This window comes from Hordeum vulgare, chromosome 3H (genome assembly GCF_904849725.1).
Source record: "Hordeum vulgare subsp. vulgare chromosome 3H, MorexV3_pseudomolecules_assembly, whole genome shotgun sequence".
Taxonomy (NCBI): domain Eukaryota; kingdom Viridiplantae; phylum Streptophyta; class Magnoliopsida; order Poales; family Poaceae; genus Hordeum; species Hordeum vulgare.
The window spans coordinates 610,184,120-610,253,474 of NC_058520.1; the positions used below are offsets into that span (position 1 = coordinate 610,184,120).

Consider the following 69,355-nt stretch of genomic DNA (forward strand, 5'->3'; position numbering starts at 1 on the left):
CGTCGCCGGCGCGGCGTACGCGAGGGCGCCGACGAAGCCGACCAACGCGTCGAGGGACACGGGGGGCAGGTGCCGCCGGCCGCGGTGCGCGGGGTGCCACCAGCACCCGCCCGCCGCCGCCGCCGCATCCACCACCAAGGCGCGGGACAAGGCCAAGGGCGCGCGCAAGCTGCGCGCCGCCGACGTCGCGCTCAACCACCGCCTCGTCTCCTGGCGCGTCGTCGGCGGCGCCGGGGACGGCCCGGCCGCCACGGGCGGGTACAACTACAGGGGCGCCTCCGCGTCCGCCGTGCTCGCCCACCTCGCCGGCGGCAACAGCTGGCACGCCGAGGACGAGGAGGACGACGACGACGCCGATCTCGAAGCCGCCGCCCCGAGGGGCATCTCCGACCTGTACGACCTCATCGTCGGCCTCCAGGCCGCGCCGGGCGTCCAAGGCGAAGACGCCGATCGCACAGCAGCAGCAGACACCGACGAAATCGAGGAGCACGATGCTCAGACCACCGACGATGTCGACGACGAGGACGAGGAGGAGGACGACGACGGGTTCTGCGTGGTGCGGGGCATCACCATCGCGCTCGAGTTCTCCGACGGGGAGGAGGACTGGATCGTGGTCTGATGATCGGATCTCATCTCATTCGTTTGCAAATAAGACGGCGTGCAACAGAGGTCAGCCGCCCGCACCCCTCTGCCTCTGCTGCTGCGCAATTCCCTTCAAATCTGCATCTGCATCTGCATCTGCTCTGCTACTGTTAATTCATCGTGACCCTGTGTGTGTATACTGCTCTGTTCCTGTTAATTGATCGCGTCCCTGTGTATATATCTATATGGTCACTGTCTGTCTAATTGTCAAAAATTCATGGATTATCATGACCTGAATGAATTTATAAATCATGTGTGAATAATAAAATAAAATTAATGGAGAAGGGATTCATTCCTCCTCAGACCCTGTTTCTTTCTTTCTTTCTGTTTGAATGGATGGATTCCGGTGCGGATGTGTATTTCTGAATGTGCACTTTTAATCAGTTCCCTTCTGAATAGAGACTGTATGGTGATGATCGGAATGGCCGATCGGCTTTGGGTCTGCGATGAAATCTGGTGAATTCAGTTCTTCATGTGGCCATGTTTTGTTGGGAATTCTAGACGCGGACCGCGTTGTTAGAGCATCGCTGGCCCTTCCCTCAAATCTTTATATAACAAGAAGCAAACTGTGTCCGGATTTTCTCTGGGAGCGACCCATTTGCCTATTGAGGTGTTGGGGACTTGCTCTTGCTCCGTCATTGGCTGTTTTACCTTGACACTTGGCTTCCTGTGCCTGTAAGCATCGGCTCAAACAAACTCTTGTTCCGCATGATTCCTTCAGGACACCAGAATATTGTGTTGTGGACGCTTCGCCATTCGTCTGACGCTGTTGAGTGAGGAGGTGCTTCCTAACAGCCTAGTTTTCATATCCTCATGAGCTGCAATGTTGTATGAATTGGATCAAGTTTGAGCCTGCTGATTTCTTATTTCTTTGTGTTGATCAGAAGTGGCTGTTGCACTTACATGGTCGCATGGAAGCTATGATTTTTTTCGGTAACCTATATTGAATTATATGCTTGCACGATGCATCATATCCAACTTCTTCATGAAGTATTATGTTACTTCCTCTGTTCCTAAATATAAATCTTTTTAGAGATTTCATTAAAAAAGACTTAGTATTTGGGAATGGATGGAGTACAATGAAGAAGATTCTTCATGTATCTATCTATTGCATGCATATACCACCGTGAATGGTGATTGTCTGTGTTGCTGCTTGTATTGGAGTATATAGAAATTACGGACACAAATTTGCTTGGTATTGTTTCTGGATGCGTATTGTAGATTCCGATGTTAACCGTCCCTCGAATAATACTATAACTTAGAACTAAGGATAAGGATTCGTTTCCTTATGCTTGCACGATTCCTTTTGAAATTCCTTATTCTTGCACGATTAGAGCATCTGTAGCCCCATCCAGTTCCAGACGCTGGGCTATCCAGGAGCATTTCCTTGTGCGAATACTACTTATACTTATTCTAGACAATTTTGTTACCCATGGCCCATTCCGAGCTCGTTTTCATTCTGCACAATGTTACAAGCACCTCCACGAACTCGCGTTTGCTCAACGGTTTACTCGGCCAGAAGACGGTCGCCACGTGCCGCATTTTATACCTGGAAAAGAACAACGCTTGGTAGTAGCACGGTGTTGGCCCGCACCACACCCAGAAAAAATTAAAAAATAAATAAAACTGATGAGGAAAAAAGAGAGGGCATGTCCCTGTCTGCACCGCTGCACGTACGCCATCCATTGTTTTTCTTTGTGTTTCCGAACGCTCTCCGTTTAAATAATAAATAGCAGGCGACGTCTCGTCCTCCATCCAACCAACAAACAAGACAACAACACTTCATGACAGCTACAACCAGATGGATGGACACAGGTACGGCTCTTGGTGTCGTCTCATCGTTTTTTTTTTCCTCTCATGGGTTTAACTCATGTCTGATAACAGGGCTGCCCACGTAAAAAAAAATGCTGCTCGGGCCGACCCTCCAGAGCCTTAGAAAAGTAGAATGGGCCGGGGGAGGAAGATGAATCAGAGCCGTTAGATCAATCGACTACAACCATTTTAGGCACCCGGAGCATCTATAGCCGAGAAAGACAAACACGGCTCATGCCGAAAACCCCTCGTCCGTGAACATGCGTAGAATAAATGCGATATGGCCTCTCTGCCTCCCGTCGGTGCTGGAGCTGAACTGCCTCGGCTTCTTTGGTTTAGGGACACGGTAGATCCCAGTCTTTGTCAATTGGGGGCTTCATTATTAGGTCATGTATTTTCTTTCAGTTGAATTAGGGTTTATATCATATTCAAGAAGGAGAGATATCGACGGCTCCCTTAAGGCAGAAAATAGTTTATTTTTTTGCCTAGCCCTCATTTCGGCGGTGCGTCTACCGTAGGCGGAGGACGTGCGAAGTTGTGTTTCCAACGAATCTCATGAGTTTCGGTCGGTGCGTCTACCGTAGGCGGAGGACGTGCGAAGTTGTGTTTCCAACGAATCTCATGAGTTTCGGTCGGTGCGTCTACCGTAGGCGGAGGACGTGCGAAGTTGTGTTTCCAACGAATCTCATGAGTTTCGGTCGGTGCGTCTACCGTAGGCGGAGGACGTGCGAAGTTGTGTTTCCAACGAATCTCATGAGTTTCGGTCGGTGCGTTTACCGTAGGCGGAGGACGTGCGAAGTTGTGTTTCCAACGAATCTCATGAGTTTCGGTCGGTGCTTGTCTCGATCGGTTCGTTTTGATCTGGTCTCCGTTTCATGTGTCTATATCTTGGATCCTTTCAATCTACACTTATTCATCGGTGTCGGTTGTTGTTCACGTGTGCCAGACCTTTGTGCCATTAGCGCAATGGATTTCTGAGTGTCTACCACAACATGTTTTGCTCGTCGCGGTGAGGGAGTGCAATGAGGCTGGCGTGCCTTTGGTCAACGCTAGGTGATTTAAGAACATGGATGTAATATATGTTATTTTTTGGTATTCCTCATACTGTCTTGACAGTTGATGAATAGATCGAAAGTTTTTATTAAAAAAGGCATATGCAACGGTACAATTTACTATTCTTTTTTTTTTCACCTTTTGGTTTTTATTTTTTACTTTATTCTTTATTTATACTTATACTTCCAAAAAAATAAGTATATATATTACAAATAATAAGTTTCTTAAAAAACGTTTACCAAACATATGAAAATTGTTATGTACAGAGAAAATGTTTATGTATACAAAATAATATACAATGTGTATTAAAAAACTTGATCATGTATTTTAAAAAGGTTAATCAACCATTTGAATTTTTTATTAACCATTTGAAAAATGTTAATCCTACATTTGAAAACAATTAAATGTGTATACAAAATGTTTCTCATGTATACGAAAAATAGAAAAGGAACACAATGTGTACAAAAAAATTAATCATATTTTTTAGACGAGTATAAAACAAATGTTCCTGATGTATACGGAAAATGTAGGACATGCATAAAGAAATTGAACAGAAAATTATTTTTTCTAAAAATGTTGACCGTGTATAAAACAATGCTAATTATATATATATAAAATGCTAGATGTGTATTAAAAAAATGTTCCTGGTATAAACCAAAAATGTAAAATCTCTACAAAAAAGTGGTCGTCAAACACACAAAAAAAATCCCTCCGATCCAAATTGTCGCAGCTCTATGAGGCAATTAATTTGGATCTGAAGCGGTAATCATCTTTTTCAATAAATTTTAAACATGTATAAAAAATGTTGCTGATGTATACCAAAAATGTAGAACGTGTATTAAAAATATTAAACATGAAACATAATTTTATAAAATGTTGATCATGTATCAAAAAATGGTAATCATATATTTTTTTAAAAGGTAACATGTATTAAAACATGTTCCTAATATATACTGCAAAAGCACAATGTGTATGAAGAAAGTAGTCATCCAATATATCTTTAAAAAAATCTTGTATTTGAAAATGTGAAACATGTATAAAAACTATTCCTGATGTACACGAATATTTTACAAATGTGTATGAGAAATGTTGACATGTGTTGAGGAAGAAAATAACTCGCTAGTGAAAATCGAAGAAACAGAAGAAATAAAGTAAGAAAAAAGGAAGAAAACCATGAAAAACAAAAGCAAAGATAATTAAAAAGAAACGCAAAGAAATCCATGAAAACAAAGAAAAAACAATCAAAAGCTTGGGAAAAAAGAGGAAACCGGTTTACCGCCCCATGTGTGTTTGTAAGATGGTGGTGCTCCTAACATAAAATCAAGTGATCGCTCCAACAAAATCACTAGAGAAGGTGTCTAGGATTTTTTGATTTTAGTCGCCAAATCAAACTCATCTCCGCCAAGCAATGTTGTATGCTCGAAGACCACAACGGGGTTTCTATAGCGTTGTTGCTTTCGTTGCAACATCAATTCACCGCCACTAGCGTCAAGCGGCTCCGAGGGTACTCAGCAAGCAAGGGCGTCGGAGCTCATAGCAGCAGGGGTAGAGCTTGAGCCGAGATCCATATAGGCTAGCGACTTCTCATTGAGGCGAGACATGGCAAATCCAAGCAAGAGCGGGTTGTTGTTGGGAGGTGGTGGCTTCGTATGGTTGACGGCAGACATAGATCTCCCATGGATCTGAGCGTTGTGACCTCCCTCTCGGGTGTTGGTGTTTGAAGCACTTGGCCATCACAACTAAAAAAACAGGCATGGGTATTTTCTACATCGGACGCTGGAGAGCACCGTGGAGAGATCAGATGGACGATAGAAGCTTCGTCCCCTATGGCGAAGAGATCATACACACGATAGAAGCTTTGTCCCCTATGGTAGAGAGATCGGAAAGACGGTAGAAGTTCATCACCTATGGGGGAGAGATCGAACGAACGATAGAAGCTTCGCCCAATTTCCTTTTTTTGAGGGAAATGTCGCCCCTTTATTAAAACTTGAAAGTAAACAGTAGTATCGTTTGAGATGATCTCGAGAATGCAATTTGGAGGAGCAGAGAGCCGAACGCTACAAAGTTCTTCCCCTAAGAGCATCTATAGCCGGACTAGGCAAATCCGCCCCCCTATACGCCTGCGGACGCGTCCGGGCACGCCCGCGGACGCATTCAGACGACCCCTCATATTTCGCTCCATGCATCCATATACATCATATCCGAACTCTGAAATCCATCCAAAGCCATGAACGATGAACATCCGATACTAAAGGTCGCACGTAAAACAAATGTTGGTACCGAACTTAAAAAGTATTTACATCAATTTTTTTAAGTGCATAATCAATCATCTGCTCTTTGATTTCCATTATGGGTCCACATATGGTCCACCAGATCATTGAGTAGTTGCGTGTGCATGTGATGATCTCGAAGATTCTCATGCATGTGCAGAAAAATCATAAGCTGCATTGAATCACGATCTTCGGGGATTTCAACTTGTTCTCCAGGTGCTTCAAAATCAGTGTTTTGGGCTACACCATCATCCTCATCCTTGACGATCATATTGTGTAAAATAACGCAACATGTCATCAGCTGTCACAAAGTTTCTTGTTCCCACATCATTACAGTCTCAAGAACAATTCCCCGACGCGCTTGCATCACTCCAAAAGCCCTCTCCACATCCTTTCTAGCTGGTTCCTGCATTTTTGCGAAGTGCTTTTGTTTTCTACCATGTGCTTCGGGTATGATCTTCACAAATGCAACCCACTAAGGATATATGCTATCGGCAAGATAATATCCCATGTTATAATCTCGACCGTTGACGGTGTAATTGCACGAAGGTGATTCCCCGTTGCAAAGCCTCTTGAACACCGAAGATCGTTCAAGCACGTTGATGTCGTTGTGAGAACTTGGCATTCCAAAGAAAACATGTCAAATCCATAAGCCATGTGATGCCACCGCCTCTAGTATGATGGTGGTCTCTTTGTGTGACCTTGGTACATTCCTCACAAATCTCTGGGGCACTTCTTTGATTGCCAATGCATGCAATCGATTGATCTAAGCATTCGTGGAAACCCTCTGACATCTTTAATAGCCAATAACTTTTTCCGTGTTCTGTGTATTTGGCTCTCTCAGGTACTCTCCTCCAAACACCTCCACCACAACACGGGCAAACTTGACAGTAGTTTTCAGGCATGTGCTCTCCCCCATCCTAACCATCTCACCAATGGCATCTGCCGCAGTACCAAGTGCAAACATCGTCATAGCAGTCGCGCACTTCTGCCTGGCAGAAAGAGACTTGACCGCAACAATCCCTTGTGAGTTTGAAGTAGTCATTGTGTGCCTCCAATCCCTCCACAATGCGCAAAAACAATGATTTTCGCATGCGAAAACGACGATGAGAAAATATATCATCCGGAAAAGTTGGTTCCGGATCAAAGTAATCCTTGTGAAGTAACTTTGCTCCAGATACCCTACCCCGATTGATGACTCTTCTCCCTTTGATTGAGCCCTTGAATTTGAGAATGTGCTCCACTTTCTGGTCCATTTCCTCTTGCATGCTCATGAGCATCATCATGTACACTTCTTCGTTTGAATCCGATGAATCAAAAAACTCATCTTGACTCGGTTGATCACGCTCCGTCGGTCCATACTCCTCGCCGAAGGAAGCATGGGAATCCATCGTTTCCCCTAAAAATTCGACCAACAAATCCGGCCAGACATTCTATCGAACACATCCAACGCAAGGCAGAGCCAGAGAGTTGTCGGACGTACCGCAGTGTCTTCCCAGCCGGCGATGCCGTCCTGCGCGGAGAGGCCGGGAGAGATGATCTCTTTGACCGAGATGACAGAGGCTACTAGGCGACGGAGCGCACGCGACGGCGGAGCTGTGAGACGGGCGACACACGGAGGAAGAAGACAGGAAAACATGAAATGGATCTGGGAGTTCTATGGATGGATTTGATGCAATTGCAGTAGGGTCGGGTTGTCAGGTCGGACGCGACGGACGTGCCCGGACACGTCCATATCCGCCTCATATTTAAATTGAAAATGGAGGTGCCGATCAACCCGAGTGTTTGACGTCGGTTTGAGAGGCACATCTGGATCAAACTTTTATGACCGGATAATAATCGGACGATATGTACGAACGTTTAAGGAGGATTCAAGGGTCCGGTTGGAGACGCTATAAACCTCAAAATTTCCTAGTAGTACGGGTGAAGAAGCATTGCTGTGGCGCGAAGTCGATTGACCGCACGCGAAAAACAAAACCGGACATGTCCCTGCGGTGCACGTAGCACGCTACCCGCTATCCGTGAACGTTGAATGCGCGATGCCGCGTCGTCCTAACCAGAAACCGAACACACAGCGCTTGCCGTCGATCCGCATCGCTCGCTCCCGCCGTCGCGCGATCCAGGCCGTCCGCCACACGTGGCGCACACGCCGCCCCGAATAAACAAACAAGGCCGTATTCCTTTGGTTTTTAAATTTTAGAAAATCACGAAGTAATCCGGCACGCAACTTCCTTCCTTCCCTACGCCTCGTGACGAGAGAGAGACCAGACCGAGGAGGGGAGGGGCGACGGAGACCGCCCCGATTCGTCGTCCACACCCATCCCCTCCCGATTCGTCGTCGCCGTGTCCGTGCCCGCCGTCCTTTATTTATTCCTCCCCGCAGCATCTGCCCCGTCGCCGCTCGCCCCGCCCCGTCCCTCCCCGCCTCCGCCGCTCCGTCTCCGTTCCTGCGGCGGCGATCGATCGATCGGGGGAGCCGCTCTCCCGGCCCAGCGGCGCCCCACGAGGTGAGTGGCCCGCTCCCACCTTCCCCGCCCGCCCGCCTCCCTCCGCTGCTGGGCTGGCTCCGCCGCGGCGCCGCTCCGAGCACCCGATTTCGACCCAGCAGCGGTGCAGTCGGGTCGGGCGTGGTGGCCTCGGGGCGCGCGCCCGCCCGCCCGCGCTTGCGTGCGCCGCTTTGCTTTCCTTTGCTTGATTGATTGCGTGCGGTGGGCTTCTCTGATGCCAGGAGCAGGGCCGGGTTTCGCTGGTTAGGTTAGCCTTGGGCGCCATTGCCGTGCTCGGAGCAGCGAATTACCGGTAGGCTGGCCACAGATGATGGATGGACTGTAGCTCTACTGTACCGTCATGTAGTGCTGCTAGTTCCCGTCGGGACCCTGTCTGTCCGATGAGGCGCGGGCACTCCTCCACACCCAAACACTTCACTTACTACTTACTACTACTACTTACTGTGTGTGTGTGGCACTACCACTGATTTGGAGGTCGGGGGTGATGATGCGAAACGAGTGCGGCCGTGTTCATTAATGGCGGCACTGCCCTGCTCAGATCCAAGGAGAGGCTCTGCTGCTGCTGCTGCTGTGCGAGACCCAGGGAACAGTGATCCGGTGGTGGTCCATCGTCTTGTTGTAATGCTATGAAGGCAGTTTGGTGGGATGCACACGGTTAGGTTAGGTAGGTGTCATTGCTCCTCTGCTGCCCTGCTTCCTCTGCTCCGACAGCTACGGATTTCTTAACGGGCAGATTTCCTGGAAGTGTACCTGGCTACTACTGCCGTTGACCACCATTTGGTTTATTCGCGGGGCTTGTACTTCAGTGGTGGTAACTGCAGCATTGTATTGCTTGCTAACAAGTACAAGTGAGGAACAGGGGAACTTGCAGGGTGCTCGGTTGCTAAAATGGGGCTGTCTAGTAGTGGGTTGTGGAATTCACTTTATCTTGTCGCCAGCAGACATGGGCCGATGGGCATCACACCACATCCATGTGTCTCCTTAGAGAAATTCTTCATGATTCAGGGCAGGGCTACTCTGTTGCTTACTGATACAGGCACATGTCACTTGTTTCACTCCCAAAAAATTCCATTGTGTTTGTGTGTCGTGCTTGATGCATTGCTAACATTAGCTAGCTTTACGGGCTATTTAGATCTTCCTGTCTGTCAAGTTTTCTTCACATTTTCCTAACAACTATATTTGCAATGAATGATGGTTTTCTGCTGAATATTCACAGGTTTAAATTGGACACATTGATGCTGTACTGTGATAGGCGGTGCCCTTGCTTGGCGACATTTGTGTTTTGTTGATCCTGAAGGCTTCCTTACTGCTCAGTCCTCTGTTTTTCCTTGCTGTGTATATCTCTTTTGAGCGGGCAATCTAGCAACAATGTCATCTCTTCAGTTATTGCAACTAACAGAGCATGGGCGGAACCTTTTTTCTTCGAGAAGGTGTGCTGATCACAACACCTTTCTTATATGTAGTTTGGTTAATCAGTTGCTAGTTCTTATCTTATGCTTCTTCCTTTCAAACCCTATTCAGGAGGACGCTTGCAGTTGTTTCTGGTGCACTGCTTGCTGGTGGAACTTTAGCATACGCGCAGACAAGTCGACGGAGGAAACATCGGGAAGAAAATCCTTGTAATGATGCAAATGTACATAGCAGGAGTGAAGAGAACATTAGTCAAAACGGTGTCGATGGTAAAGTGGTAAAAACAAGGAAAAAGAAAAATTTATTGAAATCCTTACATTTCCTGGCTGCTATTTTACTTAAGAAGATTGGTCCAAGCGGAACAAATTACCTTCTTGGCTTGATGTTAACAGCAGTAAGTGCCACAAATCTCCTGCCTGTTTCATTCTTTTGACACTGATAGTGCTTTTCTGAGTATCAGAATTTGTATGGTCCATAGGTGCTAGTTTCATTTTTTGCGATATCTTACTGGGTTGCTGATTTAGTTGCTGGCTATTTATGATAAGTTGTACCGGAGTTCAGTCATGTAGAACCTTTTTAACCAATGGACTTTCTGCAGGTGTTACGTACAGCCATTGGTCACAGATTAGCAAAAGTTCAAGGGTATTTGTTTAAATCCGCGTTTCTTCGGCGTGTTCCGACTTTCACACGCCTAATCATTGAAAATCTTCTATTATGCTTTCTTCAGTCCACGGTATATCAGACCTCAAAGTACTTGACAGGATCCTTAAGCTTGCGCTTCAAGAAAATTTTGACGGATCTCATCCATGCTGATTACTTCGAGGTAGGTATATTGAGTTATGAAGTGGAAACATCCTTTTTATTTCACACCTTCACATGTTTTTTCACTTCTTCAGTACCCAGTTATGTACTGAAAGTCTGTGTGTTCCTCTGAGATGAACCTCTATAGTTGGTAGACTTTGTAGAGCATTAGTTGTGAATTATCAGGTCAAAGAATTGCAACCAACAACTTTGCCACACACAACAGCTGAAAGAACACACATATTTTTATGGCCCATGATACCTGGTCATGCAAAAATAATGTAGCGTTGAAGTATTCTGAGGCTATCTATCTCAACTCACTTAATCCATAGAGTTAAGTGAAGCCAGTTCTTTTTGCTGCAATGCACATTAAGTGTTTTATCTACTCATCACAGCTGTTCATTACCTCTTATTGTAGAGATTGTCATGTGAAATTCAGATATCTTAATTAGTTGATAGTTTGGTCAATTGCCAAACTTTTCCTGCTTTGAACCACATATCTTCTGCAACTCATTGATTTTTCGTACTTTTGTCCAGAATATGGTCTACTACAAGATCTCACATGTAGATCATCGGATTTCAAACCCAGAGCAAAGGATTGCTAGTGATATTCCTAAGTTCTGCGCAGGACTAAGTGACCTTGTACAAGATGATCTGATTGCAGTTGCAGATGGGTTAATATACATCTGGCGCATCTGCTCTTATGCAAGTCCGAAATATGTTCTCTGGATTCTGGTAAAAATATTTCTACATAAATGACTGTTACCCTTATTGATTTGTAGTATGATGTGGAAATTCTTATGGTCAAAGACAAACGCTCCTCTATTCGGAGGACACTATGCTGCCTTAATGTTTGTGTATACTGTAATAATATTATGATAACTAGTTGCTGCTTAATTGGATACAATGTTAATAAGTAATTGCTTTCAGGCATATGTACTTGGTGCTGGTGGCACAATTAGAAAATTTTCTCCTTCTTTTGGGAAGTTGAAAGCCATGGAACAACAACTAGAAGGGGAATATCGCCAGGTTCATTCACGACTGAGAACTCATGCTGAGAGCGTGGCATTTTATGGTGGTGAGAACAGAGAAGAATCACACATTATGCAGCGGTTCCAGGCTCTTGTGCGGCACTTGAATGTTGTTCTTCATGAGAACTGGTGGTTTGGCATGATTCAAGATTTTCTTCTGAAGTATCTTGGTGCCACAGTGGGAGTTATCTTGATTGTCGAACCTTTCTTTGCGGGAGATCTTAAACCTGATACATCTACTTTAGGGCGGGCAGAGATGTTGAGCAATCTTAGATATCACACAAGCGTGATAATATCATTATTCCAGTCGCTTGGCACCCTTTCTACCAGCTCAAGACGTTTAAATCTTCTCAGGTAAATGCACCATCCATTACACCCTTGTGAGAAATGTTTGATGAGGTACCTATATGTCAAGTTGATTGCTGTAAATTGCTGTAGTTCCATAGTTGCTAAACATATAATGTTTGCATCGAGATATTGGCCATGGCTTCCATTGACGATTTGGACACAGCACCTTATAATTCTCATGACATAATTTGAATCGTATTTCGTGCATTTATTGACCTTCAAGCGCATGTTTGTTTATCTAATGGATTTATCTAGAGATTTCATCCACCATGCTTCATCAAGTAAGAATCTCTCTGGTTCTGTGCTATCCAGAATTGGTCTCTAGGGCCCTCTGAAGTAGTTTACTGTAATTAAATCGGAATGCATTAACTTCTGGCTTCTAAAAATTACATTGGCCCCAGCTATGATTGCTTCATGCATTTCTAGTATACATAAGTTTGGGACTTTTTTTATGTCTCTTATATGCTGATAAACTCTGCGCTCCGATTGACAGTGGCTATGCAGACCGTATTCACGAGTTACTGGATGTTTCACGTGAGCTATCTGGGGTTCGCGACAGGTCGATGAGTCGAAATTCCTCTGCCAAAAACTATATTAGTGAGGCAAACTATATAGAATTTTCAGGTGTCAAGGTAATTACGATGGTGGGAGTATTATGCTGATTATTTTATCCATTCTATACCAAGATATAAATAAATGTTCATTACAGGTGGTGACACCCTCTGGGAATGTCTTGGTTGATGATTTAACTCTCCGGGTGGAGTCGGGTTCTAATCTTTTGATCACTGGTAAGTGGTAACCTCTATCAAATATTTACTCTCCCAAATCTGGTTCTGAGTCATGGCTGCAATGAAAATTGAATCGATTGAATGTTTGCACCTCCATTACTAGAAGAAATGACAGTAGTTTGATTGTTCCTTCTTCCATACACGGTATCCATAAACCTGCTTCGTGCATTTGATAGGTATGGTTTAAAGTAGGATTTTGTTAACTTTTGTTCACATTCCTCATTACAATTAGTCAACCTATCTCCCTCATACAGATTGGTGTTAGTTAGTACTCCCTCTGGAAGGAAATATAAGAGCGTAGCTGATTATAGACCTTTGCCTTCAATCACCTCTCCTTCACTTGGGGAAAGCTCTTAAAACCAGTGCTTTGACCTGTAGGTGCTTGATCTTGATTTGTGGAGGCGTCACAGTTTAAATTGATCTTCTCTGTTTAGTTAAATGTTCTTTAGCTTCCTCCCACTTAAAGAAGCCTGATATTCATGTCAACTTGATTTGTGATCTAAAATTATTGCATGCAGGTTTTTGCTCCACATGCCAATCAAATTTATCTGGTCCAGTTGTTTTTCCAATTGTCAGCCTTAGATTTAAATGCTTTGTTGGCTTAGACATATTTAGGCGAGCCTTATTTTGAGAACTGCCTAGGTTGATGTCTCAAGCTCTCAGTTAAAGACCCTTGATATATATATGTATGCCTGATGCTATATTTATGTCTTCCCTGTGTCTTTTCAGTCACTTATACATGAAAATTGCAGGCATGGGAAATTAATCTTGCTATGTGTCTTTGCTGTTATTTCAGGTCCCAACGGTAGTGGAAAAAGCTCTCTTTTCCGTGTTCTTGGGGGTCTGTGGCCACTTGTATCTGGCCACATTGTCAAACCTGGTGTTGGTTCTAATCTTAACAAGGAAATATTTTATGTCCCCCAGCGACCATATACAGCTGTTGGAACACTGCGCGACCAGTTAATCTATCCACTTACAGCAGATCAGGAAACCGAACCACTTAGCTATGGTGGTATGGTGGATCTTCTAAAGAATGTAATTATACTCAAACCAATACGCTGGCCTGTTCAGCTACACCCCGTTCATTTTGTTTGTGTGCTTCTTTCTCCTGAACAAGTATTTAATAAACCTTTCTGGAGATCCTTAGTGTTATCTTTCACTTTGCAGGTTGATTTAGAATACTTGCTAGAACGCTACCCTGTCGACAAGGAAGTTAACTGGGGCGATGAGTTGTCTCTTGGTGAGCAACAGAGATTGGGAATGGCCAGATTGTTCTACCATAAGCCCAAGTTTGCCATCCTGGATGAGTGTACTAGTGCTGTGACGACTGATATGGAAGAACGTTTCTGCAATAGGGTCCGAGCAATGGGCACGTCATGCATAACAATATCTCACCGACCAGCATTAGTTGCTTTTCATGATGTCGTTTTGTCCTTGGATGGTGAAGGAGGATGGAAAGTTCAAGATAACAGGTTACATTCATGATTCTTTTCCTTGTTTTTGACGTGTTGTCTCTAGAAGGCTGAACTTTGTGTGATCCTCTTGTTTTTGTAGAAATGGCTCCTTCCTTCCTACTGAATCGGAGTTTGATGCATTGAAGTCATCAGAAACTGACCGCAAATCTGACGCACTTGCTGTTCAAAGGGCTTTCAGTGCTAATACAAAGGTAGTTAAATTTCATAGCCTGTTCTGATACTGTTGGTCTTCGTTGTGTCACTCTTTAACACATTTCATTACCAGGAAAATACTTTATCAGGCCCCAAGGACCATTCTTATTCAACACAGGTCATAGCCACTTCCCCCAATATGGAAATAGAATCCACAGAACAACCACATCTTATCCCACAATTGCAGTGCTCGCCGAGACCTTTGCCTGTTAGAGTTGCTGCAATGTCTAAAATACTGGTACACAATTACTTTTTCTAATCGATTATGGTTTTTATTAGATAGTTAATTCTAATGATTTTCTTGAATGTTTGGCAGGTTCCTAAAGTCATTGATAAGCAAGGGGCACAATTACTTGCAGTTGCACTACTAGTACTATCTCGGACTTGGATATCTGATCGTATAGCTTCACTGAACGGTTTGCTCCTTGTGTGTTTTCCTTTACTACAAGAACTGGAGCTGGCTGGTATACCATTTTTATAACATGTTGCACGCCTTGACAGGGACTAGTGTTAAGTATGTCCTGGAGCAGGACAAGGCTGCCTTCATTCGATTGATCGGGACCAGTGTAATGCAAAGTGCTGCAAATTCAATTGTGGCACCATCACTGAGGTAAGTTTGGACTTTTTGGTCCACTATTTTGAAGTGTGTTCTGAGGGAGATTTGCCGAGTGCTTGACTGCTTGTCACAACGTTTTCTCTTAGCTAAGTACCTGCACATTTTTAAAAATATTCACCAACTATTCAAATGTTTTCTCTGAAGCATTACTGTATGGTACCTCATGTGTTCTTTGCCACAAGAATGAAATTACTACTCATGGTTGCTTGTATTTAACTATTTTTAGAGTGTAAGTTCATTTTTCATAATTGATTACATGACCTGATTAAGTATTTCTTTACAGACACCTTACTTCAAAGATTGCTCTTGGATGGCGAATTCGCATGACAAACCATCTACTTGCATATTATTTGAAAAGAAATGCTTTTTACAAGGTACATTGCCTTAACAGAATGTGTAATTTGCAAGTCATTTGGTTCCATTTTGTAGCAGTGTTTTCCCCTTCAACTGTTGCTAGTATTGTTCTGTCATGATGATATTTTTCTCTTGCATAAAAACTGAGCAGTTAGACCTTTCTTGTCCAGGTATTTAATATGACAGGCACAGATATTGATGCAGACCAAAGAATAACACGTGATGTGGAGAAGTTGACCAATGATCTTGCTGGCTTAGTTACTGGAATGGTGAAACCATCAGTTGACATTCTTTGGTGAGTTCTTTGTGGCTTAATGTGTTGCTCAGGTGTTCTTTGGTCAATCAGGCTTTCATAGTTAAGCTACTGCTATTCTCCAGGTTTACATGGAGAATGAAGCTTTTATCTGGGAGAAGAGGAGTTGCTATTTTGTACGCATACATGTTGCTAGGGCTTGGTTTTCTAAGAGCCGTTTCCCCTGATTTCGGCGATCTTTCAAACCAAGAACAAGAACTTGAAAGTTCTTTCAGGTTAGTGATATAATTTGTTGGGATATTTGTGAATTTGGCTTTCTTATAGCATGATGAACTTCCAGTATTGACCTTCTAACATTTGTTCAAGGTTCATGCACTCAAGACTGCGAACACATGCTGAGTCAATTGCTTTCTTTGGTGGTGGATCAAGGGAAAGAGCTGTGAGTTATTTCTGTCACATGAAGGCTCCTTAAGATTTATGCATCTTATATGTATTGTGATTCTTGTAAACAACTAAACATTATGTTAAATTTCCTATTTATATTGTGCTACATTGAAATCCTAATTCTGAATTTCAATCGAAATGCTAAATACTGAATGACTCATGTAATCAATCACAAGCATAACTTCTGTTGAAAAAAAAGGAAAAAAACACAGGTCATGTAGTTTCCTTCATCTGCGCATCTGGAATATGATTTGTCAGTAAAAGTATATGGCCTCACATTGTCTTTTTTTCCCTTATAAATCAGATGGTTGAAGCTAAGTTCGCAACTTTGCTTAACCACTCGAAGATTCTATTGAGGAAAAGATGGCTTTATGGTATTTTTGATGATTTCGTGACGAAGCAGCTGCCTCATAATGTGACGTGGGGATTGAGTTTGTTATATGCCTTGGAACACAAGGGGGACCGAGCTTTGACTTCAGCGCAAGGTTTCAACTCTACCCTTGACAAAAATCTTGAAACTGACCCGTTTTATCGATATCTTTGCATACGGTTTTACAATATGTTCTCATGTGTTGGTTTCGAGATCTTATTGGTTGCTCTAGCCTACCCTAACTTGTTTGGCACTAAAGACTTCGTTGTTGTTTTACAATATGTCCTCATTTTGAAATTGCAGGAGAGTTAGCACATGCTCTGCGGTTCTTGGCATCTGTAGTGTCACAAAGTTTCATAGCTTTTGGTGACATTCTCGAGTTGCATAAGAAATTCCTTGAACTTTCTGGTGGTGTCAATAGGATCTTTGAACTCGAGGAGCTTCTAAAGGCATCTCAAAGCAGTAAGTTTCAATCCACTGCAAACTCTAGTGCGTCATATGCTTGAGTCAGAAATCTATGCTATTTGATATAAAATGATACTCCCTCTTTGAGCTAAGACCACGACACCTATTTTGGATCGGAGGGAGCATTGCATATCAGCAGCATAACTCCGATTTTGGTCAACCACTGTGCAATCTGCCATAAGCTCTTGAACTGAAATTATGAACACTAACCTCCCATATGATAAATTTCATGCGAGCATGTTCAGTTAGTCATAAGAGTCAACCTTCTTATATTTGTAAACTCTGTCCAACTATGTAAAACTGTAAGTGTAGTTTGTGATACAACAAATTCTTGAGTGGAGGGAAAATTGAAGTTCACTGTGTGTACCTGGAATTTCTCTACACACTCTGAAAAACTGTGTTTTAGCTGGCACGGCTGGCTACTCGATATTCTTGAGTGCAACATCTCTTGTTCTGTAAAACAATTAACTGTCCATAACTGGTTAAGAAGTACTACCAACATTGGTAGTAATTACCCATATGACATTGTTGACCACCTTGACCACAGCTGGAAATTAGTTCATCAAATTTATAAGCTGCTGAATTATTATGTTCATACTCAGTTGGTGAAGTTATCAAAGTTAAACTGTTTTTCGTCTTTTGGTATCTTGATACTATGAATTGTCCCTGAATATGATATCGTTGTTTTTCTAGATGCTGTCATGCCATCAAATGTTATCAGTGTGCCATCTGAACAAACTATTTCCTTCCGTGATGTGGATATTGTGACCCCATCGCGAAAGCTACTGGCTAGCCAATTGTCTTGTGATGTGTCTCAAGGAAAAAGCCTTCTTGTCACTGGTATGTCATCTGACCGCTTCTGCTTGACTTTTATTAAGCACCGTGTTAAACGTTGTTTTTCTAATATCTGTGATGATGTTTCCTGAAGGTCCAAATGGCAGTGGCAAAAGTTCCATTTTCAGGGTGCTCCAAAGTTTGTGGCCTGTAGCATCTGGAAGGCTCACTGTGCCATCTGAAGGGATATTTCACGTTCCTCAGCGTCCATATACTTGCCTTGGAACCTTGAGGGATCAGATCATATATCCTCTCTCACGTGAGGAGGCAGAGTTGAAGATGGTTACATTATCCAAAACAAGTAAGTGCTACCTAACTCTGCAAAGGCAAGCATCTAGCTGTCGGATTCCGCCTCTGTATTCTAACCTGCGTAACAAACATTTATAAAAACCTAGTCTAGTAAAATTCGAATGAATGCATCAATATAACTAGTTTTCTTGGATGAATTCAAAGTGGTCTGTGCTAGTTAATGGTGTTTTTAACAAAGTTTGAGCGTGTGTTGAACTTCTTCCGTATTGTTATGAGCAAGGTTTATATTGATTTTTAGTGACATGACAACATAAACCTTGTCCGTGTAGGTGACAGGTCTACACCGCTGGACGATCACCTGAGGACAATTCTAGAGAATGTTCGCTTGGTTTATCTTCTGGAAAGAGAAGGTTGGGATGCTACTCCCAATTGGGAAGACATTTTGTCCTTGGGAGAGCAGCAGAGGCTAGGCATGGTAAGTGGTTAATTACTTACAGTTTATTTCAACCTAATAATCTTCATTCCTTTCCGCAAACCAAACTGTGTATTAACTTGGAATGACTGCTTTCTTCCCAGGCTCGTCTGTTCTTTCACTCTCCTAAGTTTGGTATCCTCGACGAGTGCACCAAGTACGTGTTGAATGACAATATATTTTGTACTCCCATTTCATTTATCAATCTCTCTACTTAAAAATCTTGTATACTCACCGCAGTGCTACGAGTGTCGACGTGGAGGAGCATTTGTACAGGCTAGCAACCGACTTGGGTATAACTGTGGTCACTTCCTCCCAAGTAAGTAAATGTATTTATCAATTTATCCTCTCGAGCCTCTGGAAATTCAACACAATCACCGCAGGGAATCGGATCTGATTTCCTTGTCCCACGGGATTTTGTTTCGAGCTCCCTTGTTTTGGCCCCTCATGGTCTCGTCTTTCTGAATGTGAAACTGATGCTGAAGCCTTCACTTATCCTTTTGTTTTGCAGAGACCTGCTCTCATACCCTTCCATTCTTTGGAGCTGAAACTCATCGATGGTGAAGGAAAGTGGGAGCTGTGTTCAATCAACCACTAGTTGTCGTCATAGCCCTAATTTTTGATCGGCTTTAGTTACCATACAGTACAATAGTCACTAGGTGCTGCTTCAACAAACAGAGGAAGCACCCAATTGGAGATAGAGCAGAACAATATACAAGGGTTGTAGAAGGGAAATCCTATTTTTTTTTTTCCAAACAGGATAGCATGGTACATAATCTTGGTTCTCATTATAGAATACACAGTGAGACGATATTTGCCGCCAAAATTGAATGGCCGCAGGGTGTAGCTATTATCTGTATAAACAAGGGCACGAAGCGTGCCCTTTTGTAAATGTCAACTGGTTCAAATCCATCTTCCTGATGTTGCCTTTGTCTCCAACTCTGTGATTTTGGTTCCGCGTCGACCGAGTCGCCCGATTGATTTGCCCGATTGATTTTGGATCTCTTCTGTTCCTACGTCGATCTTGTACCGAGTTCATACCTAAAGCAAATTTCCAATGGTTTTGCAGTTCGCCGTTTAAGTAAGGTCAGTTTGTTGCAACCTGTGCATCTTTTTTCCTTGCCTGCGAAATGCTTCATTGCCGGAAAGGCAGAGGGTATGGCTGAGCATGAATACATGCAAGTTTTGTCCTAGACTATGTTTCGTCTGCAACGGGAGAAAAAAAATTCCGGATCGTCTCGGGAGCTCAACTGTTTCTTGCCAAAATTTCGCATGTTGAAAGCTCATCAACACGTACCCATAATATATAAGCTCATATATCACACCGAGGAAGAAGAATGTAGTTTGGGGTAAGCTAAGATTTTATGGGGAGGGTGAGACTTGCTGGGAGAGGAGGACGAGGAGGCCCTGCGGCCCGACGAGGATCTCGCTGAGGAAGCTGACGAGGCCGAACCAGACCACCGGCGTGACGTCGACGCCGCCCAGCGGCGGGATCACCCGGCGGGTGGCGGCGAGGATGGGCTCCGTCGGCGCGTAGGCCACCACGTAGGGGAACTTGGTCACCGGCAGCCTCGGGTACCACGACATGACGATCCGCGCCACGAACAGGAACCCCAGCGCCGACAGCGCCGGCCCCGCCACCCCGATCACCGTCTTCGCCGTCGCCGGGTCCAGCTCCCCCAGCACCGCCGCCGCCCCGTAGTAGTACGACAGCGCTGGCTCCTGCGCCGCCGGAGACGTCGCGGCGACGGCGCTGCTGCTCACGGCCGCCGCCGCCGCCGGAGACGTCGCGGCGACGGCGCTGCTGCTCACGGCCGCCGCCGCCGCCGTCGCCGCCGCCAGGGATTGGAGGTGGCCGTGGGGTCCTTTGCCCGGCTCGCTCCCGACGGCGCTACCTTCCGGCTGCCGTGTCTCGGGGTTCTGCTCGTTCGGAAAAGAAATGGGAGAGAAGCGGCGTGAGAGAGAGATGGATGATGCTCGCTCGCTCTCCATGGACACAGTAAACAATCAAGAAGAACCAACCTTGTTGCCGCCGGCGCCGAAGACGACGCAGCCCCGCCCCCGTCCCCATCCGCGCGTCGTGGACGGACCTCCCCTCGCCGGAGAGAGCAGCAAGGAGGGCTTGGGAGCCACGAGCATGGAGGCCTCCATGAGAGCCAGAGAAAAAACAGAGGAGCGTTGGGAAGCAGCAGAGGGCAGCAACCAAGGCTGGTGGCCTTCCTTTTTTCCTCGGAGGATAAGGCAGGGAAATAAAAAAGAGAGACGAAGAAGAAGGGCCGGCAAACTCCTCCTGGGCTCATTCTACCGGGCCTCCAGTGGACGGACGGCCCGGTTCGAGCTTGTTGGAGCACCCAAAAAAAACCCTACCTACGGCCCAGCAGACCGAGGCGAACTATTCTTTCCCCCTTCCCCTCCTCCACGGCAGCTTCTCCTCCTCCTCCTCGCCGGCGGCTCCCTCCACCAGCACCGGCCCCGCCGCCGCGATGCTCCGGCTCCGCTCCTCCGCCCGCCTACTCCGCAAGGTGAGCACACCACCCTCCCGCCTCTTGCGCGCTTGCTTTTAGTCGCCACGCCGCTTGCCTCACGGTTTCTCGGATGGATTGCGTTCATTGCAGCTGCGCGAGGCGTCCCGGCCGCTTGAGGTCCAAAGAGTGCCGACGACGACGACGACGCGGTGGCTCTCCGGCGCAGCCTCGGCCGCGCGCTCGACCTCGCTGCTGCGCCCCCTGCCGGGGCTCGACCTCCCGCCCTGCCTCCCCGACCAGCTCGCCCGCCTCCCCACCCGCATCACCACGCTCCCCAACGGCGTCCGCGTCGCCTCCGAGGACGTCCCGGTAACACCCACCCTCCCTCCTCCTCCTCCTTCTGACGACAAGTTCATAGCATCGTGCTCCGCTGACGCTCTATGTGGGGGTGGCTTTGTCAGGGCCCGTCGGCGTGCGTGGGGGTGTTCGTGGCGTCGGGCTCGGTCCACGAGTCGCCCGAGTCCGCCGGCGTGACGCACCTGCTGGAGAAACTGGCGTTGAAGGACACGGCGCACCGGAGCCACATGCAGATCGTGCAGGAGGTGGAGGCCACAGGGGGCAATGTCGGCGCCTCCGCCTCCAGGGAGCAGATGGTCTACAGCTACGACACGCTCAAGGCCTACATACCGCAGGCCATCGAGGTGCTCCTCGACAGTGTCCGCAACCCGCTCTTCCTCCAGGACGAAGTCGACCGGCAGGTGCGGAACGTCATCGATGCACACACAACTTATGGTTGGGTATATTGTTTGCTGTGCGCTGATTGTGGTGGTTGATTTGTTGCTTGTCTGTCAGCTGGCCCTTACTCGAGAGGAGGTCCAGGAGGTGCAGAAGAACCCTGAGAAGTTTCTTCCGGAAGTGCTTAACCTTGTTGGGTACGAGGGGGCGATCGCGAAGCCGCTGATAGCTCCTGAGGAGGCTCTTGGGATCATCAATGCCGATATTATTCAGAAGTTCTATCATGTACTGCTTCTGGCATTTGAGTTTGCATTCCTCCTCAACATGTCTTGCTGCTTGGCTGCTTGCATTTACACAGTTTTTGGTAGAACGCCCATTAACATAGAGTGAACACGTCTCAAAAGCTTTATACGATACCAGCATATGCCGGTCACTGTGTGAAGCACCCTTGCATACTTTGGTTGTTTTGCTTTGTAATACTTTCAGTTTTCTGTTGATGCAGTCCTGACAGATTCTAGATATTTACAATTTGACATTCTAGTATTCTGTTGGTCAACGCTAAAATGCAGAACTAGTTCTATTTAACCGCATAATATACCAGAATTAATTTGTTGCTGGTGATCCAGTGCCAGCAACTATGAGAGATGTTAAATTGTAATTAGGATTGTTCTAGTTTTACAGCTTCGTTTTCAGTCCATGGATTATGATTGTTTGTAGGAGCAACTGTTTCGTGCTATGCTGTTCTCACCATAGAACTGTTTTGATATTCTCTACAATGCAATGCAATGAATATGTTTTATTCAAAAGACATGAAGTGTTGCTATTTCTATAACAGGAAAACTTCACAGCTGATCGTGTGGTTCTAGCAGCGTCAGGTGTTGATCATCAGCACTTGTTAGATGTCGCAGAACCTTTGTTGTCTGATTGGCACAAGGGCCCCCCTATGGAAACACCAAAGTCTACGTATACAGGTGGTGACTTCAGACGCAAAGCAGAATCAGATGTAATATACTTTCTAATCGAGTATTCCGTTTTGAGTTTTGAGATTTCCTTATGTTCTAGCTTGAAATTTTACTCATTTCTTTGCCTGCAGATGACACATGTTGCGTTGGCTTTTGAAGTGCCAGGCGGCTGGCTTAAAGAGAGAGATGCTACGATTATGACTGTCATACAGGTATAGCTAAGGGTTGGGTATTTGGTAGTGTTGATCTAGTCTTGATTGAGATCCTCATCTTCACATTCTAATTGTTATTGCCTGAATGTTCATGCACAACAACAATAATATTTTGAAGACCTTAATGGGCGGTGGCGGCTCATTCTCCTCTGGTGGTCCCGGAAAAGGGATGCATTCACGGCTTTGTAAGTCACAAACACACTGCAATTGTTCATCACTAGTATGGTTGCCATGGTGTAAACTAATTTAATCACGGTTGTTTCAGTTACTGTTTTTTACATTTCAGAATAGTGCTGGTTGCTGAACTGTCTAGTTTATTTTTTGCAGTTTTAGTTATTTCTTGCTTCAAAGGGGGTTGAATTTTGTGGAAAAGGCTAAGTTCACTGTTGTTTCTTTGCAGACCTGAGAGTCCTAACTAAATATCACGACGTCCAAGCATTTTCAGCATTCAGTAATCTATATGATAATACTGGCCTCTTTGGTATCTATTTGACAACGGTGAGTTAATCCTTCAACGTCATTTTGTGGGCTTAAGTATTGCTTTTGCATGTTGTGCATCATGACCTTTCCTACATCTACTGACCTTCTGCTGTTGATTATGGCAAAACAAGCCATAGAACGAAGAAAAAACTCAAATGTGAATAAATATATAAACGTTTGAACATAGTTACTTGATATTTCTGGCAAAGTCTACTTGTTTTTGCTTTCTCATAGCAAAACTATGCTACCAATACCTGTGTCATTTTATAACGGTTAACTCTAGCATGAAACATAGTTATTTGATTTTTATTATTGTAATGGCACTGGCCTTGGATTTTCGTTTTCTATTGGAGTTTTAATATGATTTCTTGTCCATTTTTTATACTCCAGCCACCATATTTTGTTGCAAAGGCTGTTGATGTCGCGGTGCAGGAATTGATTGCTATTGCAACGCCTGGACAAGGTATGAGCCATTCCTTGTTTGGTAAATCTGTCTGAGGTTTCACTGAAGCTGCATGTTCTAAAATATGATTTGATTTGCATGCATTTAGTGACGGAGGTTGAGCTGAGACGTGCGAAAAACTCGACGATTTCATCCGTGTTAATGAATCTTGAATCAAGGGTATGTTTTGGAGCCACACAGAATTCTTGTTTCTTGTAATTTATCGTGTATATTTAAAAAGATTTGATATCCCTCTGTTAACTTTGTACTGCAGGTGATTGTTGCAGAAGATATAGGGCGACAGCTTTTGACTTATGGTTGCAGGTAAGTCAGTATCTTTGTCAGTTTGAACCATATTTGAGTATTTCACAAGCCTGCAATCTCGTAGAAGAAACCCATTGATCGTCCTTTTTGTTTGTTGGCATCACAACAGGAAGCCTATCGATCATTTTCTTCAGTGTATGGATGAACTGACCCTAAATGACGTCACATCGTTTTCTAAGATGTTGTTATCTTCCCAACCCACAATGGCTAGCTATGGAGACGGTACGCTCCTTGATTTCCCTCTAGGTTTCAAATATAGTTGGTAATACAAAATTTATATTCAGCTTATGAATTAATGTGAATTCCTTTGCCTGGCTTCTTGTGCAGTTGATAAAGTTCCTCCGTACGAATTTGTTAGCAAGCGGTTGCAACGTTTCCGATAGGGCGACCGAACACCATGATCTCTTGTGAAGATGAAGACATGTAGCTCTAGCCTTGATTCCAGTTCTCCTTGCATTTGGGCATGGTGCTCGGACAATCTTTTGTTTTAATACTCACTCATGTGATGAATCAGTGAGGTTAGGTTTGTAGTAGCCTAGTTCAAACAGCAGATGCTGAAGAAATTTCTCAGCTAGACAGGAATACGTTTTTTAAAAACTTGTATGCAAATTTTGTCTGCTGATCTACGTGGTCTTGTTGCCATGTTGAATGATCACTACTTATGCTGTGAGTCATGACCATAATATATAATTTATGGCCTTGAATAATGGTTACTGCATATAATTGCCAAATTCCGTCAAAAAATGATCTCTATTTTGTCTCTGCCCTAATTTTGTTGCGGAACATACCACAGGGTTTGCTAACTACTCCCTCCATTTCTAATATAAACCTTTCAATGTATTTTTGAGTGTAGATTCACTCAACTTGCTTCATATGTAGTCCATATTGAAATCTTAAAAGGGTTTATATTTAGAAACGAGGGAGTAGAAGGTTAAAATAACAATAAGAACTCTGTAAATACACAGGAAATCAAGGAATCCGTTTATCATCATCTCAAGTTTCATAAAATCCAGACATCGTTTCCAGGTTAGGTTACATATTTCAGGTGCCAAAGAACCATCAAAACAAATCCAGATGCTTGCCTACAATGACTCTCATCGCGACAAGACCCTACAGCAGGATTTTACTAACAGATCTCAGCCTGCATCGTCTGTCAATCCCACCACGCACCAGGCACCACTAATCCCATCCCGACAGTCCACCCGCACCCACCTCAGGCGCAGAGCACAATTGCTTAAGATCCGACGCGTCCATAGGGATGCCCTTCGCCTTCTTCCTCTTCTTGGTGTGATCAATCACCAGGCCTCCAAAGAATTTTCCATCGGCAGCAGTTCCCAGGGGCTTGTCCTTCGATACCGGCTCTGGAACGCTGCCGTCTCCAGAAAACATCAACTCCGCAAACGACACTTCGGTGTCATCGATTCCTCCCGCATCTTTATCTTCTTTGTTGGCAGATTTCTTCTTTTCCTTCTTGGTCTTTCCTTCGGTGTCATTGGAAGAAGCTTTGTCATGCTTGCTTTTCGGTTTGCTGCTCTTGTCCTGCTCCACGACTACCTTCTCCTTTTTCTTTTTCTTACTATCCGACAGTGCAGATTTAACTGGGGCAGCGATAGCGACAGCTGGAGGAGTATCTTTGGCTGCAGGTTCTTCATGGCTCTCCACTTGTTGCTTTGACCGTTTCCTTTTCTCCTTCTTTTTCATACTAGAGTCAACGGGATCACGATCAGGCAAGCCTTCATCCTTGTTCAGCTTACTCCCTTTCCTGGAGTTCTCATTCTGGGAGATAGAGATAGCTTCTATGGGCTTTGCATTGAATATGCGCAAGTTCGGCACAATTTTCATGACCTGAGAGAGCATTTATAAGTTACTCAAGAACTACAATACACCCTGGAAAGAAGAGAAGTAAGAGAGAGAGAGGTGACCTTTTTAGCTAGAGTGTCTTTCTCAGCAATAGGATTTCCCTGCAAATTTAGGTTCCTCAAGTAGCGCAGTTCAGAAAGAACCTAGCAACCAAACAAATGATTAGAGCAGTGTAAGCAAACCATGTGTGTTGGTGAAAGCTGATCAGATCCAAACCTTCAAATCCGACTCCCTCTCAATTAAGTTATTTCCCAAGTCAAGGTTCAAAATTTTGGTATTTTTGGCCAAGTCTGATGGAATTGTCTGCAAGTCAGAGGTAAATAAGACCATGTTAACACGTAAAAATAGCAATGAATGTACATGAGCCAATTTTTTATTTTTTTTGCCCCCCATGTACTTACAGTGATCTTATTGTGAGCAAGCCTAAGTTCCTTCAATTCCACACATGCAGCAAGAGAAGATCCAATGCTTTCTATTTCACAGTGAGACATGGATATCTGGCGGGAGTTGTAACAATAAGATAATAGTCAAATACAATTAGAAATGCTACATAACAGAACCATCAGAACATATATCATATACTCCCTCTGTCCCAAAATAAGTGACTCAGCTTTGTACTAACTTTACTTTAGTACAAAGTTGAGTCACTTATTTTGGGACGGAGGGAGTATTAAATAAGGAATAAGTACCTTTTTCATAGACTTTGCATTGACCAAAGCATCACCAAAGGTAATAACTGGATTCTTAGAGAGAACTGTGGCAGAGCAAACATTCACAATTAACTAAGTTCAGGGAGACAGAAGCATGAATCAGAATTAACAAGTTCACCGAGACAGAAAAGCATGAACCACAGTTAACAAGTTCACCGGGACAGAAAAGCATGAATCACAATTAACAAATTCACCGAGACAGAAAAGCATGAATAACAATTAACAAGTTCACCGAAACAGAAAAGCATGAATCACATATATTCCATTTGACAAGGTTGGTATTCTGTCCTTCTATTGTACTATAAAAGATACTCTTCTTTACAACAGCCAGAACCGTTTGATGTCTTCATATTATCAGCGAGAACTGAGAACTAAGATTACATCGTACATGATTTTTTTTTTTGAATGTATGCAGTGTGCTTCAGGAGAGTAAAGAAAGGGACACATGGTCCTGCAGTACACTGTACCTCTGTTCCTAAATATAAGACGTTCCACAAAAACGTCATATGCTTAGGAACAGAGGTAACAACAAATAAGTGCTATATCAAAATGCATACCAAGGGTATTCAGCTGATGATGGGGATCAAGCTTGCAGATGGAAGTAATGTTGTTGTCTGCACGAAGAATCACCAAGATCCGACATGAGTAATAAATTGAAGTAAGCTAATACCAATAGGGAAAGAAGTGCAGTTGAGAGTGTATAGCATTCATACACCACATTACCATTGAGAATCAACGCTCCCAGGCTTGTCATAGATTTGACCTCGTCAATCCTTGTCAATTTATTTTTCCCAGCATTCAGTACCTGCACAAGCCAGGATAAGAGAAACTCCCGAGCATTATGGTTCATGCATTGAGTTAAATTTCTCCCCTAAAAATTACAGTGAGCTAACATTTAATCTTGTATGGGTTCTTCAATCAGATGGAAATTCAGGGCCAGGAAAGCTTCTCACCTGTAGCTTCGACAGGACTTCGGCACCTTTCAAGCTGACAAGCTTGTTTTCGATGACCGAGAGCCATTTTAGATTGGTGCATGCGGACAATCCCTTCAACATGTAAAATATATGACCATAAGTGACAATAAGAAGACACTCAGAGGCTGAAACGAAGATAACAGCTAGAGTTTACAGTCCCATGGAACTAGCAGAGCAGCCATCATCATCATCATCATCATCCATAAGCCACAACTACTAGCTAGTAGTATGTCCCAATCCGGAGAGGTGAAATGTCGGGAAGAATGTATGTATGTATCTATCTATCTGTTTCTGTCCAGCAATCTAGGGTAGTAGAGCATACGTATGCGTGTTTGGACGGCGTGGCATTTTGAGATTGGGCGTGGGGATGTGAGAGCAGAGTAGGTACCTCGAGCGTGACGAGGCAGTTGTGGCCGAGGTCGAGGCGCTCCAGGTTCTTGAAGCTCCCCAGGCACGACACCTGCACGCCACACACAGAGCACGACGACCGAGAGGGATGAGCGAAGCCGGCGAGCCACCGTTAAACTGAAGCAGCCGAGGGAGGCGGGAGGATCCACTTACGTCTGTGAATGAGCGGTGGGAGAGGTCGAGGAAGGTGGCGAGGCAGCCGGCCGGCGCCGCCTCCCTCGCCGTCTGCTCCAGCGTCAGCCGCACCATGGCTGGCCTCCCTCTTCTTCCTCCTCCTCCTCCGCCGCCGCCGCTCTTCCAATCCAAAAGCCCAAACAAAGAAACAAAACCCTTCTTTCCTTCAGCCCCGAGATTTTCTTACCCTAGCGCCCCAACTAAAGCCCACGAAGGCCTTCAGGCCCCGCTTACAGGCGGGCCCGCCCCACCAACCAGGCCGGGCCCACCTGCCAGCGTGAGACGATACCGGCGCTGTATCTCTCGGTGGTTTCCTTTGTCTCCAAAAAAAAAAAAAAACTCGGTGGTTTCCTTGGGCTCGGTCGGTCGGTGAGAGGAGTTATTGGAGTCCGAGTCAGAGAGGAGAGGAGAGGAAAGCAGGAGGAGGAGACGACAGGCAGGCGCTCGCCGGACCGCCGGGAAGACAAGGCTCGCTCCGCCGGAGATGGCGATGACCGTGGAAGGTGAGGGACCCCTCCTCTCCCCCCCGACCCAGCCCCTGTTGTCTGGCTGATCCTCGCATTCGGGATTTGCTGCGGCGCGGGGATCCGGGCCGCTAGGGTTCCGGCGGGCGGCCGGTCGTCGGCGTGGGGCGACGAATCGGCGGGCCGGGGCGCGGGGAAATCCCATTGGCTTGGTCGGAGCTCCGGTGCGGCGCCGGCCAGGGGCAGGCTCGCACGGGGAGGTGGATTTTAGGGGAAAGGGGCCCAGCAGTTAGTCCAGGGGAGCGTGGTTTTCTCGGGACAACTTAGATTTGGGCTGTCATTCCTCTGCGTCCTGCGCTTCTGGCCGTGTCCAGCTGCGTCCGGGTAGGGGTCATGGCTGCAATTTTTTCCTCCTGCGGCATATGGATATGGTTCGCTTTAGCTTTCGGGCTCCGACATTTTAGCTTCCCTAGTATGGGGCTCCTCCCAAGACAACAACGTAGACTCCGACATTTTAGCGTGTAAGCAGGATGTATGTGAAGCCTTGCAAGTGTGAGTTGTAGCATTCGGGTTTGGAATTCTGGGGCATTACGTTTGTAAATAGGATGCATATCAAGCCTAGAGTGTGGGTTATAGCAATAATGCTTGGAGTTCTAGGATATGGAGTTTTGTCATGTGCCATCAGTTTAGGCTAGAGATTTCTGTGCAAATATGTTGATGCCCAGCTTATGACGGAGTTGCGTACTTTGTAACAAGTTTGAGAGATTGATGTGCTTTCTTGGAAATTGATACTGAAGCCATACACCGAGGGTACATAGTTTTGCGTAGCGGAAAATTCCTTAGCCAACTGATATATCTCTTCTGTTCTGTGTCTGCAATGAGCAACCAGGGTTTCCTGAAACTAGTTTGATCAGGAATGAAGGGGTTCAATTAAGTATGGAATGAAGCCTGGCTTGTCCAATTTGATGAAATGATGCTCTCTAATTAGCAGCTAACCTTCTGATGATACTGTCCAGTTTCACCATTTATATTAGATTCTTGCGCTCTCAGTAGTTCTTGATACTTTCTTATCCTGCAAATTGCTTCAAGTGTTTGGCTAACTTGTGTGTTATTTTGTCTACTTTGCTTTCCTCCTTGGTGCTTGATGCTGCTGCCCTGCCATCCTACTCTTGGCGTGCGTCTTTACAGTGTAAGCTCATTATTCGAATGTCTCTTAACTATTGTTTTGCATTAGGTGGAGTACTGAAGTCTCATCTTAATAAAATTTTCTGTTACAGGCTCGCTGGACTTGCGTGTATGTTCTCCACGAGCGTTCTTTTGCAAATCCTGGTAAGCAATGTTTCTTCATTCATGTCTAAGGCTCACATTAGCCTCTTTTGTGCACTGAATTGGGTTTCTGAAAGCTTGCACAGTGGCAGCAATTGCTTTACTCACTGTTAGTTTCACTAACTTTGAGGAGAACCTGACAGTTTTATTTCAAGTTTTGTTTCTACAATTTATTCCTGCCTAGCAATCCATTGTGTGATCGTGCCAAAGTGGCATGGAATTTATGAAAGAGTAATATTGTGACATAGTTGCTGGTCAGGGTTACTCTTATTATTCTGTTAGGAACCCCACATGCTAGAAAAATCATCTTAGAGTCGATGCACACAAAGATTGGTCTGATTGTATCGACATGCACGCCTACTGTAGTAATTATTTTATATGGAGGTTATAGAGCAGCATAAGATTGCCATGCTCTTGTTATTTGACCAAGTTGATACTTCTGGCTGGGTTCTCTGATTCTTTATTTTTCATGCTGCAGGCATGTGCTTTGTACAACAACTGGTGGCCTATGTTAGCAGGTGACTGCTAGTTTGTTATCCTCCTCAATCACCGTGAGCAAGTCCCTGCCACTGACGTTCTTGTGCTTCTTCTGTTGTGCAGCACTCATGTATATCATTGTGCCAATGCCATGCCTGTTCTTTGGCGACGGATCCACACGGTTCTTGAGTAGCGGAGAGGGTGGAGCGTAAGTTCTAACTTGATTACTCTCTTTCCTTTGGAGAAGTAGTAAACTGAACACGTATATCGGCACAGCTCACATGATACGCATTAGGCAATCACAACTTAGGATGCTTATCCACACATTCGCTAATCGCTACCATAACAATTGTAATCAGACATGACATCTCGTTTTTCAGATGGATGAAAGCAGCAAAGTTCCTGACCGGCATGTCTGCCATGGGAAGCCTCGCAATCCCGGCGATCCTGAGGCACGCTGGCCTGATCGAGACGGGGGCCATGTTCATCGAGTTCACCTCCTTCTTCATCCTCGTGTGCACGGTGCTGTGCTTCCACAGGGCCACCCTGGACGAGGAGTGGTAAAGGCTCGCGCAAAACCACAAGGAGTGCCCTAGAGAAGAACGTCTGTTAGGATGTCGAAAGAAATCCCTTGGTGGGAGGGAGCTAACGTGGAACTGTGTACAAAGAAGCGCGCATCAAGCGCTTGACCACTGTATTTATGTATACGCGTACCCGAGATAATCTAGTTGGTAATCCGCGTTGAACCGGTCGTGTAAAGCATATGATCTGGCGCAGTTGATAGACGCAAAGCTGTCTTTTCTATGGTTGGTTTGCCACTTGTGCATTCAGAATCTGCACTTGCAGCATGGTACAAACTATTGGATGGAATGAAGCGACAAGGTTTTGTTTGGATGTTGCACTGGAAGCGAAAGTTGCTCAGTTATGTGTGCCGTAATTCTTTGGTTGTTTGTGTGTGGTCGTGTGATCTTTAGAGAACATATTTTTGGTGTGATATCTGGAGAGCATTTTTGTGTGTGATCTCTAGATAACATATTTTAATTGTTGTGTGTGGTCTCTAGAGGACTTGATAGATGCAATGGTCTCTTGGATCCGTTGCCCAACTCCTCAAAACCTAGAAAAACTTGTGAGATGTGCTTCTACTACCGGCATAAGAAGTGCAATTTGCGGCGGATCTGAAATCAGATGACTTGCGTTGCTATAGTGATGTTGCACGTCCCATTGTATGTTTTCCAAAGGTGTGAGATTTACTATGGTGATGCTGCACATCGCATCACATCATTTGGAAATTGTGTTCTACTCCCTCGTCCAAAAGTAAGGGTTGGAAGTTGGAACACTTATTTTGTACTACTATACAGGTTTTTTTTTTCTTTTGAATTGGCAGATTTTTCGCATTCATGAAGATGAAAAGGAGTACTACACATACATGATCACTACTTTGAAAAGTTGCCTGTTAGCATATGAAGGCCAAAATATCTATATGCTGGAACTCTGCAAGTAAGACTGTATTTTCACCCGGAACTATAGAAAAAAAATGTGTCTATGCAACGCTACGAATTGGGGTCACAAACAATATATTAGATAATACCGGCAGTTCAGCACCAAGACAGTTTGGCCGAGTGGTCTAAGGCGCCAGATTTAGGCTCTGGTCCGAAAGGGCGTGGGTTCAAACCCCACAGCTGTCAATATTTTTATTTTCGACGTTGCTTTTAATTTTTTTTCCTCCTGTAAATCCATGAACTTGTAAAAATGCACCAATCATTTCTAGATTAGACCATGGAAATTCTTCAAGCCATAATAACCTTCCTTTCTGCCCACTTCTTTCACTTTCAACCATTCCGTATGAAGTGACTTTTTAGAAGGGAATATATATTATCAGAAATATTTCAGATCCCCACTTCCGCAAAAAAAAAAAATCAGATCCCCAAATGTTAAAATTTTATCACATTTAGAGCCTGAGAGGGTGTCCCAAAAAATTCTAGAAGCTGGAGTTGGGGTAAAATTACCCACCACTGCCATCAGTAAGTGGATACCCCTTCATTTTCATTCCCCTCAACTAATCAAATAGATTCTTTAAACCAAATTTTCTATTCTTGAAGCTGGAGCTAGATGGAAGTCAAGTATTCTCTTGATAGTGCTATAGCTTCTATATAAAACTGCCCCAAAGTGAATTTGATGAAGTGAAGCCGATTTTGGTGAATTGAAGCAGTCCCCAAACAGGCTCTTAATACTACCCTCTCTTCCTCCTTCCCTCCTTCTATTATGTCTCCAAGGCCTCTCGTAGTCACTAAAATGGTATAGTGTTTCGTGAGCGCATGGCTCTTGCAATGTTTCGAGTCACTAAGAGATGTTTACGAAAGATTCTGCGAGAGCACGGTCTGGGACTGTGAAGGTTGCTAGCCTAGGAGTAAAAGCATCTTCAAACCGGGCCCCTATAGTTACCTCTATTTGTTCGGGCAGACAACTCAGACACGACCCACATAAAAAATGGCCACCCAACCAAACTCCTATTTCCATCCCATATGCCGAGGTTGTTTGGCATCCCCATTTCCAACCCACGTGTGAGACAAATTTGGGACTGACTGGACATGACCCAGATAGAAAAGGCCACCCAATCGGACCATCATTTTCATCCCATATGCCGGGGCTGTTTGGCATCCCCATTTCCAGCCCATATGTGAGAAAAATTTGGGACTGATTGGACACGACCCAAATAGAGAAGGCCACCCGATCGGACCATCATTTCCACCCCATATGTCGGACTGTCTCACATCCCTATTTCCAGCCCCTATGTGGGACATATTTGGGACTACCCGGGCACGACCCAGATAGACAAGGCCACCCAATCGGACCATCATTTCCACCCCATATGTCGGGCTGTCTGGCATCCCCATTTCCAGCCCATATGTGGGACATAATTGGGACTGCCTGGGCACGGCCCAGATAGAAAAGGCCACCCAATCAGAGTATCATTTCCACCCCATATGTCGGGTTGTCTAGCATCCCCATTTCCAACCCATATGTGGGACATATTTGGGACTGCCCGGGCACGACCCAGACAGCAAAGGCCACCCAATCGGACCCTCATTTCCACCTCATATGTCAGGGTTGTCTGGCACCTCCATTTCCAGCCCATATATGGGACATATTTGGAACTGCCTGGACCCATCTGCCACGCCGGACTGACCCACGCCGACCCCACAAAATCCCACACCTGTCACCATCTTGGACCAAATCTTAGCTACTCTCATTGCCCGCTTTGTTTTCTTTCTGCTCCGCCCCTGGTCATCTCCTTCCCTTTTCAGCCATCTCCGCCATGTCAAGCATCAGATTGGAGTCCACCGGGTCCAGAAAAATCACAACGTCCACTTGGAATTTGCCACTTGAATGAACAAGGAGGAGATAGCCCTCCATCTCGCGCTTCACTGGTCTCAAGTCGAGACCACAATGAGTACCTGAGAAGAATAACTGTCAGGATGTTGAAAGAAATTCTCTTGGTGGGAGCTAACATGAAACTGTATTCGAGAGAAGCATATGCGTCAAGCCCATGACTACTTTGTTTATGTATTATACACACAGTCGAGATTCAGTAGTGGCAATGGCATTTTCTTACATTAACCTCTTTTCTTGTCGGTGTTTTTCCTCGCATAATCTTTGCCTGAATTGCCCCGTGTAAACATATAAATATAATCTAGTTTGTTGATGATTGATATCATTTTTATTTGATTTGTTTCCACTTGTGTATTCATAATCTACACTTGAAGGATGGTACTAAGAAGTCAATGGAATGTAGTGAGAAGGTTTTGTTTAGACTTTAGATCCTTCATCTGAGGTCACATTTGCTCAGTTATGACTTATGTGTCTCCGTTTTGTTGTTGTGTGTGAGATCCCCAGTGAACATTTTTGGTTGTTTGTGTGTGATCTCTAGAGACAATTTTCTGGTTGTTTACGTATGATCTCTAGAGAACTTGATAGAAGCAAAATTATCTTGCATTTTTTTTAGAAAAGGAGGATGACCCCCGGCCGCATGCATCGGCCTTTGCATCTGGGGGATGCATGCGGCCATTTTATTGATTATTCTCAAGGACCTTACAAAACAGTACAACAATATGACTGAATCCGCCATCTTGGCAACATCTGCTGCTACTCCTATCCATATGATGAAGGGGTGCAAGCTGGACCAAATACCCAGACCTCTCACCTAAGCCTAACATCTAAAGCTGGAGACCCTGATCGAGCCACATACCGGGTTCGGGGCACAAACCGATCCGACACACTCACATGTGTCGTCGCCGCCATCTTCCACTGGTCCATCTTTAGATCACATTGAGGTACCAGCCATGGCAGGTGCCTCCGCCATCGACGCCACCATGACGCCAAACGACGACCTCCACCTACGCGAGTCCATCTCCAAGCAACAGACGGAGATCCATGCTAGGATAGGGCCGCACCACCGTCCTCGCCCACCACCCACAAGCGCCACCCAGCCCCAAGGTTCCCAAAGCGGCGCCTTCAAGAAGGGAACGGTGTCGCGAGCGTCGCCGACGCCCAACAAAGTTAAGGCTTTCGCCCGAGAGACCTAGGGGAAGGGGAAGTGAGGGGATCAGTCCATACCGACGCCTCCAAGGAGGGGAACGATGTTGGAATTATGCCCTAGAGGCAATAATAAATATAGTTATTATTATAATTCCTGTATCAAGATAATAGTTTATTATCCATGCTATAATTGTATTGAATGAAGACTCATTTACATGTGTGGATACATAGACAAAACACCGTCCCTAGCATGCCTCTAGTTGGCTAGCCAGTTGATCGATGATAGTCAGTGTCTTCTGATTATGAACAAGGTGTTGTTGCTTGATAACTGGATCACGTCATTGGGAGAATCACGTGATGGACTAGACCCAAACTAATAGACGTAGCATGTTGATCGTGTCATTTTGTTGCTACTGTTTTCTGCGTGTCAAGTATTTATTCCTATGACCATGAGATCATATAACTCACTGACACTGGAGGAATGCTTTGTGTGTATCAAACGTCGCAACGTAACTGGGTGACTATAAAGATGCTCTACAGGTATCTCCGAAGGTGTTAGTTGAGTTAGTATGGATCAAGACTGGGATTTGTCACTCCGTGTGACGGAGAGGTATCTCGGGGCCCACTCGGTAATACAACATCACACACAAGCCTTGCAAGCAATGTAACTTAGTGTAAGTTACGGGATCTTGTATTACGGAACGAGTAAAGAGACTTGCCGGTAAACGAGATTGAAATAGGTATGCGGATACTGACGATCGAATCTCGGGCAAGTAACATACCGAAGGACAAAGGGAATGACATACGGGATTATACGAATCCTTGGCACTGAGGTTCAAACGATAAGATCTTCGTAGAATATGTAGGATCCAATATGGGCATCCAGGTCCCGCTATTGGATATTGACCGAGGAGTCTCTCGGGTCATGTCTACATAGTTCTCGAACCCGCAGGGTCTGCACACTTAAGGTTCGACGTTGTTTTATGCGTATTTGAGTTATATGGTTGGTTACCGAATGTTGTTCGGAGTCCCGGATGAGATCACGGACGTCACGAGGGTTTACGGAATGGTCCGGAAACGAAAATTGATATATAGGATGACCTCATTTGATTATCGGAAGGTTTTCGGAGTTACCAGGAATGACGAATGGGTTCCGGGAGTTCACAGGGGGGGGGGGGGCAACCCACCCCGGGGAAGCCCATAGTCCATGAGGGTGGCGCACCAGCCCTTAGTGGGCTGGTGGGACAGCCCAAAAGGGGCCTATGCGCCAAGGATAAGAAATCAAAGGAAAAAGGAAAAAAAAAGGGAGGAGGTGGGAAGGGAGGGGGACTCCCTCCCACCAAACCTAGTCCAACTCGGTTTGGGGGGGGGGAGAGTCCTCCCCCTTGGCTCGGCCGACTCCTTGAGGGTCCTTGGACCCCAAGGCAAGGCCCCCCTCCCTCCCACCTATATATACGGAGGTTTTAGGGCTGATTTGAGACGATTTTTCCACGGCAGCCCGACCACATACCTCCACGGTTTTTCCTCTAGATCGCGTTTCTGCGGAGCTCGGGCGGAGCCCTGCTGAGACAAGGTCATCACCAACCTCCGGAGCGCCGTCACGCTGCCGGAGAACTCTTCTACCTCTCCGTCTCTCTTGCTGGATCAAGAAGGCCGAGATCATCGTCGAGCTGTACGTGTGCTGAACGCGGAGGTGCCGTCCGTTCGGTACTAGATCGTGGGACTGATCGCGGGATTGTTCGCGGGGCGGATCGAGGGACGTGAGGACGTTCCACTACATCAACCGCGTTCTCTAACGCTTCTGTTGTACGATCTACAAGGGTACGTAGATCACTCATCCCCTCTCGTAGATGGACATCGCCATGATAGGTCTTCGTGCGCGTAGGAAAATTTTTGTTTCCCATGCGACGTTCCCCAACAAACGACGCCATCAAGCGTCGCCATCGACGCGGTCGGCCATGGCCGACCAGGGATTTCGCCCGAACTAGATCCCCGCCACCAGCAGCGCATCCTGTACAAAACCGGCGACCCAAGGAAGCGCGACCCGACCAGGCTGGCCCGCACGCCGAACAGGGGAGGAGGGGAGGCGCTGGATCGCGCGCACCGGCCACCACAAAAGCCGCCGCCGGACGCCAGCGACCACGTATCCCGCCGCCCGCGCGGCCGAGACGCCAGATCCACCGCCCGCACGGCTGCTAGCCTGCCGTGCCTCGCCAATGGAGCCGTCGCTCCAGATCCGGGGCTCCCCATGCAGAGGTAGGACAGCCTAGGCCCCGCCACCATCATCCTTGGCACCCCGGGCTTGCCCGACGGCTGCCTCAGGCGGCGGCGAGGAAGGGAGGGGGAGGGGGAGGCGGCTAGGGTTGGGAGGGAGGGAGGGAGGGGAGGGGAGGCGGCTAGGGTTGGGAGAGAGGGAGGGAGGAAGAAGCACCAGTGGTACACATGATCTTCCCCCAAAAAAATTATCTTGCATACCTTGCCAACTCCTTAACTAATAGAATATACACTCCACATCTACTACTGTACTACCAACATAAAAAACACAAGTTGCGGCGGATCTGGAAGGTCATAATTAACCATTGAAACCGCCTAAATCAGATGAGCCACATTGCTCTGATGATGTTGCACATCACATCTATAGTTTCTAATCCGTTATCAGTAATTTAGAAACCTCTCGTTGTCCATCAATCGCATCAGTTGTAGTTACCCTCATCATTTGGAGAGCTCCCCCACACAAAGAAATTGTGATACTACACATACATGATCACTAGTTTGAGGAGTTATCAGTTAGCATCTCAATTAATGGTTTTTTAACTGGATAGACGCAAATATCCAGATACCGGAAGCAACACTTTTTCGAGAAAAAAAAACCCGTATATAAAAGAAGGCATAGCGGGAATATTATTTCAGTTTCTTTAACGCTACAGGGTTCGCACACACACACAAAATACGATACAAGTTATGATTACCATCTAATTTATAGGGTAATACATCTAGTTAATCACTAAGACAGTTTGGCCGAGTGGTCTAAGGCGCCAGATTTAGGCTCTGGTCCGAAAGGGCGTGGGTTCAAACCCCACAGCTGTCATACTTTTTTTATTTATTTATTTCCATCGGTCCCTTCTTCTGTTTTTGCAAGTCCCACAGATTTTGGCGGACTCTCTCATAAAACTGCACTACTCACTTCCAGATTTTTTGAGGGAAATTCTTCATGCCATAGCCGTCCTTTCCTGCCCACTTCTTTTACTTCCAATTATTTCATACGAATTGCTTTTTATGAAGGGAATACATATTCTCCAAAAATTTTTTAGATCAAATGAATACCAAGTGGAAATTAGGATGCACCTGGAAATTATAATGCACCACTCCGAAGCTCATTTCTTCTAGCAAAAAAAAAGAAAAATATCTGAAAAATACTTTTAAAACCATTTCTTTTAGAAAAAGAAACACCAAATCTGAAAATACTTTTGAAACCCTGTTTGTACCAGCCTAAGAAAGCGTCGTGACTTTCCTACCTCGACTCTTCTAAGGTCCTAATTCCTAAACAAGTTAACAAAACATTCTCATCTTGCACCACATTCCCAAATGAGCTATCCTCAGGGCCTTCAGTAAGAAGTGTTGTCTTTGGTGAGTATGGGTGTCTTCGTTGTTTTGAGTCGCTAAGAAAGGAAATTTTTGTCGATTGTCTTGTACCGTGAAGATCGCTAGTGTAGGAGTAAGCAAAGGATGTGATGGGAATTAGTTGAGATAGCAGATATCATCAGCACAAGGAGTGGCTTGAGGAGTCTCAATAGTCACAACTATGGTTATAGGCATAGCTGCATGAAGTCCTTCCTACAAGGTTAGGATTTCTGAGAGGTCATTGCAAGCGCAACTCTTCCAGGAGAGTGCAGAGACATTGCGGAAGTGGCTCATCAAGGCGAGCAACACTATATGTTGCTTTGAAAAACACAAAGGAGGACGTCCTACATTTGAGATGTGGTGACGACGAGGGTGGGCAAGGAGAAATTGCAAAATTGTTCTCAAAAAAGAATGAGGCATGACTAAATGTACCAAAAAGTGAGCTTGCAGGTATCAGCGCGACACTTCCAGCACTAGTTAGTACTTTAAATAATTAAATAATATATGTTGTGTATCCTGATGAGAAGGGTCATAACCCATCTCCTTAGACCAGAGTACAATGGGCCTATGGCCGTGGTGAGAGGATAGCCGTCACAACCATCCTTTGTTCAAGAATTTATTGGCTAAAAGAAGGCGTTAGCCAAGTATATGAACATAATCACCTTTTAAGAGTGATATGAAGATGAGGTGTTCTATACCAATAGGAAGAGGAGTCCACTCTGAGGCCAAGAAGTGTTGAGTAAATAGGCAATTTTCCGAGTATATTAATCCACGAAATAATAACTAGCATGGCATTGACTAGACTAATGACATACTGATCTTGAGCTAACCTAGCACATACTACGCATATAGTGGATACATCTATGCAAACAAGTAGTACTGCTAGGATAAATACGAACATGAGGATAAACGAGTCATACCCTTCAATCGGCCAGTTGGCCGTAGCAGCAGCAGTGGCGGCGGCAATATCCTCAGCCGTCTTCTTCTCGGCTTCCTCGCGGAGACGGTCAGCTTCGCTTGGTGAAGACATGTCGATGACAAGGGCGACGCGGACGTAGACGAAGCAGACGGACGGAGGCGAGCAGTCGCGTGATCGCTCCCCAAAAACCTAATCGCCCCTCTCCCGTACAGGAACCGGAGAGGCGAGGTTTCGGAGGCCTGCTCTCCCGTCGACCGTGTACGCGGTAAACGGGACGGAGTCGCCGGCGGCAGCAGCAGTTCAAGGAACGAACGCGTGAGGCAGATGTGATCTGATTCTCGTGACGGCTAGGGTAGGCGATCACGTGCTTATAAAGGCGGCTGGGTGGAGAGACGTGGGCCGAACCCACGTCCGAGTCGGTAACAGCCACGATCCGACGTCTCGGATCGTGCCTTGTCCGTTACGTATTCTCCGTTCCTGACCGGCAAAAATAAGCGCGTAGGTATGAGCTCGCCTCGGCTCATTCCCTCGGCGCGGCGCGGCGAGGCGGCGGAGGAGGAGTGCGCGAGGGCACCTTCTCTTCTCACTCTCCAATAGCATGTGGAAGAGAGACCTTTATAAAGGGGTCCAAACTCTCCTCCACTAGCGGGGTGGGACTAAACTCCCACCACCTTGTCATGCCACCACCTACATGGGCCCTTGGAGATTTTTCTGAAATTCTCTAATGGGCCTAAAGCCCACCTCCAAATTTCAACAATCCCCCACCAGATCTCAAGGGCACATCGTGTTCCCTCGTTCCAATCACTGTTTTAATATACCAGCATTTCAGTGAAGACCTATTAAGGTTGAGCTTCACCTAGAACAAGTAGCTACACTCCTTTACAACTGAACAATGGACTATGCCTTGAATTGTCAGCTTGGCGTAAAGGAGCTTCACCACAAGTCTTACTAGTACTAGACTGCCGAAGGTGACCCCTCGGGTGGAGCATATTAGTCACACTCCTGGCCTATTCATGAGTTTACTAGAGATCACCCAAACCTCATAGACTGTGACCAGCAGTCAAGCTCATATAGGTGTGTTCCTCCAAAGATCGCTCTGTAGGACAGCATCTTGCTTACATATAAGCTTTAGAACACATTAAGACAGTAGTCATCCTACCATACAATATCCGAGAGTATTGCATCTCCAACGGAGTGGGTTAGTAAAGTTACTCTCCTCAGTTCACCACTGACTTGTTTTCCCAGGTCCTACTTCACGGGATCTCCGATCATATAGGTTGGGTTACTACCATGGCAACTCATGTGGGTCTCATACCCATCTCCCTCGATGCACTATCTATCACAACACGTGATAGCCCTTTAGTAAAGGGATCTGCCAGATTCTTAGCCGTTTGGATATAATCCAACGCTATCACTCCGGAGTTTCTCAAACGTCTGACATACTTCAATCTCATTCTTATATGTTTGTTGGACTTCATATTGTCCTTTGAACTCTTCACTTTAACAATAACCGTCTGATTATCGCAGTTCATAAGGATAGCCGGAACCAGCTTCTCAACCACAGGTAAGTCCATCAAAAGATCTCGAAGAAATTCTGCTTCGACACCAGATGTGTCTAATGCTGTTAATTCTGCTTCCATTGTCGATCTTGTTAAGATCGTTTGCTTGCAAGACTTCCAGGAAACAGCACCACCCCCAAGAGTAAACATATACCCAGTAGTGGCCTTCATCTCATCAGCATCAGAGATCCAATTCGCATCACTATACCCTTCAAGTACCGATGGGAATCCCGTATAGTGAAGCCCGTGGTTGACAGTACCTTTCAAGTAGCGCATAATTCTTTCAACAACACGCCAATGAACATCGCCCGGGTTTGCAACAAACCGGCTAAGTTTGCTCACATCAAACGCGATGTCAGGCCTCGTTGCGCTAGCTAGGTACATAAGTGAACCGATAATTTGAGAGAATCTCAATTGATCTATAGCTGTGCCTTTAAACTTTCGAATAAGAACACTAGGATCATATGGTGTTTGACAAATTTTGCAGTCTGAATATCCAAAGCGACTCAAAATCTTATCAACATAGTGGGATTGCAGAAGTGTAATCCCACCCTCATCATCTCTCAACAGCTTGATGTTCAAGATAACATCAGCCACCCCAGGGTCCTTCATCTCAAAGTTTTGAGACAGAAAAGACTTAACCTCCTCAATTACTTTGAGGTTGGTTCCAAATATCAGTATGTCATCAACATACAAGCACAATATAACTCCTTCGCCCCCACCATGGCGATAGTATACACATTTGTCAGCTTCATTAACAACGAAGCCAACAGATGTCAGAGTTGTATTAAACTTCTCATGCCATTGCTTAGGTGCTTGTCTCAGACCATATAAAGATTTCAGCAACTTACACACCTTTCCTTCCTGACCTTCTATCACAAAGCCATCTGGCTGTTGCATATAGATTTCCTCATTTAGCTCTCCATTCAGGAAAGCCGTCTTAACGTCCATTTGATGAACGAGAAGACCATGAGAGGCCGCCAATGAGAGTAGTACTCTAATGGTGGTCAGTCTAGCCACAGGTGAATAAGTATCGAAGAAATCTTCCTCTTCTTTCTGGGCATAGCCCTTGGCCACAAGCCTAGCCTTGTACTTTTCAATCGTACCATCGGGCCTAAGCTTCTTTTTGAACACCCACTTGCATCCCAATGGTTTGCAACCATAGGGACGATCAGTGATTTCCCATGTCCCGTTAGCCATGATGGAATCCATCTCGCTACGGACCGCAGCTTTCCAGTAATCAGCATCTGGAGAAGCATACGCTTCTGAAATAGAAGTGGGATTATCATCCACGAGGTATACGAAGAAATCATCACCAAAGGTCTTTGCAGTCCTTTGTCTCTTGCCCCTACCACGGGCTTCCTCGTCATCCTCCTCAGGATTTTCATCATGTGTTTGTTCATAATATTCCATAGGAATGGCAGGCTCAGGAGTTATCTCAGATTCCTGTCTAGAAGTGCTTTGCATATGTCTCATGGGAAATATATCCTCAAAGAATGTAACATCCCTCGACTCCATTATTGTACCGACCTTCACGTCAGGTACCTCAGATTTCACTACTAGAAATCTATAGCCTACGCTATTCTTAGCGTATCCCAAATTAACGCAATCCACAGTCTTTGGTCCAAGCTTACGCTTCTTGGGGATCGGTACATTGACTTTCGCCAAGCAACCCCAAGTACGTAAGTACGAGAGTGTCGTCCTTCTCTTCGACCACTCCTCGTAGGGAGTGACCTCATTATCTTTTGTAGGAACTTTATTCAGGGCATGACACGCGGTCAATATAGCCTCCCCCCACCATGCCTTGGATAAACCCGATGTATCTAACATGGCGTTAACCAAATCAGTTAGAGTACGGTTTTTCCGCTCGACAACCCCGTTTGACTGGGGTGAATAGGGAGGCGTCCTCTCATGAATAATGCCGTGTTCCGCACAAAATGAATCAAATTCGTTTGAGAATTACTCTCCACCACGAATAGACCGAACTCGTTTAATTTTCTTTTCAAGTTGATTCTCAACTTCTGCCTTATAGATTTTAAAGTAGTGTAGAGCCTCATCTTTAGTATTTAACAGATACACATAGCAAAATCTAGTGGAATCATCTATCAATGTCATGAAGTATTTCTTTCCACCTTTAGTCAACACACCATTCATCTCACAAAGATCAGAATGTATGAGTTCTAATGGTGCCAAGTGTCTCTCCTCTGCAGCCTTGTGAGGTTTGCGAGGTTGCTTTGCTTGCACACACGAGTGGCAGTTAGAACCTTTGGCTAAAGTGAAAGTTGGGATTAAATTCAGTTTTGCTAGCCGCGACATAACACCGAAACTTATGTGACAAAGACGTGAATACCAAACTTCAGATTCATTAACACTCGAATGAATATTGTTCACGACTTCATTACAAAAATCTGCTAGAGAAAGGCGGAACAGACCTCCGCATTCATAACCTTTTCCAACGAAAAGTCCATATTTCGTAACTACTACTTTATTAGACTCGAACACCAACTTAAACCCTTCTCTACACAGAAGGGAGCCACTAACGAGATTCTTCTTGATGGCGGGGACATGCTGCACGTTCTTCAGCTGCACGATCCTTCCCGAAGTAAACTTCAGATCGACCGTGCCAACACCAAGAACAGAAGCACTCGCGCCATTCCCCATCAATACGGACCCGCGACCGGTGGCCTGATAAGAAGAGAACAATGATAAGTCAGCACACACATGAATATTTGCACCCGTGTCCACCCACCAATCGGTGGACTGACAAACTGTAAATACAGTAAGTAAATTACCGTACCCAGATGCACCACTTTCATTGTTGCCCACAATCATGTTTGCAGACTTGGAGTCCTGCGCCGGCTTCTTGTACTTGTTTGGGCATTTGTTCGCCCAATGTTCCTCTGAACCACAAGTATAGCAGCCATCTCCCTTCTTATTCTTCTTGAAGGGCTTCTTCCCCTTCTTCTTGAAGTCGGTATTCTGTTGGACAGAGTTCTTTCCCTTGGGCTTGTGAGAATTGAAGTTCCTCTGATGTACCATATTGGCAGCAGAAGAGCTTTCCACCGCTTTTCCATTGGAGTCCTTTGCTCTCGAGTTCTGCTCAACACTCATATGGCCGATGATGTCCTCTACTGAGAACTCACGCCTCTGATGTTTCAGAGTAGTAGCAAAGTTCCTCCAGGAATTAGGGAGCTTAGCAATTATACAGCCCGCGACAAACTTGCCCGGCAAATTGCACTTAAGAACCTCAAGTTCCTTAGCTATGCATATTATCTCATGAGCTTGTTCCAATACAGAACGGTTGTCAACCATATTGTAATCGTGGAACTGCTCCATAACATACATCTCACTCCCAGCATCGGTGGCCCCGAATTTAGATTCGAGCGCCTCCCACAAGTCCTTGGCAACATGCATATGTAAATATGCATCAACCAGCTTATCTCCGATCACGCTAATGACTGCTCCAAGGAATAGGACGGTGGCCTCCTTAAACATCTTCTCCTGTTCAGGAGTGATAGTTTCCGTAGGAGTGACACCGGCTACCCAGAACACGTTCATAGCCGTGAGCCATAAGGTGGTTCTCGTTTGCCAACGCTTGAAAAAAGTACCGGTAAACTTATCCGGTTTCAGTGCAGCAGCAAAACCGTTACTCGAAAAATTCCTACAGACATTAGGTTTTTGGATTGTTGAGTAAATAGGCAATTTTCCGACTATATTAATCCACGAAATAATAACTAGCATGGCATTGACTAGACTAATGGCATACTGATCTTGAGCTAACCTAGCACATACTACGGATATAGTGGATACATCTATGCAAACAAGTAGTACTGCTAGGATAAATACGAACATGAGGATAAACGAGTCATACCCTCCAATCGGCCAGTTGGCCGTAGCAGCAGCGGCGGCGGCAGTATCCTCAGCCGTCTTCTTCTCGGCTTCCTCGCGGAGACGGTCAGCTTCGCTTGGTGAAGACATGGCGATGACGAGGGCGACGCGGACGTAGACGAAGCAGACGGACGGAGGCGAGCAGTCGCGTGATCGCTCCCCAAAAACCTAATCGCCCCTCTCCCGTACAGGAACCGGAGAGGCGAGGTTTCGGAGGCCTGCTCTCCCGTCGACCGTGTACGCGGTAAGAGGCAGATGTGATCTGATTCTCGTGACGGCTAGGGTAGGCGATCGCGTGCTTATAAAGGCGGCTGGGTGGAGAGACGTGGGCCGAACCCACGTCCGTGTCGGTAACAGCCACGATCCGACGTCTCGGATCGTGCCTTGTCCGTTACGTATTCTCCGTTCCTGACCGGCAAAAATAAGCGCGTAGGTATGAGCTCGGCTCGGCTCATTCCCGCGGCACGGCGCGACGCGTCGAGGCGTGGCGAGGCGGGCGGCGGAGGAGGAGTGCGCGAGGGCACCTTCTCTTCTCACTCTCCAATAGCATGTGGAAGATAGACCATTATAAAGGGGTCCAAACTCTCCTCCACTAGCGGGGTGGGACTGAACTCCCACCACCTTGTCATGCCACCACCTACATGGGCCCTTGGAGATTTTTCTGAAATTCACTAATGGGCCTAAAGCCCACCTCCAAATTTCAACAATCCCCCACCAGATCTCAAGGGCACATCGTGTTCCCTCGTTCCAATCACTGTTTTAATATACCAGCATTTCAGTGAAGACCTATTAAGGTTGAGCTTCACCTAGAACAAGTAGCTACACTCCTTTACAACTGAACAATGGACTATGCCTTGAATTGTCAGCTTGGCGTAAAGGAGCTTCACCACAAGTCTTACTAGTACTAGACTGCCGAAGGTGACCCCTCGGGTGGAGCATATTAGTCACACTCCTGGCCTATTCATGAGTTTACTAGAGATCACCCAAACCTCATAGACTGTGACCAGCAGTCAAGCTCATATAGGTGTGTTCCTCCAAAGATCGCTCTGTAGGACAGCATCTTGCTTACATATAAGCTTTAGAACACATTAAGACAGTAGTCATCCTACCATACAATGTCCGAGAGTATTGCATCTCCAACGGAGTGGGTTAGTAAAGTTACTCTCCTCAGTTCACCACTGACTTGTTTTCCCAGGTCCTACTTCACGGGATCTCCGATCATATAGGTTGGGTTACTACCATGGCAACTCATGTGGGTCTCATACCCATCTCCCTCGATGCACTATCTATCACAACACGTGATAGCCCTTTAGTAAAGGGATCTGCCAGATTCTTAGCCGTTTGGATATAATCCAACGCTATCACTCCGGAGTTTCTCAAACGTCTGACATACTTCAATCTCATTCTTATATGTTTGTTGGACTTCATATTGTCCTTTGAACTCTTCACTTTAACAATAACCGTCTGATTATCGCAGTTCATAAGGATAGCCGGAACCGGCTTCTCAACCACACGTAAGTCCATCAAAAGATCTCGAAGAAATTCTGCTTCGACACCAGACGTGTCTAATGCTGTTAATTCTGCTTCCATTGTCGATCTTGTTAAGATCGTTTGCTTGCAAGACTTCCAGGAAACAACACCACCCCCAAGAGTAAACATATACCCAGTAGTGGCCTTCATCTCATCAGCATCAGAGATCCAATTCGCATCACTATGCCCTTCAAGTACCGATGGGAATCCCGTATAGTGAAGCCCGTGGTTGACAGTACCTTTCAAGTAGCGCATAATTCTTTCAACAACACGCCAATGAACATCGCCCGGGTTTGCAACAAACCGGCTAAGTTTGCTCACATCAAACGCGATGTCAGGCCTCGTTGCGCTAGCTAGGTACATAAGTGAACCGATAATTTGAGAGAATCTCAATTGATCTATAGCTGTGCCTTTAAACTTTCGAATAAGCACACTAGGATCATATGGTGTTTGACAAATTTTGCAGTCTGAATATCCAAAGCGACTCAAAATCTTATCAACATAGTGGGATTGCAGAAGTGTAATCCCACCCTCATCATCTCTCAACAGCTTGATGTTCAAGATAACATCAGCCACCCCAGGGTCCTTCATCTCAAAGTTTTGAGACAGAAAAGACTTAACCTCCTCAATTACTTTGAGGTTGGTTCCAAATATCAGTATGTCATCAACATACAAGCACAATATAACTCCTTCGCCCCCACCATGGCGATAGTATACACATTTGTCAGCTTCATTAACAACGAAGCCAACAGATGTCAGAGTTGTATTAAACTTCTCATGCCATTGCTTAGGTGCTTGTCTCAGACCATATAAAGATTTCAGCAACTTACACACCTTTCCTTCCTGACCTTCTATCACAAAGCCATCTGGCTGTTGCATATAGATTTCCTCATTTAGCTCTCCATTCAGGAAAGCCGTCTTAACGTCCATTTGATGAACGAGAAGACCATGAGAGGCCGCCAATGAGAGTAGTACTCTAATGGTGGTCAGTCTAGCCACAGGTGAATAAGTATCGAAGAAATCTTCCTCTTCTTTCTGGGCATAGCCCTTGGCCACAAGCCTAGCCTTGTACTTTTCAATCGTACCATCGGGCCTAAGCTTCTTTTTGAACACCCACTTGCATCCCAATGGTTTGCAACCATAGGGACGATCAGTGATTTCCCATGTCCCGTTAGCCATGATGGAATCCATCTCGCTACGGACCGCAGCTTTCCAGTAATCAGCATCTGGAGAAGCATACGCTTCTGAAATAGAAGTGGGATTATCATCCACGAGGTATACGAAGAAATCATCACCAAAGGTCTTTGCAGTCCTTTGTCTCTTGCCCCTACCACGGGCTTCCTCGTCATCCTCCTCAGGATTTTCATCATGTGTTTGTTCATAATATTCCATAGGAATGGCAGGCTCAGGAGTTATCTCAGATTCCTGTCTAGAAGTGCTTTGCATATGTCTCATGGGAAATATATCCTCAAAGAATGTAACATCCCTCGACTCCATTATTGTACCGACCTTCATGTCAGGTACCTCAGATTTCACTACTAGAAATCTATAGCCTACACTATTCTTAGCGTATCCCAAATTAACGCAATCCACAGTCTTTGGTCCAAGCTTACTCTTCTTGGGGATCGGTACATTGACTTTCGCCAAGCAACCCCAAGTACGTAAGTACGAGAGTGTCGTCCTTCTCTTCGACCACTCCTCGTAGGGAGTGACCTCATTATCTTTTGTAGGAACTTTATTCAGGACATGACACGCGGTCAATATAGCCTCCCCCCACCATGCCTTGGATAAACCCGATGTATCTAACATGGCGTTAACCAAATCAGTTAGAGTATGGTTTTTCTGCTCGGCAACCCCGTTTGACTGGGGTGAATAGGGAGGCGTCCTCTCATGAATAATGCCGTGTTCCGCACAAAATGAATCAAATTCGTTTGAGAATTACTCTCCACCACGATCAGACCGAACTCGTTTAGTTTTCTTTTCAAGTTGATTCTCAACTTCTGCCTTATAGATTTTAAAGTAGTGTAGAGCCTCATCTTTAGTATTTAACAGATACACATAGCAAAATCTAGTGGAATCATCTATCAATGTCATGAAGTATTTCTTTCCACCTTTAGTCAACACACCATTCATCTCACAAAGATCAGAATGTATGAGTTCTAATGGTGCCAAGTGTCTCTCCTCTGCAGCCTTGTGAGGCTTGCGAGGTTGCTTTGCTTGCACACACGAGTGGCACTTAGAACCTTTGGCTAAAGTGAAAGTTGGGATTAAATTCAGTTTTGCTAGCAGCGACATAACACCGAAACTTATGTGACAAAGACGTGAATGCCAAACTTCAGATTCATTAACACTCGAATGAATATTGTTCACGACTTCATTACCAAAATCTGCTAGAGAAAGGCGGAACAGACCTCCGCATTCATAACCTTTTCCAACGAAAAGTCCATATTTCGTAACTACTACTTTATTAGACTCGAACACCAACTTAAAACCTTCTCTACACAGAAGGGAGCTACTAACGAGATTCTTCTTGATGGCGGGGACATGCTGCACGTTCTTCAGCTGCACGATCCTTCCCGAAGTAAACTTCAGACCGACCGTGCCAACACCAAGAACAGAAGCACTCGCGCCATTCCCCATCAATACGGACCCGCGACCGGTGGCCTGATAAGAAGAGAACAATGATAAGTCAGCACACACATGAATATTTGCACCCGTGTCCACCCACCAATCGGTGGACTGACAAACTGTAAATACAGTAAGTAAATTACCGTACCCAGATGCACCACTTTCATTGTTGCCCACAATCATGTTTGCAGACTTGGAGTCCTGCGCCGGCTTCTTGTACTTGTTTGGGCATTTGTTCGCCCAATGTTCCTCTGAACCACAAGTATAGCAGCCATCTCCCTTCTTATTCTTCTTGAAGGGCTTCTTCCCCTTCTTCTTGAAGTCGGTATTCTGTTGGACAGAGTTCTTTCCCTTGGGCTTGTGAGAATTGAAGTTCCTCTGATGTACCATATTGGCAGCAGAAGAGCTTTCCACCGCTTTTCCATTGGAGTCCTTTGCTCTCGAGTTCTGCTCAACACTCATATGGCCGATGATGTCCTCTACTGAGAACTCACGCCTCTGATGTTTCAGAGTAGTAGCAAAGTTCCTCCAGGAATTAGGGAGCTTAGCAATTATACAGCCCGCGACAAACTTGCCCGGCAAATTGCACTTAAGAACCTCAAGTTCCTTAGCTATGCATATTATCTCATGAGCTTGTTCCAATACAGAACGGTTGTCAACCATATTGTAATCGTGGAACTGCTCCATAACATACATCTCACTCCCAGCATCGGTGGCCCCGAATTTAGATTCGAGCGCCTCCCGCAAGTCCTTGGCAACATGCATATGTAAATATGCATCAACCAGACATTAGGTTTTTGGATTGTTGAGTAAATAAGCAATTTTCCGAGTATATTAATCCACGAAATAATAACTAGCATGGCATTGACTAGACTAATGGTTTCGGAGGCCTGCTCTCCCGTCGACCATATACGCGATAAACGGGACGGAGTCGCCGGCGGCAGCAGCAGTTCAAGGCACCTTCTCTTCTCACTCTCCAATAGCATGTGGAAGAGAGACCCTTATAAAGGGGTCCAAACTCTCCTCCACTAGCGGGGTGGGACTAAACTCCCACCACCTTGTCATGCCACCACCTACATGGGCCCTTGGAGATTTTTCTGAAATTCTCTAATGGGCCTAAAGCCCACCTCCAAATTTCAACAAGAAGTAACAAAGGAGAAGTGGACAAGAGGTGAAATGTGGCGCTCAAAAGAGAAGGACTACCCAGGGAGGCTCAAAGGAAAAGAGAAGACGATCATTAGTAGCTGATAGATAAGAGAAATAAGAGATGCGAGTTCTTCAACTGTGCCAAGAAGGGTCACCTTGTTGGAGACTATAGGAGTCCAAGAAGCGCTCAAAAAGAAGCATGGCTACTGCATGGTATGTCACAATGGAGAAGTGTCCAATTTATGAACAGTGGGATGCCAAGGTGACAATATGCATGGAAGTTTGTGAAGTTTACTTTGTGAAAGATCCGAGGGAGAGGGGACATCAACCAACATGTGGCATTAGTCCAGAAGATATGGAATAATAAGAAGAATAGGGCACAAGACATGGCTTTCTTCATGGAGGCGAGAAACCAAGATCATGTTAGTGACTATTCTTTACCTGGAGAGATGGTTGATAGCCATCATCTTATTTTAGTTTCACTTATGGGTTAAAAATTATCACTTGAAGCATGGTGCTAACAAGTGAATGGGAATGAGTAGGTTTTGTTTAGCGCATGCTCCTGAAGCCAAACTTACTCCCTTGTTTGCGTGAGATCTAGATTTGGTGGAGGAAAGGGTCCCTTGTATCATTTGCTAACGCCTCAAAACCGAGAATATACTTGTCACATCTACTTCTACTACCAACATAAAAGACACAACTTGCAACAGATCTAGAGACTCTTAACCATCATGCTTTGATCGACCTAGAGAAATTATTCAAGCCATAACCTTTTTAAGCCCACTTTATTCTTTCATTCCAATAATTTCATATTAATTACGTTTGCTTTTGAAGGAAAAGTACATTTACAACAATATTTTAGGACCACAAAAATATTCTATGTATTGTGCGCTGTAGCCACGAACACATTGGAAGATCACAATAGCCACTCGGACTCCGATGAGTTCATTTAAAGAAGACCGGGTTTTTTCAAAACAAAAAAAATCTGAAAATATGCGTCCAAAAATTTATGTTGCTAAGAAATTGTAAATACATACTCCTCCGCCCGGTGAAGAGTGTACGTTTGGCTTTAAAATTTATCCACATAAGAGTGTACTTTTATCTTTCCAATGCACTTTAAAGTAGGAAGAAATGCTTCTCTTTCATCACACGGTAATCAAGACCAATAATATTATACACATAATCTTCTTAATTTTTACATGCACTTAGCTCATTGGGGGTTGGATAATTAAAGAGGAGACAGATGGTGGCTTGCACCTTTCCAATACATTTTTTACTCCATTTCATAATTTGTTCTAAAATATCTATATGTACACTTTTCACCGGACGGAGGGAGTACTACACATCTATTTGTAAAGATATGTTTTGATTTAAAAAATAACTATAGAGCCATCAGCTGGGAGTCAAAATGACACAGTTAAGAACACACCCCCTTTCTTTGAACTCACTGATAGTAATGGCTATTTTCTCCATAATTTTGTTACACAACAAGGACTTGAGTGAAAACAAATGAAGACCTAATGGATAAAAATGCACTCTAAAAAGATGAACATGTCTCACAAAAAAATTATGTGTACGGCGGATCTAGAGGGTCCTAAACATCAAACCGTATCCATCAAAACAGCCTATTGCTCTAATAATGTTGCACATCACACTATGAAGTCTCTGATTGGTTTTCAATTATTTGAATGCCTATCATTATCCATATATTCCACCATTTCACAATTCCTCGCAAAATAAATAAATTTGTAATTAATATCATCATTCGGAAAGATGCCCTGAAGAAAAATATGTGTACACACTTAATAGTTTTAGAGGTTGACAATGGCAACAATGTGAAAAGTAAGTCGATTTTGGCATGTGAATTATCAATTTTTGCATGGATAGGTTCGAATTACTAGGGCACTCATAGCAACACTTTTTTGTTGTTGACAAAATATTTAGTATATGTAACAAGGTATAGCTGCAATTGCAATGTCCATTCCCCTCAATAAACAGATAAATTGGAATGCACATTTATATAGTGTTCTGTTTATCTTATAACACTAAGTCCTTATATTTAAATAATCACTAAGACAGTTTGGCCGAGTGGTCTAAGGCGCCAGATTTAGGCTCTGGTCCGAAAGGGCGTGGGTTCAAATCCCACAGCTGTCAATTTTTCCTTTTGAGATATAACCTTTTTTTTCAATTATTTCGTATAAACTAGTTTTATTTTTAAAGCAACATTCTTTATTTACAAAAATATTCTAGGTGCACTCTAGACTAGAAAACTTCAATTACAATGGCTCCATTCTCCCTTATTTGACCATGGAGGAAGGATTTCAATGAAAACAAACATGTGAGAAATTAAAATAAACCCATTAGAAACACATTTCTTCAAATTAACTTCGAAAGAGACTTTTAAAATCCTCTTCGGACCAGCCTAAGCAACTGTCATGATTTGTGTGCCTCTGTTCACCTAGGAAAGCCAATCTAAATATATTCAATATTTTTTGCAGTCAAAAAACAGTTATATAGGTGCGGGAAAGGTAGGTGGTCAACTCATTACTTGGGAAACTCTGCTGATGAATGTTACACGTGCTCAGTGTAAGGTGCTCCATTTAGATTTTCAGCAACACAGATAGCCATGTTTTATAGATTATTGCACAAAGCAAATGTATTCACTGAAACAAAAACTAGAAATGATGAATTTATTTCCTGAAAAGCATGATAATTGGTCCACTACTGGTGTTACTTTTTGTCAGAAAGCATTCATTTAAGTGAAGCATTATCTTTACATCTTTTACAGTGAAACTTTGGGTTTCTCACTCATACTTATTGAAATTGCTACGATAGACTCTCTACATTTATGGGTCATCACCTTAAAAGTAAGCGGGAGGGCTACATGCCAGATGTCAGGGTGGGACCGGGTAGGGGCACGGGCCCATGGCCGGATTGCTCAGGCCGACCTTTGGTGGCTCAAGGTACCCCTTGTAAGGACACCGTTAGTAGCCCTCGAGCCACAAATACATATAGTAGTGGTGGCGCTGGATACGTTCGGGAAGCCACTAATAATGATGTCGCAAAACTATTCACTGATTACATGCATGATGATATGGATGGTTGTGTGATGGATATATGTGTGATTGCTATATAATTGCATTGTGTTGCTCGGGAATTGTCTCGCGCTATGTTTCTTTTTGAAGGGAATGTCTAGAGAGTTGCCAATGTTTTGGTGAAACATTGATTTATTTTTGTTTCATCATATTTTTAACACTTAATATGTCCCATTTTAGGCTGCTAGATCTATCGAAATATTCAATGTGGATCAAAGTTTCAAATACTTAGGAATTTCGCCAATATGATACAAAAGGGTGTTGGATTCTAATGGCACCACTATTTTTAACGGTGACATCATATTGGTGGCGTCGGGATGTCGCAAGGCCTTTTTTGCAACACCGCCAGCAATGCCTTTTTTGCAATGCCATAGCTAGACCTTTTTTGCATTGCCATAGCCAGGCTTTCCTGTAGTAGTGTCAAGTGAACCGCAACTGCGACAAAGGAGCTCTCCCATTGATGACGTGTCCGGACTACCGGGATGCATGCTCCCACAGGTGTTCGGAGAGACTCTACTATCTCCAAAACTAACCCGGCAAGATCCCGACAAATCTCCATATCATCACTTCGATTTTATGATATATCCCCAGTCAGATCACTAGTCAGCCTGTTCCGAGAGAGGAACGCATATCACCAAACTTGTACTTGCAATTAACCCTTATCCTCGAACTCGTTAGAGATATTAACTCTAAGAATCTGTCTAAATTTTTTTCTAAACGAATTTGTCAAAGTGATGAAGTCCTCGTGTTTACTCATACCTGTTCTGCCTACAACAAATCCATCCCAAGAAATCCTCACAGATTCGGGGGATAATGATGAGGTCACCCACTAAAGGCTAGGCTTACAAACGTTTGAGGAATCATATTCTATTGGAGTCTTAACGCATAGTACCCGTCTGACTGTCACGCCCTTCAAAATAAATCATCCGAGCAATACCAATTCACTTGAACGAGTAAGTACATCTGGTCAACTGGACGGTAGTTTCCATTTTTTTTAGAAAGAAGTTTACAGTTGCTCATGCATATAAACTATTCAAAGATGTGAAGCAAAACGGGCATGAGAAGCATTTAAAGCATCACGGCCTTTATCATGACTCACTTTAGGCATGTGACAATGCATTGTTTCTTAACACGGTATCGTAGGAGCATTAAAAATTTAAGAACCTACTTGTCCAACGCATTGTCTATTAGAGATTGTATCTAAATTTAATGATATGGTACTCGTGCATGTATATGATTGGAAAATTAGCTATTTTTGCCTATGATGATTCATTAAATAGTGTGATACATGGACAAATTACTTATGAAACCGTGCTAAGAAATCCCATTGGCATAGGCCTTACTAGCTTTACTACGTCGGTTACTTTTTATGATGGAGCTACTAGTTAATGAATCATCTTAATACCCATGTAACAAAAAAAATATGAAAGGGCACGGTGCAATCTATATAAGCCATCCTCCTTCACCGTGACAAGGAACACTCTCATTCTCTCTCTCATTTTTTCCCTTTCTCTTCCCCTCATACAGTGTAATCTCATATCCACACATAGAGAAAGAACATCTCCATGAGCACAAGCCACATGGCTTGTTAATTACTCTTCCGTGAGGCCTGGTAAAATTCCTCAGTGTCACCCGTTTGCACCTTGATAGATGATGCTCCCTTCTCCTACCTATCTTCTATTATTAGAATCATCCCCACGATACTCATCACAATGACCAACACCAACGGGGGAGCATACTACCGCCGACCACCACCACACTGGAGTGGGCCCTTCTTTAGCCCGTTGACCCAGGGCCCGACATGGGCGAAACTGAAGGACGAAAGGCAGAACATCACCACCGCCGTGCATCCATCGCTAAATCAGGAGCACACAACCGTCAGATCGGTGCCATGCCTCCCGACCAGAGCAGTTTGCCCGCCTTCAATACACCCACCGTCGCCCCGCCACCTTGCATCCGCTCCACCATCGAAAGCTAGCGGTCGTCCTGCCACGCGCCATGGCGAGGCCCACGCCCACGCGAAGTTAGGACGTCCGACGCTCCCAGCCAATCCGGTGAGAGCGATGACAAACCTAGGCGGTGCCCTCCGGCGACGACAAGGGAGAAGAGGGAATGTGGTGTGACCGAGCTTGGTGGCGCTAGGAGTCTTCCCCCTGATTTTCAGGGGGTGGGCTCCTCCCTCCCCTAAACACCAATCCTAATCCTCCACCTTGATTTTTATGTAAACATGCGTAATTAGTCTAGTAAGTTTAGCATTGCCCCGTCTTCAGGTGTTAACCACAGAGAAGTGTAATAGGATATATTTCAAATCGTAACCATCAAAACAGCTCAAGTCAAGTGACTCGCGTTTCCCTGATGACTTAGTTATCAATTTACTTGGAGGGCGATCGTTATCCATCAGTTCCATCGTTACTCTGCAAGATGCTCTCATCGTTCGGAAAGCTGTGTTAAATAGAGTGCTAATCGTGATTATATACTATAAGAGAGAACGTGGATACTTAATCACCAAGACAGTTTGGCCGAGTGGTCTAAGGCGCCAGATTTAGGCTCTGGTCCGAAAGGGCGTGGGTTCAAATCCCACAGCTGTCATACTTTTTATTTTTTTTATTTTTTTTCTTCTCTTTTCAGGTGTTTTTTTTGTCATTTTGCAAGTCCATGGATGTAGGCGTGGAACAATATTTTGTAAAACTCCACTAAATCATGCTTAGAGATAGGCTCATGGAAAATTTTCAAGACACCCATAATTTTTAATTTTATTAGTACTTAGGCCTTGTTTGGAACCACTCAAATTATATAATCTAGTTTTTATAATCTATTCTGTCTCCAAACAGGACATATTATGGTGTAGATTATAAAAACTAGATGGACAGATTATTAAAAACTCACAATCTACTCTACCCCAGCTAAAATCAGATTATGAACTGCAAATGACCCATTACCCTTGTAAAGTTGAAGATACTTACATTCCTGCCACCTCAACACCCTCCTCTTTTAAAAAAAACCAAAAGGAGAGACATGTCATTATGCAATGTAAAACCTGAATTACAGTTTATATAATCTGGCCTCCAAACATGTCCACCTAGATTATTTTTATAAACCAGATTATATAATCTATCTTCATAATCCAGATTATCATAATCTATTATGGTTCCAAACAGGACCTTAGTTAATTAAGGGAAAACACTAAACTAGTGTTTTTATGAATTATTAGTACTAATTAATACTTATCATTTTCCCAACTATTTAGCACCCTTTCCTTTTCCTGTTTTTGTAAATCCATGAAGCAGCCTCTCATAAAATAACGTTTTTCTGTTTTTCATCTATATTTATATCTATACCTATATCTATACATGCTAACCTGCTAATAAAGGAAGGTACTCGTTTTATCAATCAAAAATTTAAACGGATGTACATATCTTCAAACTTTTGGTCCATTTACCATATAAAATAATTTCCCTCCTGTGCTTTCGCTCTCTTTTCGTTATGATTGTTGCCATCCTATTTTCTCTCATACCTCTCTGAGGTAGTACTCTCGCATGCTTTCACTCCCTCTTTGCTATGATTGTCGCAGTCCTTCACCCCCAGCTCCCACCTTTTTTTGTTGTCCACCATCTCATGGACCAGATCGAGATGTTCAAAGTTTCGCAGAAGGCGAAGACGAAGGATTGAGAGGTGGTGGCCGCCCGCAAGATCAACTCAGCAACACACAACAACACACACCACCACAAACAAAGGAGCATCGACCTAGCAGCTGTGGAGACCCATCAGGTGCCACTGGCGATGTACTCTCTGGTCTGGGCGGAGTAGCTGTAGATGTCATACTATATATGACGCCGTCAAGCAACTCGATCGACAGTAGTCCCCAACCACCTCCGTCTGCATTTGCCATGGAGCGTGTACCTCAACACGCCCATCCATAGTTAGGGAGTTGTCATAACTATGGTCGGGACGTCACCAGATGTTGCTTTCCTGGAGTCGCAAAAATGGCGATTTGAAGCACAATCTGTCGCCATGGAGAAGAAGGCGAAGGTCGAACGAGGAGATCCAACCTCGACCACGTCGAAGCCGAAAGCAACATCACAAGATCTTATTGTCGAGACTACTGACGCCATCCTGAGTAGATGTGTGGGCATGAAGGTTGGATGACCCACCTCCGAAACCCGACAACCCAGACCTAGAACTAGAATTTGGTGTAAAAGTTGTGGTTTTGTGCCCAAATGACCATGGTATGTGGTAAACTGATAAAAATTGACTCTATTTTTGTCATTTTCCGGCCTTTCATTTTTTCTCTCACTTCGTAACTTTATGGTGCTGAGAATTCGCATGGAACTAGCCGTGCTTATATTGGTTGCCCACTTACTTCTTTTAGGGCTTGTTTGACACTGTTCTGCTTCCTGAATTTCAGCTCAGATGCTATAACCTAACCACCTTGGGCAGAAGGTCAGTTTGAGTGTTAACGTTACCTACCGGTAGCAAATCCTCCATCCAACCTGTTATCAAGATGCATGTTGTTGCTAACTTTTCATTCACACATTTTTACTATAAAAAATTATACCTGTCAAAATGTTGGAAATATGCCCTAGAGGCAATAATAAATTAGTTATTATTATATTTCCTTGTTCATAATAATTGTTTATTATCCATGCTAGAATTGTATTGATTGAAAACTCAAATACATGTGTGGATACATAGACAACACACTGTTCATATTTCCTTGTTCATAATAATCGTTTATTATCCATGCTAGTTTTGGTACACAGTTAAGACAATGTGGAAATTGTTTCGCAATACATGCCACCTAGAACACGATAGTGTGATGGTGTGTACGAACGTCATAGCCACGCCCTATTTTGATATGTTGCATACTATGATGTCTCTTATCGAATTACCACTATCGTTTATGGGATATGCATTAGAGACAACCGCATTCACTTTAAATAGGGCACCGCGTATTTACGTTGAGATGACACAGTATAGACTATAGTTTGGAAAAACCTGAGCTGTCGTTTCTTGAAAGTTTGGGGTTGCGACGCTTATGTGAGAAAGTTTCAGTCTGATAAGCTCGAACACAAAGCGAATAAATGCATCTTCATAGGATATCCAAAACAATTGGATACATCTCCTATCTCAGATCCGGAAGCAAAGTGTTTGTTTCCAGAAATGGGTCCTTTCTCGAGAAAAGGTTTCTCTCAAAAGAATTGAGTGGAAGGGTGGTGGAACTTGATGAGGTTAGTGAACCGTCACTTCAACCAGTGTGTAGCAGGGCGCTGGAAGATGTTCCTGTGACGCCTACACCAATTGAAGTGGAAGCTGATGATGGGAATCATTAGAGCTTCGGATCAAGTTACTACAAACCTCGTAGGTCGACAAAGGTCGCATACTACTACAGAGTGGTACGGTAACCCTGTCTTGAAGGTCATGTTGTTGAACAACAATGAAGCTACGAGTTATGGAGAAGCAATGGTGGGCCCGGATTCCGACAAATGGCTGGAGGCCATGAAATCCGAGAGAGGATCCATGTATAAAACAAAGTGTAGACTTTGGAAGAACTACTTGATGGTAGTAATACTATTAAGTAAAGATGGATCTTTAAAAGGAAGACATACGATGATGGTGATAAATCACTATTAAGAAAAGCTTGACTTGTCGCAAAGATGTTTTCGACAAGATCAAAGAGTTGACTATGATGTGACTTTCTCACTCGTAGCGATGCTAAAAGTCTGTTGGAATTATGTAAGTAGTTGTTGCATTATTTGCGAAATATTGCACATAGGAAGTCAAAACATTGTTTCCTCGACGGTTTCCTTGAGGAAAGATTGTATGTGATACAATCAGAAGGTTTTGTCGATCCTAAGGATACTAACAAGTATGCAAGCTCCAACGATCCTTTTATGGACTGGTGCAAGCATCTCGGAGTTGGAATATACGCTTAGATGAGATGATCAAAGCTTTTGGGTTTGTACAAGGTTTATGAGAAACTTGTATTTCCAAAGAAGTGAGTGTGGGAGCACTATAGTATTTCTGATAAAGTATATGTGGTTGACATATTGTTGATCGGAAGTAATGTAGAATTTCTATAAAGCACAAAGGTTATTTGAAAGGGTTTTTTCAAAGGAAAACCTGGATTGAGCTACTTGAACATTGAGCATCAAGATCTATGGAGATAGATCAAAACGCTTAATAGAAGTTTCAACAAAATACATGCCTTGACGAGTTTTTAAAGGAGTTCAAAATAGATCAGCAAAGAAGGAGTTCTTCGCTGTGTTGTAAGGTGTGAATTTGAGTAAGACTCAAAAGCCCGACCACAGCAGAAGAAAGAGAAAGGACGAAGGTCGTCCCCTATGCCTTAGCCATAGACTCTACAGTATGCCATGCTGTGTACTGCACCTGATGTGTGCCTTGCCACAAGTCTGTTAAGAGGTACATAGAGTGATCCAGGATTGAATCACTGAACAACGATCAAAGTTATCCTTAGTAACTAATAGACTAAGGAATTTTTCTCGATTATGGAGGTGGTTGAAGAGTTCGTCGTAAAGGGTTACGTTGATGCAAGCTTTGACACTAGTCCGAATAACTATGAGTAGTAAAACGAATCGTATAGTAGAGTAGATATTTGGAGTATTTCCGAATAGCACGTAGTAGCAGCATCTATAAGATGACATAAAGATTTGTAAAGCACACACGGATCTGAAAGATTCAGAACCGTTGACTAAAACCTCTCTCACGAGCAAGACTTGATCAGACCCCAGAACTATATGGGTGTTGGATTCGTTAAAATCACATGGTGATGTGAACTAGATTACTGACTCTAGTGCAAGTGGGAGACTGTTGGAAATATGCCCTAGAGGCAATAATAAATTAGTTATTATTATATTTCCTTGTTCATAATAATCGTTTATTATCCATGCTAGAATTATATTGATTGGAAACTCAAATACATGTGTGGATACATAGACAACACACTGTCCCTAATGAGCCACTAGTTGACTAGTTCGTTGATCAAAGATGGTCAAGGTTTCCTGACCATAGGCAAGTGTTGTCACTTGATAATGGGATCACATCATTAGGAGAATCATGTGATGGAAAAGACCCAAACTATGAACGTAGCATATTGATCGTGTCGTTTTATTGCTACTGTTTTCCGCGTGTCAAGTATTTGTTCCTATGACCATGAGATCATATAACTCACTGACACCGGAGGAATACCTTGTGTGCATCAAACGTCGCAACGTAACTGGGTTACTATAAAGGTGCTCTACAGGTATCTTTGAAGGTGTCCGTTGAGTTAGTATGGATCAAGACTGGGATTTGTCACTCTGTGTGACAGAGATGTATCTCGAGGCCCACTCGGTAATACAACATCACACACAAGCCTTCCAAGCAATATGACTAAGTGTAAGTCACGAGATCTTGTATTACGGAACGAGTAAAGAGACTTGCCGGTAACGAGATTGAAATAGGTATGCGGATAGCGACGATCACTCGGGAAAGTAACATACCGAAGGAGAAAGGGAATGACATACGGGATTATATGAATCCTTAACACTGAGGTTCAACCGATAAGATCTTCGGCGAATATGTAGGATCCAATATGGGCATCCAGGTCCCGCTATTGGATATTGACCGAGGAGTGTCTCTGGTCATGTCTACATAGTTCTCGAACCCGCAGGGTCTGCACACTTAAGGTTCGGTGACGTTTCGGTATAGTTGAGTTATGGGTGTTGGTAACCAAAGTTGTTAGGAGTCCTAGATGAGATCCAAGACGTCATGAGGAGCTCCGGAATGGTCCGGAGGTAAAGATTGATATATAGGAAGTCCTGTTTTGGTCACCGGAAAAGTTTGGGGTTCATCGGTAGTGTACCGGGAGTGCCGGGAGGGGTGCCGGGGACCATCGGGAGGGGTGTCACGCCCCAAGGGGTCTCATGGGCTATGAGAAGAGATAAACCAGCCCCTAGTGGGCTGGAATAAGTTCCCACTAAGGCCCATAAGGTTTGAGAAGGAAAAAACACAAGGTGGAAAGAGTTTCCAAGTGGGAAGGTGGAATCCTACTCCAAGTAGGATTGGAGTAGGACTTCTTGACCTCCAATTTCGGCCAAACCTTGAGGGTTTGAGGCTGCCTCCTCCCCTCCCTCCTTTCTATATATACTAAAGGTATTGAGGGTTTTTGAGACACAATTTTTTGCCACGTGCAACTCAGATCTAGACACCATAGTTCTTCCTCTAGATCGTATTTCTGCGGAGCTCGGGCGGAGCCCTACAGGATTAGATCATCACCACCACCGGAGCGCCATCACGCTGCCGGAAAACTCTTCTACCACTCCGCCCCCTCTTGCTGGATCAAGAAAGTGGATATCGTCATCGAGTTGTACGTGTGCTGAACGCGGAGGTGCTGTCCGTTCGGCACTAGATCGGAACGAATCATGAGACGGATCGCGAGACGGTCCGTGGGACAGATCGCGGGACGGATCGCGGGACGGATCATGGGACGGATCGCGGGACAGTTCGTGGGACGGTTCGTGGGGCGGTTCGAGGGACATGAAGACGTTTCACTACATCAACCGCGTTTCTTAACGCTTCCTGCTGTGCGATCTACAAGGGTACGTAGATCCAAATCTCCTCTCGTAGATGGACATCACCATGATAGGTCTTTGTATGAGTATGAAATTTTTTGTTTCCCATGCAACGTTCCCCAACACAAAATACAGAAAATTGGGTCCCACTATCATCCTTCACATGGCATGCATGACAGTGGTGATAAAAAATTGACAACCCACGCTCTCTTCACTCACACAATAATCCCGACCTTTTATTACACCTTTGCTAAATTAAATCATTCATATATATTAAATCATACGTTCGTTTTGAAATAATTTATATATTTGAACTCCTGGTGCTAAGATGTTAACTAGATCAATCTTGGATACATTTGAAACACATTTAAAATTTAATGTTTCACATTTCATATATGGAACAAACCCATTTCATTTGAAAAATCACTATAGTTGATTTCAAAAAAGTGGAATATGTTATTTCAAAATTATGCATTTAAAACATATATGATTTTTGTGAAACAATTTAGTGGAATGTGAAATATATATTCTGAAAGTGAAAACCAATATGAAGCTGAAATGCCATCTTGTGAAAATTGTGAAATATGTTATTTCAAAATTTGCAATTGAAATAGAAGTGGTTTTCATGAATCAAGTGAGTGAAAAGTGAAATGTAATTTTTTTAATGTAAAAATTATGGAACTGGTTATTTGAAACTGTGTAACAGTTTATTGCAAAAAGAGTGAAATATGTTAGTTTAACAAAAATGTGTATCTGAAATAGATTTAATTTTTGTGAAACAAGTGGGGAAAGTGAAATGCATGTTTCGAAAGTGAAAACCAATAATGAAATTGAAATGTCAATATGTGTAACAGTTTATTTCAAAATTATGAAATATGTCATTTGAAAAAAAAATAAAATTGAAAAAATAATATTCTTTGTGAAACAAGCTAGGGAAAAATGAAACTTAGGTTGTGAATTGTGAAATAACAACTACAGAAAGTGAAATTATAATATATCCTTGTGAAACTGATTGTTTTGAAAGGTGAAATATGCGTTTGAATTTAAACATTATTGAAAACTATCCAAAATTGATCTCATTTAAAAGGTTTTGGAGCAAAAGGTTCAAATATAAAAAAGGATAAAAATCGGACATATGACTTAAAAGATATGGATGCTTTAAATTAGCCATAGTGAAATGAAAGGTTGGATTTATTGCACGGGAGAAGTGAGAGATTGGGTCTACCACATTGCTCCTAGTTGTGCATGTAAATTACACCATTGATGGGAGTAGCTGTCGAAATACCAATATTTATGAACTAATGAATTTTTTATACAATGTATTAATAAATATAGGGTGTGAGATGTTGCTGGCTAGGTAGGAGCTGGTAGGTACCGGCACCGCTCAATTTTTCATTTCAAACTTTGGGGTCGTATGATCGAATCCTCATATGCGAATTTCCTTCTTTTAGTGTTATTAGAGCATCTACGCAAGACTCCTCAAACCCGTCTCAAACGCCCGAGCAGGCCGCCTGGTCAAAAAAACGCGACCCAATCGGACCCCTCAAACATGCCTCAAATGCCCGGGTTGACTGGAACTCCTCATATCCCTCCCAAATATGGGGCGGATACGGGGGATCCCGGGTGTGCCCGCCACATCGGACCCGACATCCTGACTCCATCGTGAATTGGAACAAATCCACCCCGCAGAACTGCCGGATCCAGTAGTTGTTTTCATCTCTTCTACCTGCTCGTGTCGTCCGTATCCCAGCTCCTCCGCCATGCACGCTTCATCGCCTAGTAGTCTCTACCCCCCCACCCATCTCTCCCGACCTTGCCATGAAAGACGTCGTCGCCGCCCCGGAAGACACCGCGGTACATCGTCGTCGCGGTGAAGGTGTTTGGAGCAGAGTATCTGAAAGAGCCAGATGCACATGACAGAGAGAAGTTACTGGTATTGGAGAGGCTAGAGGGTTTCGACGAATATCGGGTCAATCAATTGTATGCATTGGCAATGGAAGAACTGTCCCAAAGGTTTGCGAGAAATGTATCAAGGTCACACAAAAGAGGCCATCATTACTAGAAGTGGTAGCATCACACGACTTATGGATTTGGCATGCTTTCTTTAGAATGCCAAGTTTTCACAACGACATCAACGTGCTTCAACGAACTCTGGTGTTTAAGAGGCTTTGCAACGGAGAATCACCTCCGTGCAACTACACCGTCAACGGCCAAGACTATAACATGGGATACCATCTTGCCAATATCATATATCCTAAGTGGGTTGCATTTGTGAAGCACACAGTAAAAACAAGTAAGGACTAATAGGGTCAATTGTGTTACTGAGTAGATAGATATGCTTGCTTTCGTGGTCATGAAAAAATTGTCGTGAAAGTCCGTCAATGTAGCATTGCTCACATTGTATCCCCCCATCAATTAATCATATTGTGAATCTCTACCTCTACCTAATAATATAGTACGGAGTACTTCTATCCATTCACGTCATTTAAATTACCCTCGGAATTGGTAAGAATCATCGACCAATGTCACGCATAAGTGGCAAAAATGATTCACTTTTTTCTTCTTAAATTAGCCGTGCATCGTGTTTTGTTCATGTATGAAGGTTACTCTATGGTGGCTGCCCCCGTCCTTAATGAATGTCGAAGTTTCCTAGTTGATTTCGGGAGGGTTACGATCGAGCATTGCATTAGAGAATCAAATTTTGTAGCTCATGTGCTGGCCAGATGGGGGCGGGAAAACAACCCATCATGTTTGGGTTGATGCCCCGCCGGATTTTATCGTAAAACAATTAGCAGGCAATGTAACTTTCTTTTGATTAATAAAGGTAACTTTCTCGTAAAACAAAGTGCACAAGCACCCGACTGGATGGAGCCTTGTGCTTCCTTCTGAGAGACCCAAGTTTGAACCCCCTTCTCCACCATATTTTTGGTTTTCTCCTTGATTTTAGGTAGGCGCAAGATAGAGCTAATTCGCCCAAGTGCCATCTTACTAGATGGGCTACACATTGTTGCAATTTCAGCCTGGCTATTTTTTTTTTGCAAATTCAAATGCTTTTTAAAATATTCATAACTTTCAAACCCTAACTCCAAATTTAGAATATTATATCAAAAACAGCTCAGAAAAATGTGTAGTTTCCAAATATGATATTGTATTTCATGCTAATCATGTATAAATTACTTTCATGCTACACGCTTAATTAATACTTTTTATATGGGGTATTTTGGAAATGCCTATTCGTTATGCATGTCCTTACAAATTGATTATTTTTTATGGAGATACCTAATAAATTTGCAACCAAATTAAGTCTTGATTTGGACTACAGGTGCAAACACATATATCAACAAGGCAGAAATACTGCTTTTATGCACATGCTATCGTTGAGTGATAAAGTGTACTTTGCCATTTCCAGTCTAATGCATTACTTTTTGGGTATGACTGAGGAGGAACGCAACAAGGACGTGAATTGATACCAGCAACTAGGTACATATTTTTGTTGTCTAATAAACAGGACACAACTGCAATACACCTAAAAAGTTGTTCCACGTTTATGTTTGTGCACAACACCACTTATCATGTTGTTTCTCGTATGACACCGTAAAAGATTTCAAATGATTTCCCGGTGTCGTCAAGTGTGTGTATGAGGGGCGATTTTTTTCTTCCCTTGCAACGCACGGCCATGTTTGCTAGTTTATCTCAAGTTTACATAACCTATCAAGAAACAACTACTGCATTATTGGTTCCAAGGAACTAAATAGAAATGTTGGAGGATTCTTCCTTTTGTCTACCATTCACCTTGTTTGGTCGGTAGGATTTTATGGTACATGAACTATAAACTGTATAACTGCACTAACCATGCTTAGATTGGGGCAATGATATTATTTTCTGCCCACTTCCTTCTTCTACCGTCAAAAGACTGTATCAATCATATTTTTTAAAAACAATACAAACTCAAGCGTTCATATCATTGTCCCTTTAACCATCCAATATCATAACATGTTGGTTGGTGTGTATCAACCATCTCAGACCTTTAATCACACCCCCTGGCTCCTCAGCCCGCTACCGTGGCGAGCGCCCACGGCCGTTGGATCTCATCCGATAGCCATCTGGATCGTCCATCCGACTCGGCGCATGGCGAGGCATTGGGAGACGGGCCGCGCCGCCGCTCGTCCTCTCCTCCAGGTGGCGCGGGGAGGCCGCCGGTCGAGGTTCCCGGAGCGTTGCGCATCGCCGCGCCGCTCCACCACCGAGGCTTCACTTCGTCGCTAGCTGCTGTATCCCCACCGACCACCAGCTCCCTGCAGTGCCCGCTCTGCCTTGGCCGGTGGGTCGCCGTTCCTCCTCAGGTCCAAATCACATGATCTTCTCATCTTCTTTTCCTTTCTCTGGTTTGTTGAATCGCATGGTACTTATTTTATGATATGATGGCAAGCAATAACTCGTTAATCGCATGGTACTCTGCATTTAACGATATTTAGAACCCGCATCGACATATTGGAATTGTTACCCGGTTCCCCTTTCCTTTTCATAGCGGTTAGCTTTCGTTTATACAGAATTCCTGAACAATGTTGTTGTTTCTTATAATTCAGGCACAAAAAGTGTGGCATCTTGTTTCGTACTATTATTCACACAGGAATCATGACCTTACGTGAGGTGTTTGCTATTGGATCCTGCCTGATGATGGAAGTGTGCTGCTGTGAAGCCACATAGGTAGCACGCCAAGATCTCCTGATTAGTTATCATCATTTCTGATTCCTCATACCATGATATTAACCGCCTATACAATCATAAAACTTCCTGGATCTATGACCCAACCTACCCAATTAGCTCTCTAAGCAGAAAGGAAAAGCTGGCTCGAATTTTATCTTGCACCATCCTCCTCTGTATCTAGTCCTGTGTAGCATGTCTTCTAGCATAGGAGCACATCATTAATAATAAAGATTTAACCCCATCACATGGCACTGACAGTGGTTCTGTTTCTCCATGATACTGCCAAACATCAAGGTTCAGGCTGAAAATCAAGCACCAAGTGGCAGTAAAAATGACCACACACCCCTCCTCCGAAACCCATTTCCCCCCAGCAGCAAAAAAAGAAACACACACACACACACACATCTCTGAAAGAGACCTTTGAAACCTCCTCTGAAATGAAATCTGTGAAAGAGACCCATTTCTTCCACCACCAGCAGCAGGAGCAGCAGCAAGCAATGTTGGCTGGCTGGCATTTTAAAATCCTGCCTGGACGGCTGGACCAGTCATGACTTGCGTGCGTGCCTCTGCTCGCCCAAGGCCAAGGGTCGTAAACAACGGGTTAACAAAGTCTTCTCGCCTCACATCACATCCCCATCTCGAGAGCTAGTCAGTCCCCTTCCTCTGTTTCCTCCTTCTGTCCCCCATGGCCCAATCCTCCTGGGCCTTGTTCCTCCTCCTTGCTCTCTTCTCCTCTAGCCTCCTCGTCTGCAGCAGCAATGGGGAGAGGGTCTTCCTCTACCCGCAGTCTCAGAAGGTCTCCTCCATCGTCAGCCAGCGGTACAGGACCGCCTACCACTTCCAGCCCCCCAAGAACTGGATCAACGGTATGTTCATACGCATCTCTGCCTCCTCCTCTCTGCTTGCTTGCTTCCTGGGCCATCTGTTGACTTTTTGGGCCAACCAGAGGGTGTGATTTGCTTTGCTTTTCTTGTTCTTGGGTGTTGCTGAAAAAGCAAGTGATCTGATTGGCTTATGTTTTGTTCGGCCGGAGGAGCCAACTTAATCCTGTGGGTACTAGTATTATTGAATAATTTAGTCGCTAAATATAGTAATTATACATATTGTAGCAATTTTATTGGGTTAGTGTTATTAATATTGCATACTGTTTTTGCTGTCAGAAAGTAGTTATTGCAGGGGGAGGGGGACGGTAGGTGGACAACTCATTACTTATGCCACTCTGTTTCTGAATGTTGCACGCATTAGGTGCTCTCTCTAAGGCCCTGCACTTGGATTTTCAGTAGCATTGCTTTAGTATGATGATGCCCATGTTTTCTAGATGCTTGCCCAAAACGGATGTGTTCACTATATAAATGCTGATTTGATTTCCCACATCCATAGTATTCTCTGGAGATGCCCAAATTTGCTCCACTGTTAGTGCTGCTTTTTGTCAATGAGCATTCAGTTAACATCATGTGTCTGAAAGATATTAGACAGACCTGTTACTGCAAGTAATGAAGTACTGACCTGCTCTGGAAGCCAGAATATATTTGCTTCTGTTACTATTATCAGTAATCAAATCCTGTTAGCTGTGTGCATATTTTACTGCAAATCGTTGACATTCTCGCCCCCTTTTCATGTATCTGATGGATTTGCGATACTCTGAAATCTACGGCAACACAAAAGATCCAAATGGTATGAATGTCTCAGGCACAAAATAATTTTAAATGAAAAGGAGCAGAATTTGCAGCACCCAGCATCTTATAATGCCTTCATAATCATTTCAGGGCCAATGTACTACAACGGCATCTACCATGAGTTCTACCAGTACAACCCCAATGGCTCCGTGTGGGGTAACATAGTTTGGGGCCATTCGGTTTCTACAGATCTCATCAACTGGATCCCACTTGAAACCGCAATAGAACGGGACACCCCGAGCGACATAAACGGCTGCTGGACCGGCTCGGCCACAATTCTCCCCGGTAACCGACTGGTCATCATATACACCGGTGCCGACCCGGAGAAGCGTCAGGTCCAGAACATTGTGGTTCCGAAAAACCTGTCTGATCCGTACCTGAGAGAATGGACCAAAGCCGTAAATAACCCGGTGATCCAACCGGTCGGACCGGGCTTGAACTCGGGCCAGTTCAGGGATCCGACAACCGGTTGGATCGGACCTGATGGACTTTGGAGGATAGCAGTTGGTGCTGAGCTCAACGGCGACAGTGCTGCACTTTTGTACAAGAGCAAAGACTTTCTGAACTGGACTAGAGTTGACCACCCACTGTATTCATCCAATTCCTCCTCTATGTGGGAGTGCCCCGATTTCTTCGCGGTATTGCCGGGCAATAGCGGTGGACTGGACCTGTCTACAGCGATCCCGAATGGCGCCAAGCATGTCCTCAAAATGAGTCTGGATTCCTGTGACAAGTACATGATTGGGGTTTATGATCTGAAAAGTGACACCTTTATTCCAGATACTGTCCTAGATGACCGTCGGCTATGGTCGAGGATCGATTATGGTAATTTCTATGCCTCAAAGTCGTTTTTCGACTCGAAGAAGGGCAGGAGGATCATATGGGGTTGGACTAACGAGACAGACAGTTCTTCAGACGATGTAGCAAAAGGTTGGGCTGGAATCCATGTAAGAAAATCTGCCTCTCATTAGCTATAACTGCTTCATATTGAAATACTGACTTAGCAAATTAGTGTAGCAACTTTAACATTTTTTTGCTATTATTGTAGGCAATTCCCAGGACAATTTGGCTAGACATCCAT

General features: G+C 44.4%; 7 protein-coding genes and 4 non-coding genes across 12 annotated transcripts in view; 9 read left to right on the forward strand and 2 right to left on the reverse strand.

Annotated features, from left to right (window-relative positions):
* The window catches only part of LOC123445635, a 1,296-nt gene extending 373 nt beyond the window's left edge, over positions 1 to 923 (forward strand). Inside the window, exon 1 of the mRNA XM_045122648.1 lies at positions 1 to 923. This exon is cut by the window's left edge and continues 373 nt beyond it. Coding sequence (XP_044978583.1) covers positions 1 to 619 — 619 coding nt within the window. The 3' untranslated portion in view covers positions 620 to 923.
* A 7,106-nt stretch (positions 924 to 8,029) lies between these two features.
* On the forward strand, positions 8,030 to 19,307 carry LOC123445636 (ABC transporter D family member 1-like). Its single transcript, XM_045122649.1, has 26 exons — positions 8,030 to 8,284; positions 9,501 to 9,714; positions 9,806 to 10,088; positions 10,293 to 10,517; positions 11,033 to 11,230; positions 11,426 to 11,880; positions 12,368 to 12,506; positions 12,584 to 12,662; positions 13,459 to 13,697; positions 13,830 to 14,134; positions 14,217 to 14,328; positions 14,403 to 14,567; positions 14,646 to 14,745; positions 14,831 to 14,939; positions 15,229 to 15,319; positions 15,470 to 15,594; positions 15,678 to 15,827; positions 15,919 to 15,991; positions 16,301 to 16,481; positions 16,670 to 16,828; positions 17,525 to 17,671; positions 17,760 to 17,966; positions 18,244 to 18,389; positions 18,491 to 18,543; positions 18,627 to 18,705; positions 18,898 to 19,307. Exons 2-26 carry the CDS (start codon positions 9,653 to 9,655, stop codon positions 18,982 to 18,984), a joined length of 3,969 nt encoding a protein of 1,322 aa, XP_044978584.1. The 5' UTR covers positions 8,030 to 8,284; positions 9,501 to 9,652; the 3' UTR covers positions 18,985 to 19,307.
* Positions 19,308 to 19,624: 317 nt separating this feature from the next.
* On the reverse strand, positions 19,625 to 20,714 carry LOC123445640 (ylmG homolog protein 1-1, chloroplastic). The gene is made up of 2 exons (XM_045122652.1): positions 20,409 to 20,714; positions 19,625 to 20,306 (listed from the first exon to the last, which is right to left on the reverse strand). The coding sequence occupies exons 1-2, from the start codon at positions 20,535 to 20,537 to the stop codon at positions 19,749 to 19,751; spliced, it is 687 nt and encodes a 228-aa protein (XP_044978587.1). The 5' UTR covers positions 20,538 to 20,714; the 3' UTR covers positions 19,625 to 19,748.
* A 61-nt stretch (positions 20,715 to 20,775) lies between these two features.
* On the forward strand, positions 20,776 to 25,071 carry LOC123445637 (mitochondrial-processing peptidase subunit alpha-like). The gene is made up of 13 exons (XM_045122650.1): positions 20,776 to 20,908; positions 21,002 to 21,220; positions 21,313 to 21,609; positions 21,704 to 21,871; positions 22,422 to 22,589; positions 22,680 to 22,760; positions 22,879 to 22,945; positions 23,161 to 23,258; positions 23,631 to 23,703; positions 23,792 to 23,862; positions 23,957 to 24,006; positions 24,116 to 24,228; positions 24,334 to 25,071. Exons 1-13 carry the CDS (start codon positions 20,870 to 20,872, stop codon positions 24,387 to 24,389), a joined length of 1,500 nt encoding a protein of 499 aa, XP_044978585.1. The 5' UTR covers positions 20,776 to 20,869; the 3' UTR covers positions 24,390 to 25,071.
* On the reverse strand, positions 24,965 to 28,284 carry LOC123445638 (dynein regulatory complex subunit 3). The gene is made up of 10 exons (XM_045122651.1): positions 28,112 to 28,284; positions 27,939 to 28,010; positions 27,530 to 27,622; positions 27,300 to 27,381; positions 27,134 to 27,190; positions 26,556 to 26,620; positions 26,268 to 26,363; positions 26,083 to 26,169; positions 25,929 to 26,009; positions 24,965 to 25,851 (listed from the first exon to the last, which is right to left on the reverse strand). Exons 1-10 carry the CDS (start codon positions 28,205 to 28,207, stop codon positions 25,186 to 25,188), a joined length of 1,395 nt encoding a protein of 464 aa, XP_044978586.1. The 5' UTR covers positions 28,208 to 28,284; the 3' UTR covers positions 24,965 to 25,185.
* Positions 28,285 to 28,501: 217 nt separating this feature from the next.
* LOC123445641 (vacuolar protein sorting-associated protein 55 homolog) lies at positions 28,502 to 31,293 on the forward strand. Of its 2 annotated transcripts, none has more exons than XM_045122654.1 (5): positions 28,502 to 28,635; positions 29,874 to 29,925; positions 30,401 to 30,440; positions 30,523 to 30,607; positions 30,780 to 31,293. In XM_045122654.1, exons 2-5 carry the CDS (start codon positions 29,893 to 29,895, stop codon positions 30,961 to 30,963), a joined length of 342 nt encoding a protein of 113 aa, XP_044978589.1. In that variant the 5' UTR covers positions 28,502 to 28,635; positions 29,874 to 29,892; the 3' UTR covers positions 30,964 to 31,293. The 2 variants fall into 2 exon arrangements, with proteins under 2 accessions (XP_044978589.1, XP_044978588.1); XM_045122653.1 differs by lacking the exon at positions 28,502 to 28,635 and adding an exon at positions 28,936 to 29,785.
* A 711-nt stretch (positions 31,294 to 32,004) lies between these two features.
* Positions 32,005 to 32,084, forward strand: TRNAL-UAG. The gene has a single exon. It is a non-coding gene; the product is annotated as a tRNA-Leu (tRNA).
* A 5,859-nt stretch (positions 32,085 to 37,943) lies between these two features.
* TRNAL-UAG lies at positions 37,944 to 38,023 on the forward strand. The gene has a single exon. It is a non-coding gene; the product is annotated as a tRNA-Leu (tRNA).
* Positions 38,024 to 52,300: 14,277 nt separating this feature from the next.
* On the forward strand, positions 52,301 to 52,380 carry TRNAL-UAG. The gene has a single exon. It is a non-coding gene; the product is annotated as a tRNA-Leu (tRNA).
* Positions 52,381 to 55,830: 3,450 nt separating this feature from the next.
* Positions 55,831 to 55,910, forward strand: TRNAL-UAG. The gene has a single exon. It is a non-coding gene; the product is annotated as a tRNA-Leu (tRNA).
* Positions 55,911 to 67,018: 11,108 nt separating this feature from the next.
* Positions 67,019 to 69,355, forward strand: part of LOC123445642 (beta-fructofuranosidase, insoluble isoenzyme 4-like) — a 3,624-nt gene continuing 1,287 nt past the window's right edge. Inside the window, exons 1-4 of the mRNA XM_045122656.1 lie at positions 67,019 to 67,464; positions 68,264 to 68,272; positions 68,365 to 69,221; positions 69,323 to 69,355. The exon at positions 69,323 to 69,355 is cut by the window's right edge and continues 126 nt beyond it. Coding sequence (XP_044978591.1) covers positions 67,284 to 67,464; positions 68,264 to 68,272; positions 68,365 to 69,221; positions 69,323 to 69,355 — 1,080 coding nt within the window. The 5' untranslated portion in view covers positions 67,019 to 67,283. The remainder of the gene's footprint in view (positions 67,465 to 68,263; positions 68,273 to 68,364; positions 69,222 to 69,322) is intronic.

Coding starts and splice junctions, on each gene's coding strand:
- LOC123445636 (XM_045122649.1), top strand. CDS start 9,653: ATGTCATCTCTTCAGTTATTGCAACTAACAGAGCATGGGCGGAACCTT. Junction 15,992..16,300: donor GTGGATCAAGGGAAAGAGCT/GTGAGTTATTTC, acceptor CTTATAAATCAG/ATGGTTGAAGCTAAGTTCGC. Junction 18,544..18,626: donor ATCCTCGACGAGTGCACCAA/GTACGTGTTGAA, acceptor TACTCACCGCAG/TGCTACGAGTGTCGACGTGG.
- LOC123445640 (XM_045122652.1), bottom strand. CDS start 20,537: ATGGAGGCCTCCATGCTCGTGGCTCCCAAGCCCTCCTTGCTGCTCTCT. Junction 20,307..20,408: donor TCGGCGCCGGCGGCAACAAG/GTTGGTTCTTCT, acceptor CCGAACGAGCAG/AACCCCGAGACACGGCAGCC.
- LOC123445637 (XM_045122650.1), top strand. CDS start 20,870: ATGCTCCGGCTCCGCTCCTCCGCCCGCCTACTCCGCAAG. Junction 21,610..21,703: donor AGGACGAAGTCGACCGGCAG/GTGCGGAACGTC, acceptor CTTGTCTGTCAG/CTGGCCCTTACTCGAGAGGA. Junction 22,946..23,160: donor AGGGATGCATTCACGGCTTT/GTAAGTCACAAA, acceptor GTTTCTTTGCAG/ACCTGAGAGTCCTAACTAAA.
- LOC123445638 (XM_045122651.1), bottom strand. CDS start 28,207: ATGGTGCGGCTGACGCTGGAGCAGACGGCGAGGGAGGCGGCGCCGGCC. Junction 27,623..27,938: donor ACTGCCTCGTCACGCTCGAG/GTACCTACTCTG, acceptor TACATGTTGAAG/GGATTGTCCGCATGCACCAA. Junction 27,191..27,299: donor GGGAGCGTTGATTCTCAATG/GTAATGTGGTGT, acceptor TTCTTCGTGCAG/ACAACAACATTACTTCCATC.
- LOC123445641 (XM_045122654.1), top strand. CDS start 29,893: ATGTTCTCCACGAGCGTTCTTTTGCAAATCCTG. Junction 30,441..30,522: donor CTGGTGGCCTATGTTAGCAG/GTGACTGCTAGT, acceptor TCTGTTGTGCAG/CACTCATGTATATCATTGTG. Junction 30,608..30,779: donor AGTAGCGGAGAGGGTGGAGC/GTAAGTTCTAAC, acceptor CTCGTTTTTCAG/ATGGATGAAAGCAGCAAAGT.